Source organism: Lontra canadensis, unplaced genomic scaffold (genome assembly GCF_010015895.1).
Source record: "Lontra canadensis isolate GAN:19392208 unplaced genomic scaffold, GSC_riverotter_1.0 scaffold59, whole genome shotgun sequence".
Taxonomy (NCBI): domain Eukaryota; kingdom Metazoa; phylum Chordata; class Mammalia; order Carnivora; family Mustelidae; genus Lontra; species Lontra canadensis.
Genome location: NW_022631053.1, coordinates 1,381,397 through 1,445,991, shown reverse-complemented (window position 1 = coordinate 1,445,991; position 64,595 = coordinate 1,381,397). Strand labels below are relative to the sequence as shown.

Here is a 64,595-nt window from a genome sequence, read left to right as displayed (position 1 = left end):
TGTGTTTGTGGCCGGGGCCTCGGAGGGCCTCTTACCAATCTCCCTCTGCAGCCTCAATTTCTGTCGCGGTCAGCCTGCCAGGGAAGCTTCTGCTTCAACCCTTCTGCTTGAAATGGAGCTCTTCACTTCAAAAACAGTTTGCCCCATCACTGGCCTGCTGGAGGGATTAAAAGATCCTTTCGTGGAACTGAAATCCATCTTCTTTTTAATTTCAGAATATACCATTTCTAACTACCTGTCATATCTCCTTGAGTTATTCTAATGTTTTAAGACCAGTTCAATCAAAGCATTAATCGGCCCCCACAACAGCAATAACAATTAGATACCCATTGGAAAATCAGGAGATTTTGATCTCCACAGATGACTGTCATGTACTTATCTTAAGCCCTTGTTCTAATGGGCAATTCCTGATTAACCTGAGTAATGAAAATGTATCACAATAAAGAAAGATTTGTCATGCCTTGTTATCACTTCATAAGGCCATCCTTCTAGATACCTGCCATAACACCAGGATATTTCTGTCCCAATAAAACATGATCATGATGTGCTTGGCTAATAAAAAGGAAAAAAGCCATGTATTAAAAATATGTTTAAAATGATTTGCATGAGTGATGTAAATATAAACCACCACCATCATCATTGTCAACATCATCCTCTTGTTTATTTGCCTTTTGAAATCCCTGCTGGACCTTGGGGGTGGGAGTAAATAAAGGAAGAGGGAGGCAGGAAATTAGCACCTATTAAATGCCAGGCACTGGGCTAAACACTCACAGTAGTACTGTGAGAGAGGTATTATTATGCCCTTGTAGGTGAGGAAATTGGGCTTAAAGAATTTAAGTCACTTGCCTGAAGTCATCCAGGGAGTAACCAAGTCATCAGGATTTTAACCCAGAGAAGATGGATTCCAGAGCCCCCACTTTTCCCCCTAACTCCAGAGTAATTATTTTTGCTTTGATGCCAGCGGTACCCTGCCGACTGGATCTAGACTATTCTTGTGGCACTAGTGAGGGTGTATGCTGGGCTCAAAGACCTCACCCTTCCTTCCCAGACACCCAGATGCACCACAGGGGAGCCAGGAGTTCAGAGCCTGAATGTTGTGGCTTTTGTGCTGGTCACTTTTCTACTTTCTGTGCAGGGGTGCCCACGCGTAATCATGGGTAGCACTAACACGCCCCGTCACTATTGTACAGTGAGACACTTACATACACAGTGTCACACTCTACCCGCACCGGGACTCACACAGGCTGGCTTTACCTTCTCTTCTCCCAGGTGGTGGCGCGTGTAGCCAGCAGGGGTCGCCGGCACACCAGGAATTACTGCTTTCTGGGACCGTCTCCTTCTGCCCTACAGGATGGAAATGTTCCTCCTCCTCCACTCTTCTCCTAAAATCTCTGGCTAATCCCTCCCCTTCCTTTCTTTTCCTTCCTAGGCAGTCCCCTAACCCCCGCCCCTCACCCTGACCCTGTAGGTCTCTAATGATGAGCTAAGTAGTTGCTCACTAGGCAGGACCCTGATCTGCTCAATCCCAATCTGGACCAGGGTCCAGGGATTCTGGCTGGCGATGGCACTTTAGGAATGGCCAAGGAGTTGGTAAGAAGACTGGAGTGCCCGACTTTCTGGTTCACCCTTGCCTTACTAGGACTGTCCCTCCTCTTGGGCCTCCCCAATAGCCATTCTCAGCATCCTTCACTCTGCCCTGTCTTGACCATTCATTATTGTCCCAGTGTTCATGTAAGCATTTGTTCCAGACATCCTCAGACCTCCAGGGTCCTTTAGCTCCCTTATGTTGGGAAGGCCTAAGAATGAAGGAGGAGGCAAATCTCTCGTGGGGTGATCTGTGGCCAGTGGTTTGGGATGAGAAATCATGGTTTGGGGAGGATATGGGAGGGACCCAGGTATCCTGTCTTATAACTGAAGAGGGCCAGGTGTCTACTCCCTGCAGGAAAGGGGTCCAGAAACAGGCTGTGGAGGCAGCTGTGGCCGCCTTCTGGGAGTGGCATCTCTCTGCTCTTTTCTGCCTTTCCCCTCCCCTTCTGTAGCAACAGTGCCCCAGCTTTCCCGGGCCACCACCTACTGGCAGCCCCCTCCCCCAACTCCTGGAGCCTAGTGATTGGCGGCTGCCTGCTGCAGGGCCGGCTGGCTTTATAGCTTTGCGGCAGCTGGGGAGAAAGCAAGGCCAGAGACAGAAAAATGGAAACCGACCAAGCAATGGAGAATGAAAGAGTCAAAGGGAAGAAGATAGAAATAGGGGCAGAGAGACCTCAAGAATAACAAGCACTCCAATTCTAAATGATTGGAGGGACAGACTGAAGCAGGGATGGACACAAAATTATAGAGATGCTGATGAAAGATGAAGAATATGTGATAAGGATGGGAAAAAGGGGGCTCCCTGGTGGGTTAGTCATTGGGCGGCTGCCTTCAGCTCAGATCATGATCCAGGGGTCTTGGGATGGAGCCCCGTATTGGGCTCCCTGCTCGACTGGAAGCCCTTTCCCATTCTCCTTGCTTGTGTTCCCTCTCTCCCTGTGTCTCTCTCTGTCAAATAAATAAAATCTTTTTGAAAATGGGGAAAAAGGGAAAGAAAAAGCAGACAGAAAACGTTTGGATAAGTCCTGAGAGTAGGGAAGTGCTGGGTTTTCCAGTGGGCAGGAATTTCTTGGTAGTCCTTAGAGGGTAGGATGGGGATCTAGGGACTTTCAGAAATTCTATGATACTGAAGAGGTTCTAAAGCTTGTAGCTAATCCAGTTCTCCCCACACTTATGTTCCCATTCCTCCATTCTAGACTTTTCCATGGCCACACCCTCCTAGAATTTTTTAAAAAATATTTTATTTATTTTCAAGAGAGGAAGAAAGAACAGAGGGAGAGTGAGTGAGAGAAGCAGACTCCCCACTGAACAGAGACAACCCCCCCCCCCCGCCCAGGGGTGAGGCGGGACTCAATCCCAGGACCTGAGATCATGACCTGAGCCCAAGGCAGCTGTTTAACCAACTGAGCCACCCAGTCCACCCTAGTGTTTTGAGGTTATTACAGAAATGTCCTCCTTAAGGATGACCCGTGACCTAGTGTGGAAGAATCTTGTACAATTTCCCATGAAATAAATGGGCTCTGACACTTGGGAGGGAGGGGTTTTAATATTAGAGCTGTCCTTTAGTTGTCCACAAATTAACTTGTAAGGTTGTTGACCTTCTCATGGCACCTCAGTTGGCACATACCACATTTACCTTATATTACAGTTATTCCTCTATATATCTTTTTTGCTAATATATACGCTCCTTAACAGCAAGATCTGTGTCTGCCCTTCTTTGTGGCTCCCACAGTGCCTTGTTCTTATTTATTGAGTGAACCGATGAATGGCCCCTAGAGATGTGTAAGCAGAGGTTGGATGAGTACCAATGAGGGATGTAGTCCAGGGAATTTCTGTACCCAGTGAGCAGCTGGAAATATATCTCTAAGTGCCTTTTGGTTTTGAGGTCCTATCAGTCCCCACGTGCGAATCTGAGTTTGCTCTGTTTCTCCAAACATGCAGGGGTAAGACAAAAAACAGAAATCCCCAAATTATAAAGTACCTACCATGTGCCTGGCTCTGTACAAGGCATTTTACACATTGATCTCATATCATCATCCCAATAACCTTTCAGGAGAGAGTTAACCACACTTTGCAAATAAGGGCTCACAGAGATGGAGCGTTTTGCTCCCGGTCACATGGTTAGGAAGTATGACAAATTAAATCTGGAGACCTCTAACACCTATTTGATTGCCACAACACCATGATTTTACCAATCTGGGAGATTTCCAGTTTTAGAAAAGCATGGGAGTTGAGAAATAGGGGAGACAGAGGAGGGAAGATATAGCTTCTAAATTTAGGGTTGAGAGATTGTGGATTCTAAGCCTGGAAAAAAAAAATTCACTTTCGTGAGTTAGAATAGGACCTTTCTACTCTCACCTGATTATTAATAGATCTGGGGAAGGAAAAAAATATGAGGGACCAGGACCGGCAACCTAGACATGGGGTACTAAGCATTGGGATCTCTTGCCCTGGGTTATGGTCTCGGTAGCATGGGGCAGAGAGGTGCGTCTAGAATGCAGTCTTGGAAATTTCAGGCATGTATCTTCCTACTAGGAGGAATCCTGGGAGTCTAGAGATGTCCAGGTTGTGGGGGTCCCATTCTGGGGTAGGGCTTCGGTTAGCACTGTGAAGTAGAAATGTAATACATGATTTTAAATTTGTGACTTTAAGTTTTCCAGTAGCTACATTAAACAAAGTAAAAAGAACCAGGGTCACCCGGCTGGCTCAGTTGGGAGATCATGCAACTTTTTATATTGGGGTTGTATGTTTTGCCCTACGTTGGGTGCAGAGATTTTTTTTTTTAAGATTTTATTTATTTATTTGACAGAGATCACAAGTAGGCAGAGGCAGACAGACAGAGAGGGGGAAACAGGCTCCCTGCTGAGCAGAAAGCCCTATGACGCGGGGGCGGGGCTTGATCCCGGGATGCTGGGATCATGACCTGAGCCGAAGGCAGAGGCCCTAACCCACTGAGCCACAGGCACCCCAAGGTGTAGAAATTTTTTAAAAATAAAATCTTAAAAAAAAAAAAAACAGGTAAAACTAACATTAACATATTTTATTTAACCCAAGATACCCAATTATCATTTAAATAAGCCTAATCAATATAAATTTCTTTTAAATTCTTTTTTTTTCTTTTGTATTAAGTCTTGAAATCTGTTATGCAATTTATACTTCCAACATTTCAATTTGGATTAGCCACAGTTCAAGTGTTCAGTAGTCACAGGGGCTGGTGGCTAGCAGAGTGGACAATGCCGGCTTAGAGCGTGCCTCATGCCTGGCTAGTCAGAAGCAGTAGGAATTCTTTGATGTTGGATCCAGACACCTTGGTTCCCGCCCTTGATTTTTCTGACACCTTGACTCAGGAATCCTGTTTTTATGTGAGTTTGGAGATATATTCCCAATTCCTGTGGGTCAGAATTGTGTATCTATTGTAGGTTCTGTGCTGTCTAGCAGCACGTTAAGTTCTAGCCCCAACACTTTCCCCAAGCTCCTCTTGCCAAGGCAGTGGTTTCCAGGAGTCGTTCCCTTGACCTCTCTGCAGCACCTGGCACACCTACCTCTGACTGATCCTTCCCAGTCTTCTCCAAGACTTCGAGTTCTCCAAACTTCCCTTTCATGTGGATAGTAATGTGGGTTCTGCCCTTGGCCCCCTTACCCTCCCACTCTACATGCAGGGACACCTGGGTGATCTTTCTCCACCCTCATCACTTTTACTTTCAAAGATCTTAAGTCTCTGTTCTCAGTTCCAAACTCTCTTGAGCTCCAGACTTATATCTATCTATCCAACTGCCTGTTGGATCTCTCTTTTGGAAGATTCCAAACACATTGGAAATTCAACAAGTCAAAATTGCACCAGTCATATTTTCCCTCCATGTATTTCTCCATTTATACAATTTATTTGGTGAATGACCTTGTTGGTTATCTGGTCATTGAAATGAGAAACTCGGGATCAACCTGACTCCTGTTCACTTGCCATATCTAATTATCATCAAGTCCCATTAATTCTGCATCTTCAAGAATTCTGCCTCTTTTCATCTTGACACTGCTTTGGTTCGGTGCTCACTATTTTTGCCTGAGATACTACAAGGGGTTCCTAACTGGTTTCTCTGGACTTCCATGATCTGGCAACAGAGTGTAAGCTTCGTAAGGGCGGGCATTCTTGTGTTTTGTTTGTGCTGTTTCCCAGTGCCTAGAACAGTGCCTGCCACACAGCAGGCACTCGATGAATATTAGTTGAGTGAACGTTGAGTGAACGTTTGAGATCTCCCAGTCCATCTTCCCAGGCTCATTTCACAGTGTACAACCTTCACTCAGCAGCCCTACCTGAGTGTTCAGGCTTCTGAGTCAGTTAGGTCTTTGCATATTCTGTTCCTTCTGTCTCTTTAACACTGAGCTTCTACACTGTCATCCATGGTAAGTTTTGTCTCCCCAAGTTTTGGTTAATTATCCTTCCTCTGTGGGCCCAGAGCCTATCATGCCTGTCTCTACAGGAGTGCTTATCTTGCTTTCCTGTTTTTGTTGCTTTATGTTGGCTAGAAGCCGTTTTTTGACTGTTTTTGACTGTTCTTCTCTACTCCCAGCACCTGACCCGTGAAGAGCACTCCATAAAGTTCTCTGAGCACAAACATGCATGACATGTCTCAATCCCAAATGACATCACATTTTACTCTTTCAGGCTACACAGGGCACTTCAACAGTATTGCTAATGTTTTTCTTTCCCTTTTTTTTTTTTTTTAAAGATTTATTTATTTATTTATTTATTTGATAGAGAGAGAGAGAGAGAGAGAGAGCAAGCAAGAGAGAGAACACAAGCAGGGGGAGGGGGAGATGGAGAAGCAGGTTTCCTGCTGAGCAGGGAGCCCCATGTGGGATTCGATCCCAGGACTCTGGGATCATGACCTGAGCCAAAGACAGACGCTTAATGACTGAGCCACCCAGGTGCCCCTGTTAATGTTTTTTAAAGCTGTTTAGTGAGTCCAGTGATGCTCCCTGTGTTATTCCTCATTCCTTTTATGTGGACATATATATATACTTCTGTATGTATGAAATATTTTAGTAAAATAATTACAAAATTTATTTTTGGAAGGACTGGCTCTTATGTGCCAATCTCTGGACTGGACTTCAGGAACCTGAGACATAAGAGTCGAGAGAGGAGAAAGACTTGTAAGCCTGCTGTGGTGTGTTTTTACAAAAAGGGTTATATGTGGCACCTCAGGGAGGGACTGAGAGAAGTCAAGTAGGGATTCATGGAGGAGGCATCCTTGGAGGAGCTGTGGGGAAAGCATGTGCTCAGAGGCCTGCAAAAAATGGTGGTGTGGTTCTGTGACACTGGAGTCCAGGGCTCCTTAGGGTAGGATGGGAATGGAAAGGCAGGTTGGAGTCGGAGGGTGGAGACCCTGACTGACAGATCACTAAGGGACCTGCACTTCAGTCGGGCGGCCACTGAGGTTCTACAAGCGGGGAGTGACCGTTCTCTCCCACTGTTCTCTCCCACCGAGGGACACCCCGGTTCCTATCTGCTACTTGGTCTGCTTTTCCTTTCACACTAGGGCCTGGAGCCCATTCAGATCCAACAGTTTCCTCATGGATGCTGGGAGGCGGGGCAGAAGAGACCATCCATTCCAGAAGGGAAACAAGTAGAAAGGCCAAGCTGCCAACCACCACAGAGAGAGTAGGAGAAAGAGCTGGAATTGGAACCCGGGTGTCTTGCTACCCACCCCGCCCCTGCCCCTGGCGCAGGCAGTCAGTTATCCTCCCTGAGCTCCCTGTGTCAGGGGCTATGTGCTAGATCCTGGGGTAGGCAGATCATGAGCGAGGATGAGAAATGCTCTAAACTTCCCAGCCTGAAGGTGTAGAGAGCACACAGGAAGACACACAAAGGACAGAAAAAGGAGCAGCTGGGGACTCTAGATATCCAGGTGAAGGGGTCTGATGAGGACCTGGGGGACTTCGCGGAGGAGCAGCCCGTACACTGGGTTGGGGAAGGTGAGGCAGAACTGGGTTGGGGAGAATGGTGAGAATGACCCCTTTGACGTTCTGCAGGTGGGAAAGAATACCTATGCTGCATCTCATGTAAGCACTATGAGCCAGGCAGCCTGTGTCGATGGCGTAGTGTGGCTATCCATGTGGCTCCAGGGCGGGGGAGCAGTCTAAGTGGCATGGCAGGGGCTCTGGGTCCCTGTTTCTGTCTCCCTTCCCCCCTTTTGCACTAGGTGGAGCACCCTTCTGGAAGCCAGGATGTCTGGGTTCCAGATTCTTCTCTCCCCAGCCATCCCCAGACATAAATCACAAGTGATTTCATTAAATGCACCTCCTGCTGGGGATGTTGGCTCATAATTCCTCTCTGATTAACCCCCACTACCCCGGCAAGTTTATAGGCCAAGCGAGGGAGGGGTAAGGGGGAGGGAAAAAGGAGAGATGGGGGGAATCCCAGGCGGGTGATGGATGCCTCTGTCAGCCCAGCTCGTATTTATTAATAGTCTTAATACGGGAAGCAATAAAGGAAGAGAGGGATTCTATTAATTAAATCATTGTTATAATTAACTTTCATTAAAGGAGGATCAATAAAGAGGAGTTGAGATGGAGAGAGGAGAGATCCATTATCTCTAATTTCCTTGGAAGGGATTCAGGGAATGAGATGGGGTTGCTAGGAGACAGCAACGGGAGGGAAGAAGGAAGGATGGAAGATGTCATCCAGGTGGGGCTGGGAGGAGGGTGGATTGGGGGTATTTCAGGTGGGTGGAGAGAGAGAGATCAGTGCAGGTTGCCAGCTCAGAGGCCCAAAGAAAAAGGAGGGTGGCTCCTAAGGGAGCTTCTGGATGGGGAACAAGGGGGCTGTAGGCAGGGCCGGTGCTGGGTGTTGCTGAGAGTCTCGGTGAGCGCACAGGTCTTTAATAAATGCTTTATGATGCTGTATGTATGTCTAGCCTGTGAAGCTGGTTAGAGTGGATGGGTATGTTTTTGCGACTGTGGAGTCAGAGTGTGCATACGTGCACGTGAGGACGACAGCAGAGGGAGAAAAGGCAGGGATGGAAGGAATATCAAATAGGCTGTAGAAGTATGCAGTTTAGGGTATTTTTTACTAAGTGGTTCCTCAAGGAGGGGTGAACTCCTGATGGGAGTAATGCCGGTCTCTGGCCCATGGTACAGGGACGGCTGCTATGGAGGGTGAAGGTCTGAGCAGGGGAAACTTCTGCCTTCTGAGACATGCACCTGGGCCTACAACTCTGGGTCCCACCCCGCCCCACTCCATGACCGAAATCCTGAGCAGGGCCCATGTCAACCCATCAGTTTGCTCCCGATGCCCTCCGGCCACTGCAGTCTTCTCCAAGCCAGACCCCAGCCCCCCAACCTGAGACAAAAACCCCTCTCCTCCTCCTCGGCCTATCAGGAGGCACAATGTGGAAATGCTGCCAGGCACTTTCTCCCATAAGGCAGCAGGGAGTGCCCTCCCTCCCTTCCCCTTCCCCCTCAGTATGGTCCAGGAGCCAGGTATCTGGGCCTTCATTGCTCTAGTCACACCTCATGATAAGAACACATTTTATTAGAATCGTTATACATATCATATAAATATATTTGTCCAAACTACAGATCGAGGGAGGGATAATGAGGGAAAGCTCTTATTGCTGTGGGGGAACCTGGAGAGGGAGGAAGGGGTGAGAAATGGGGACACCTGGGACCCTTTGTTCCCCCCATCCCTCACAGAAGGCACAAATGCATTATTTCTTTCCATGTGAGGACACTGGGGGAGGGATGGCAGAGAGGGGCAGGAACTGGAGTACAGAAAACCTCAAAAATACAAAAGAAACCTCCAAACTTCATACCTAATGGTGTGGGAAAGGCTGGGGTGGGGTGCAGGCCATGGGGATGGGATGGGGGGTACAGAAAGAACCACTGAAACTCAGAACTGAGAGAGACCCAAAGAGGCCATGATGCCCATGCTGCCACTGCCTCCATGCAGGACCCTGAGAAAACTCAGGTAAACCGGCACAGACCCCGACTAAAAGTGGGTAGGGTGCCCCAGGAATTGGCTTTGGGGCAGCAGTGTGTGTGTGTGTGTGTGTGTGTGTGTGTGAGATGGGGTGGTGGCAGTGGGGTGGTGGCTCGTGTCAGTGACAGAGCAACCAGGGCTAGGAGGGGGTGATTCTAGTCCCCCTGGGGATGCTCTCCTCCATCCTGGTTCCTCCCAAACTGCTTTCAGGGGGTGAAGTCAGTCACCGCTTCCAAGGAGGGCCCCTGCCTGGACAGAAGAGCCCCAGGCAGGACAGGATGAAGGCAAGAGGTTAGGATGAACACGGTTCAGAAAGCGGTTCTTGGGGTACAGAGTATCATGGAGCCCTGCATATCAGGAAAGATATGAGACCTAAGTGTATGTCTGTACGTGAGTGTTGTCTGTGTGTAAGTGTATCTGGGCGTAAGTGTATCTGGGCATGTCCTGGGGTGGGGGGTGAGCTCACTCAAAGGTAAAGGGGTCCTGGGTGCTGAAAAAGAAGTGTCCATCCATGTGGTCCTCCAGCGCATCCTTATCGTTCTCAGCCGGGAACCGCTCCTTACAAATGGGGCACTCCTTCCACGGCGGCGGGGTGGCAGGGCCCCCAGTGCTGGCCTCTGACAAGGGACCCACTGCAAAGCCACTGCAGGAGACAGAGGGAAAGGAGAGGGTCAGTGCGCTCCAATGTCCTTCTGCCTTGTGGACCTCGGGGAGAGGGACCCATGCCCCTTGGCTCCCAGGTCTCCTGGTTCCTCAGGCAGCTCCCTGGGGGCTCTCTCTCCCCCGCTCACCCACAGCATCTTTCTCGCCACACTCCTGGAGCTTGGTTTCCTGGCTCTCCATGTCCTCTCTTCTTTAGGCCCTTCCAGTCGCTGTGTAGTGTGCGGCCCATCCCCCAACCCCCTGCTCTCCTCCCTCCATCTCCGTCTGCTGCCTAATGAGGCTGAAAATGAGTCTGACATTGTCCTTCATCTTCCTGCTCCAGCTGAGAAGGATGACAGCATCACCTCCTCCCTGCCCTGAGCCCATCTCGCCTCAAGGCAAAGCTGGGGGCTAGATGATAAAATCTCTTCCCCCCTGCCTTCCCCTCTTGACCTGCGAAAGGAAAGGGAAGACCCATGGGGCAATCTGATATCTGAACCCCCGCCCCAGCAGCTGCATCACCCAGAGGGCTTCCCCGGTGAGTCAGGGAAGAGGGACATCTCAGAGCTGGCCAGATGGGTTCGTCTTCTCTCTCACCCCATCCCTGGGGGCATCGGCCACCTCCCTTCCGCCCCAGACATAGCCTAGGTACCTACCTGGTGGCTGGGGAGGGGGAAGGGGCAGGAGAGAGGGGATGCAGGGCAATTTGGGCTCCACGGAAGACGGTGCTAGAATAACACAGAAGCCAGTTAAAGGCAGGGCCCGAGTGCACATGTGCATTGGTAAGATGGGGGCAGGAATGGCCTGAAGGCACCTGGGATTTGGAGTGGCAGTGACTTTGTGTCAACCATACCTTTTCCTGGCTGGGGCCAAGAAGAGGGAGCTTGGGTGAAGGGCCTGGGGACTATTCACCTGGATGCCCTTTCCACTGGCATCCTCCCACATCCCTCCTGGTCTCCCCATCTTGCACTCACCTGGCCATGTCATAGAAGGCATTGCCCAGCTCAGGAAGCAGCAGATTGGCCTCCTCACCCCCACTCTGAACAGCTGCCATGAGGACTGACTTCTCATCTTCGGCCTCCTGGGCACGAAAGAGATAGGATTGGGTTTTGGGGGCAGTGAGGGTCCCAAGACAGGGGAGCAGCCCATTGGAGCAGGTGAGAGAAGAGCAGTCTAGGCCCAGACAAGTGGACAGTGGGATGCAGTAGGAGTGAGGCAGGACAGGAATTCTGATGGGGGCCGGCGGGTAAGAAGTAAAGTGGGGAGCAGGGGCGGGCAGCAGTAAGGCTATTGGGTTGGAATGGGTTTTGGGGTGTTGTTCATTGGATGGCCTTGAAGAGAGCCTGGGCCTGCCTCCTCTCTCTCAGGGTAAAAAGAGAGCCCTGTGAAGCTAAGACTTCCTGCTCCAGAGGCTAGGCCACTTGGGTATGACCCTCCCTCCCTCCCCCCCACCCCCCGTGCCCTTGGCTCTGTTTCCCCTGCACTGCTCACTGAGTCAGAGCTGCTGTCCTCAGCTGGCCCTGAGAGGTGGGGGGCAATGGGAGCCGGCTGGCTGATGACAACCAGGGGAGAAGCCTCCTGTGGCCCAGCAGGAGAGGAGCCCGAGTCTCCGCGCTCACACAGGCCATAGGGAGGGAGCCTCATGTCTTCCGGGGACTCATCCTCTGAGTCTGTCAGAGCCGCTGGGCAGCCTGTCGGTGAGGAGAGGGCACAGAAGGATGTGCTGTTAGAGGCTGGCTGGGCTGTCTCCTCTGGACGAGGGATAAGGTTAAACTAGACAGGGGCCAGTGTCTGGGAAGGAAAAGGGTAAGACACAGAAGGTGGAGGCAGCTCCCAGAGGGGCCACACGCAGCTCTCCCCAGCAGGGAAATGGGGTGAGGGGAAGTGGTGTCACAAGACTGGGGGTGTACAGACTCAGCGCTGCGGCCGCCTCCTCATCCTCTGTGGCAGCGCCCTCACTCCACTTCTCGTCTGCCACCTTCTCCAGGCGGGCCTCCAGCTTTCTCATGTACTCCAGCAGCTCCTGGCGTTGGGGGTGGAGAGGTGGGAGAGGCTGGGAGGGTGCCCACCCTGCTGCCCTGAGGAACCCACCTCTCTGGGCACCCAAGAGGAACTCTGAGCTCCTCAGGATGAGATGCTTTCCCTACAGTGGGGGGCACCTCAAAGTAGAGCCTCACTCCCCCCCCTCCCAGGAGCCCTTCTTTACCCCCTGCATCTCTCCCTCCCCGTTGGCAGTCCTCTCCTATCCTGTCAAATCGGCCAATGAGAGGAGGCATGGTCCCATTTTTCACATCTGGGCTCTCTCAGAGATAACAATTTCTAAGCCAAGAGATGGCAGGAAGATAGGAAGTTCCCAGCCCTCAAGTCCTCAATTCTGGCATCCAGGGAGCTTGAGTCATGGGTTTGCACCTGCTTCTCCTCCTGCAACTGTTCCTTTTCCTTCTGGAGCACACGCAGGGCTGACCGCAGCTCTGTCAGTTCCCGCTTGCTCTCTGACAGCTGCACCTGAGGGAGTGGGGAGCCTAGAATGTGCCTCCAGGAAGCCAGGCTCTGCGACCTGGACCCACCAACCTAGAACCATGTCTCTCTGTGCCTCTGTCCTTCTCTTGCCCCAACTCACACAGGGGAAGTCCCGACACCTTCTTCCATGACTCCTGTCTTGATCACAGGAGGCAATCGCCTGAGTCCCAGACTCTGCCTCTGGAGTGTGGGCCTGGGTGAGCACCTCGGGGTTGGGGTGCAGAGGCCCTGGTCATGGCAGGACACTCTATAATTCTCCTAAGTCACCCCTGAGAGGCTCAGGATATGTGTCTTGAGAACAGAAGGGGACATTGTACCTTCAAACCAACAAGCCATGGGACAAGTGCAAGGAAGAGGCCACTCAACATGGAAGTGAGCAGCCAGGACTTCTGAGCCCACATCCAAGACAGCAAGAAGGGGCACCACGGCCTCAAGAGGCCACAGGACTGGACTCATGGGTGGCTGCACGCCTCACCAGGCTAGAATCCTTTTCCCGGGCCAGTTCAGTCTTGAACACTTGGTTCTGGGTCTTCTCCTCCTGAACCGCCTTTTCCAGTCGCAGTATCTCTGCACTCAGCTTCAGGATCTTGTCTTTCTCTGCCTGTGACGTGGCCGAAAAGGAACATGGGAGGGGAAAGGTGAAGGAAAACAGACACCACTGGCAACAGCTCCATCCCTATGTCCCTTCTTTTATTTAAATGAGTATTTTGGGAGCAATTTCTCCCCTTCTTGGCTTTCCCATTCCCTATACTTCTCAGTGAAGGAAGGGACATGCCAGAAGGTGCCTTGCTAATCAGGAATGGGCATTACTGACGGGGCCCGGTTCCTGGGGCAGTAAATGTTTCTGAATTAAGATGGTAACCAAGGAAGGTTCTACAAGGTACGGGGGGCACCCTGCTTAGGGATGGGTCGTCCCTGGACAGTGAACTAACTGTACCTCCTTTGGAGCCCCTCCCCATCCCTGAGTTCTTTAAGATCCTCATCCCTCTGTCCTCTGAGGGGCTCTGGCCCCATGGAGGTGGGGGCAGTGGCTGTGAGCTTGCCGGGTCCCCCCATCCCTCTACCTCTACACTCTGCAGCAGCCCTGCCCGCTCCTTGCTCCACTGGCTTTTTTCCTCCTTCAGGTGCAGGCTGAGCTCAGCCAGCCTGCCGTTGACTCCGGCCACTTCCAGGCGACTGCGGTGGAGCTCGGCCATTGTGCGGTCCCTGGCTCCCGCTGCGCTGGCCAGCTCCTCCCCGAGAAGGGCAGCTTTCTGCTGGCTTGAGGCTGCGAGCTCCTGGGCTCCTCGAAGCTGCTCCCTCAGGGGCTCCAGCTCGGCCTCAGCAGATAAGAGAACATGGAGTTAGGGTTCCCAATAAGTCCCTCATGAACCACAGAGGTAACCAGGCTCCCTGCTACCCACCACTGCCTCTGGGCTCAAGATTTGCACTGCTCCATCTCCAGTCTTGTCTTTTCCCCAGACTTTTCTATAGTGAGCCCTTGGAACTTTCTCTACTTCCTGTTGCCTGAGGGCTTCACTCACCACACGCTGCTGGGCCTGGCCTAGGGTATCCTTCATTTGGGCCACCTTATCCTTCAGTCGCTGGGCCTGAGCACCCTGTTCCTCCTGCCGGCCCTTTGCTTCCTGTAGCTCCAAATTTAAGCGATGGTTTTCTTCTTGTGCCATTTGGAGCTCAGCCTGATGGAGGTGGTGAATAGGTAAGGAAAGGGGTGTTATGTATTTGGGGTGGCTGGGGGGGTGAACCACTGCGATGAGAGAGGTCAAGGTTCTGCTCTCCAGGTTTAAAACAAACCCAAGTATTCAGCTCTTGTCAGCCCTTCCCAGCCCTTCTCAGCCGGCTGAGGGTCTCAGCTCAAAGCCACTCAGTCCTGAACATCCAGTCTCCAGCTCCCAACATGAGGTACCAGTATACCAGCCTGGGCAGGGTCTTACATGCATCTAGGTATCCCATGCAGCATTTCTGCTTCTCTGATCTTCCTTTTAGTTATTTATTTTTAAAAGATTTTTATTTATTTATTTCAGAGAAAGAAAGCAGGGAGAGGGAGAAGCAGACTCCCTACTGTGCAGGGAGCCCAATGTGGGACTCTATCCCAAGACCCTGGGACTACAACCTGAGCCGAAGGCAGACTCTCACCTGACTGAGCCACCCGGGCGCCCATCTGCTCTTCCTTTTAGATCAAAACTCAGTCTGGATGTACCATAAGACCCTCAAACTCAGCACATTCTACCTCCCACTCTACTCCTTTCCGCTCTTAGTTCCACCCATGGTACTATTTCTCAGGTCACTCAGGCTGGATCTGTCGGTGCTATGCCTGCTTGGCTCTGTTCTTTCCTTAGCGACCCACGGAAAAGCCTTCGGAGTCTCCATGCTCCATCTTGTTCACAGCCATTTTCTCTTTTCTGCTATCGCTGCAACCATGTCAGCTCAGTCCCTGGCCATTTCCTACTTGGATTATTGAATAATCCCGTAAGTAGTTCATCTCCTATAAGGAAATCACATGAATCTTCTTTAAAGTACTGTTTTTTAAGTATGTGTCACCCCCCCGCCCCGAAAATCACTGATGCCACTCACTGCTTACAGAATAAAGACTTAAACTCAAAGTCCTCTCCAATCTGACCTAGGCTTTACCTCAAACTCTTCACCCACACATTCAATTGCCTGAGTGTTCCGGGCGCTCAGCCTTTGTTCGCATATTTCTCTGTTTCCAAAATGGCCTCCCTCTCATCTCCGTCTACTCAAATTCTCCCTACTCCTTACTGCTGAGCAAATGGTTTTCACATATCCTTCCACAGAAGCCTAAGGCTTGGAGGAAGCCATTTAGAGGTTCTGCAAATATGTGATCCGAGCTTCTTCTAAATTATTAAAAAAAACCAAACCCAAAAAACCCAACACACAGACTCACAAGTTAATACAACAGTCTCAGTCCACTGCCATATGCTTCTAGGTTGATTAATTTTTGTGCAAACCTCAGAATGAAGTTTCTGTTGAACTGAAAAGCACACTGAGATGGCTAGGTGGACAGTCAAACAATGGCTGTCCCTGGCACCTCCTTGTGTGTGAGACTCAAAGTGTCCTCTGTGAGACTCAAAGGGTCCTCAGTACTGCACAACCCAAACACAATACAGAAATATACTGGCTGCTGAGGCTGACAGAGCGGTTACCTATAACCTCTGATTTCAAGGTCTGGCATCTATCAGAATTACCTTATTGCTTTGTTACCTTCTAAGTCAACATTGTACATATGAATTTATAAAAATAAATTTATAGTAATAAAATACTGGTTTTATCTATTTAGTGAGGTTCCACATAAGACATAAAACTTTACTGGGGAGGTGGGGCAGAAAGCCAAAAAGTCTGGAAAATACTAGGCCAGTTTATTCCCCGCTTTTGCCTTTTTTTTTTTTTTTTTTAAAGTAAGCTCTATGCTCAGAGTGGGGCTTGGACTCAGGACCCTGAGATCAAGAGTCATATGTTCTGCTGACTGAGCCAGCCAAGAACCCCTATGCCCCCCTTTTCAGGTTTTTTTTTTTAAGGATTTTATTTATTTATTTGAGAGAAAGAGAGTGAGGGAGAGAGAACATCAGCAGAGTGAGGGGCAGACTCCCCACTCACCAGGGAGCCTGACATGGGGCCACCCAGGGCCACCCCGCCACAACACTTTATCATTCTTCCCTGGTGATGCTTAACATATCTCACTTTGACTAAACTTATTTGGGTGTACATTTTATGCTTCCTAGGAGAACGCATACAATGTTCTCTTAACATTTTTATCCGCTCTGGTGCTTAGCACTCAGACAGGACTTAATTAGTAAACACTGCAGGGACACTTCAGAAGGTGAACCGACTCTGAGCCCTTACCTCGCTTTGCTCCTTGTCTGCCTGCGCTTCTTTCAGTTGCCCGAGGAGCTTCTCTTGTTCCCGAGTCAGGACTTTCACTGTGTCCCTCACCCTGTGTGTGTGGGGAGATGGAACATCAGATGACCGACTGGTCACCAGAGAAGCAATGAGGGGCTCAGACTTCTATCTTGAGCTCTTCTACTGGTGCTCCTCTAGGCTCAGACCTCCACTTGTCTTTAGGATGTTCAAATCCCCAGACCAAGGTGATCATGTTGTAAGCCCCGAGTATCCAAGATTCCTGGTTCTAGCGCATAATCTAGAAAAAAGTTTTTCTTTTCTCTTTATGTATCACTTTAAGGAATGTTCTGTGGATGGCTTCCTAGTTGTTTTCGTTCCATCAAGAGACCAGAACCCAGTCTTTTTTTAGGCAAGGAACAGCTGTGATTGATTATAAACTTTGGACCTAGATCAGAAGTTGGCAGACTTTTCTGTAAAGGGCCTGACAGTAAATAATTCAGGCTCTGCAGGCCGGGAGGATTCTGTGGCAACTACTCAACTGTGCCACTGTAGTGTAAAAGCAGCACCAGACCACATGTATGTGAATGGCATGGCTGTCCCAATAAAACTTTATTTATGAAAACTGAAATCTGAATTTCCTATCTTCCTTTTCATATCTTTTTTTTTTTTTAACCATTAATCAATTGTCAAAACCATTCTTACCTCACGGGTTGTACAAAAACAGGTGGCAAGTCCACATTTGGCACATGGGCCATTGGTGACTGACCCCTGGTCTAGACAGTCCCTAATCGCTTCCAGGTGCTCAGTCTGATCCCTGCTTTTCTAGTCCATGATTTAGAACCTAGACATTAAGTAGCTCCCTAGGGCAAGACTAACATACTCTGCACTGGAGAAGCCTCAGGGAGTAACTCACGTTTTACTCTGGGCCTTGGATAATGTGCTTCTTTCCTTTAAGGAGTTTAAAAAATAGATATAAGATGTACCAGTTCTGAATGAAAGAGGCTTAATTGTGTGATTTGATGAAAGAAAGAACTAGTGTGTTTCTCCTGGTGAAAATCTGAAGCACAGGCATGGCAAGTGTTCAATATTTGTGCTATCCAGTGGAAATAACAGCTGTCTGGTAGAAGAAGGAAATTCATTCTGTGCGGCTCCAGAGGTCTAAACCAGGACCAAGGGAGGAAAGTAAGAGGAAGGAGTTATAGAAGGGAAAGTGTGGTTCAATCCAAGAGATAAAAAATTGACAGTTGTCCGATATTGAAAGAGGCTGCCTTTTGAAGTAGCCACCCTCTTAAATACCCTATATTCCTCCCAGTGCTAACATTCTATGACTCATGCCTTTTTTCAGGATATTCTGTAATGTCCCCGGATCATCAGTTTGAACATTTCCTAACAGTGAGAACGAAATCTAGTCTTTTTCTTTTTTTGAATTTATTTTCATTTTCTATTATTTTTTAAATAATAGTTTTTTTCTTTATTTTTTAAAAAAGATATTTATTTATTTACTGAGAGAAACAGTGCTTTCGTGTGTGCACACTCACTGGAGCAGGGGCAGAGGGGAAGGGGGGAGGGGCAGAGGGAGAATCTCAAGTAGACTCTGGGCTCAGCGTGGAGCCTGATACCGGCTTTGATCTCACAACTCTGAGATCATGACCTGAGCCGAAACCGAAGAGCTGGATGCTTAAGCAACGGAGACACCCAGGCGCTCCCTCTTCTTTTTTAAAAAAGATTTTTAAGTAATCTCTATGCCCAACGAGGGGCTCAAACTCACAACCCTCAGATCAACAGTCACCCACTCCACTGACTGAGCCAGCCAAGCACCCCTCTAATCTTTGCCGTGGTAAAATCTGACATCCATCCTCTCTTATCTCGTGTTGACTGTTCTATCCATTCTCTTTTTCCAAGTCCTCCGCTCCTCGCTCCTGCTTAGCCTTTGCTGTACCATAAATAATATCTACGATGACTTCTGAAGGTGAGGAATACAGAATAGGATCAGGAAAGACGGAAGAGAGCTCGGCAGGAAAAGATTTCCCCTGTAAGTGGGATAACCACATGGCACAGCAGGTTCGCCTGCTGCCTGAAATGAGAGGCTGGAGTTTGGGGGTGACCGGAAATGAAAGGAAGTAACGGGGGCAGAGGAGGTCCTCTCACCTGTCCAGCTCCACCTCCTTTGTCAGCACTTTCTCACTGATGGCCTGGATGTCATCTTCCAGCTCCAGGATGCGCGCCACATGGTCTCCCTGTTGCCGACTCAGGATATCCCTCTCTTCTACGAGCTCCCCGTGGGACCGGGAAAGCCCCTGGAATTAAGGTTACCTCAGAAAGATGAAGTTGAGACTCACCTCTCAAAGAACAGAACAAGGCCTTAGGAGGAGCATACCAGAATTTGACTGTTCTCACCCCTCTACCCTGTCACCTTCCTTGAGAAAGAAACTGCAAGGGAACATTCCCTTGCTGGTGAACATGGCCACCTCCACCCTCCCTCACTACTACCGTGAGCAAAGAATCTTATTACATTATGTTTGCGATGTGTCTCCTGTCACCTCAAGCTTAATCCCACTTGTTATTCCCTAAAGCTAATTTTTGATGCCAGAACCATCTTAAAAGTCCACTAGTATCTCTCCTTTTCCACCTTCACTGGGTTAGGCCCCGCCCTCACCTGGCCCAACTCCCACCTTGTACTGCTCCATCAGCTCAGCGTGCTCCTGCCTGGCGGTTGCCAGAGCAGTCTCGAGATCCTGGACTTGATTCCTCAGCTCTGTCACCTGTCCCTCCAGCTGCAGCTTCAGCTGCATCAGGTCATTCCTCTCTTGCTGGCTCTCGTCCAACTGGTTCTACAGGGGGTAGGATGAAGAGGGGGGCTGTGCTTGTGATGCTCCCATCCCTGTCACTCTGCAGATGCATTCGGGGCTGGGAAATTATATCAGTACAGCTATAAAGAGGTGAGTAAGGGGAGCCTTGGGGTGTTACTGAAGCCTGCGCACCACCAGACACACCAGCTCCCGACACCTTGGAAGAAGTCTCTCTTAATCCATGCAGACAAAAGGGATGGCTCCCTGAATTTTACCTTATCTATTCTGGAACCTGACAGATAAAGGTTTACGATTTCTACTAGCTATGTCACTTTGAATGGGTTACTTACCTTCTCTGTGTCTTTGTCCTCATTTGTAAAGTGATCTCTTAGTATATATTGTTGAAAAGTAATTGTAATGAGAATAACAAATGTAATAACAGAACATGGAAGACATCCAGATGGCCAAAAGACACACGCTCAACATCACTCAACATCAGGGAAATGCAAATCAAAACCATAATGAGATAGCACCTCACACCTGTCAGAATGGCTAAAATAAAAAACACAAGAAACAAGAAGTGTTGGCGAAGAATGTGGACAAAAAGGAACTCTCTTCACTGTTGGTGGGAGTGCAGGCTGACGCAGCCACTGTGGAAAATGGTATGGAGGTTCCTCAAGAAGTTAAAAATAGAACTACTCTATGATGTAGTAATCGCACTCCTAAGTATTTACCCAAAAAGTATGAAAACACTAATTCAAAGGGAAATGTGCACCCCTAAGTTTATAGCAGCATTATTTACAAGAGCCAAACTATGGAAGCAGCCCAAGAGTCCACTGAATACTGAATGGATAAAGAAAACGTGGTGTACACACACACACACACACTACTTTTACTTGGCGATAAGAAAGACTGAGGTCTTGCCATCTGCAATGACATGGATGGAGTTACAGAGTATTAAGCCAAAAGAAATAAGTCAGTCAGAGAAAGACAAATACCGTATGATTTCACTCATATGTGGAATTTATGAAACAAAACAAATGAGCATGGGGGAAAAGAGAGAGAGAGAGAGAGAGAAACCAAGAAAGAGACTCTTAAACACAGAGAACAAATTGCTGGTTATGAGAGGGAAGGTGGGTGGGGGTGGGTGAAACAGGTGATGGGGACTATCATCATTATCATGACGAGCACTGAGTAATGGAAGGAACTGCTGAATCACTGTATTGTACAACTGAAACTAACATAACACTGTATGGTAACTACGCTGGAATTAGAATAAAAAAACAACAAAACAGATTATGGGGTAGGAGCACACACATGTCTGACTTATGTAAGATACAAACATCTTCTTCCTATTCTTGTGTTGATTCTGTGTGTTTAGAGGGTTCTAGAAGGCAAGAATTTACTTCCATCACAGACAAATTACTCATTCTCACCTCCTGAGCCTTCTCAAATCTGTCCTCTTGTCTGGGGAGTGTATGTATTTCCTCCCCAACTGTCCCTGTCCCTTCTCTGCCTTTAGGAAGTCCTTGCCAACATTTGCCCTCACTCTCTAATTCTTCTCTGTTTGGTCTATTTGGTCCAATGGGAAAAGAATACAAGCCACACAAATGGTTTTTAAATTTTCTGGTAGATACTTCAAAAAAGTAACAAGAAACAGGTGAAATTCACCTTAATAATATTTTGTCTAACTCAGCCTACCCAAAATATCATTTCAACATGTAATCAATATAAAAAATTATTGAGATCTTTTACTTTTTAAAATACAATGTCTCCAAAATCCTTTGTGTATTTTACCCACATAGTATATCTCAATTTGGACCCGTCACATTTCAAGTGCTCAAGAGCCTCCAATATTATCTTGGACCATCCTATCTGCTCTCATTCCTCACCTGTCCTGGACATAGGTCTCATCCTCCCCTTCCTCCGAACATTCCTTCCCTGGAGTGGCCTCCCTACACGCTTTATATCATCCCCTAGGGCCTAGAATAGGATGTGGTACTTGGGAGGAATGTTCGAAAAGTACTTATGAAATCTTGAGTGACAGTGGCCTGGGGCGGGCTTGCTTTCCTGCCCTACATGCTTGTGTCTATGTTAGACCGAGACTTTCTTAATGGCAAGATTGTGTAACTCCCAGCAAGGTCTTTGGTTGAGGCCAGAGCCTAGGGGAGGGTTAGGCGAGAAGGGGTCCCTTGCCCTGCTGCCCATCCATTCCCCAGCCTAGGAGCAGCTCTGCTGCGCTGTTCTCACCTGCAGCACGGTGGCCTTGGGGACAACCAGTAGGATGTCAGAGCCACCATCGGTCTCCTCCAGGGTCACCAGCTCATCCATGGGCCTTGGCTCTCGGAACTGGAAAGGGGGGCTCTGCCCACACACCCGGCCCTGGCGGTTCACGTATCGGAACTGGTAGAGCTGGGCTCCAGGTTTGGGCAGGTAGCTGGCTGTGGGAAGAGGAATGGACCCAGGACCCGATATGATCCCAGGCCCTCAAGTGTTTGACCCGTCCCCCTTACCCTTGATGTGACTTATCACCCACTGCCCTTGGCTCTAGCCTCTTGTTCCCTGTTCCATATACTGTTCTCTCTCCACCTCCCACAGGGTATTTCCATATCTTGGGATACTCCTGTCCCTCCCTTCTGCCTAGTCCTGTCCTTCCTCTCTTTCCCAAACCTACCTTCCATCACCATCATCATCATGATGCTAGCTACCATTTACTGAGTGCCCACGCTGCTGTACCAGGCACTACGCTAACCCTTTACCTGTATCACTTTAAACCTTCATATTGTACCTATTAAGCCAGGAACCCCCTTTTATTGTTAAGACAGTAGACAGAGAAATTAAGTAATTTGTCCAGGGCCAAAAAGCTCGTAAGTATTAGAGTTGAGATACAAAACCAGGTCTTTTGGAATCTAACACCACCTTCTTAATCTTTGATCCCACCTTTCCTTCCCTCTTCCCTACCCCTAGTTCCCTAAGAGGACTTCCTCTTTTTTTTCATAGGAGGCAGGATTAGTGGCCCTCTATAGTTCCTTCCATCTCTAAGTCCCTGATTCTATAATAATCCCACAATTCTATGTCTGCTGAGCCCTGCTGGATATAGTTCTTACTTTTTTTTATTTGCACTTATTTTTCTTTGTTGTCTGTGCCTAACTTTTGTTTCTGAGCCCACTGTCCTCTACACCTCTATCCCCCTGGCTCCTCCATCCTGGACCTTCCATCTTCCCTCGTACCTTGGAACTGGACACTGGCGTGGATAGGGGAGCCATCAGCCGCACTCTCGGGCACCGAAGACCACACAAATGTGTGGTAATCCCGAACACAGGCAGCCTCCACCTGTGAAGAACCATGGTGGGAGAGGGGTAAAGTGATGGAACTATAAGCTATGGATGGCAGAAAGGGCTGAGGGATTGACCAGGGACAGGATGCTGTTATAGGGACAGGGACGATGAGAGACAGCCAAAGTGGAGGGACATTTTGTGGCAGAAGAGAGGAAGGCTAAGGGGCGCCTGGGTGGTTCAGTCATTAAGTGTCTGCCTTTGGTTCAGGTCATGATCCCGGGGTCCTGGGATCGAGCCCCACATTGGGCTCCCTATTCTGCAGGAAGCCTGCTTCTCCCTCTCCCACTCCCTCTGCTTGTGTTCCCTCTCTTGCTCGCTCTCTCTGTCAAATAAATAAAATCTTAAAAAAAGAGAAAGAGAGCAGGGGTAAGATGGGGTGAAGATGAGCTCTGCTTACATAGAAGCCCTCAGTTACCTGTGACATCTTTTCCCTTCTTTTCTACCAGCATGAGGTTGAGAATCTAAGGATTAAGTCACTCCCCTTATTCCAACCAACCCGTGGCCCATAAATATGAGCCAAAAGAAGGTTCAGAGATACCTTGAAGATGCCAATCCAGTCGCTGGCACTGGGCACGGTGCCTGGGGGAAGGGTATAGTGACATTCCACCTTGGTGTTGGGGATGTAGGTCCGGGCTACATTCAGAAAGTTGACTCCACCACGGGAAGGTGCCCGGCTTAGTGATGATTCTTCCATCCTGCCCTGAAGATATCTGCCCTCCTCTGAAATAAAGGGTTAATATCCTACAATCTCTCCAATCCAACTCTTCTTCCCCCCAACTCCATTCCCACCCACTCACAGCTCCTGTCACTACACCTGGAGATGAAGGCATATCTCATTTCCAGCCCCTGAGGGTTAGACAACCCTTTGGAGGTATCATTTTGGTTTCCAGAACATAGGTCTGGCCCTCTGAGTCAGTCCCTATCCTGTCTCACATTGTTCCCTTCCTGAGTCATAGATTCTTCCTAGAGTTAAGATCTCTCTCATTTCTGTTCCCTTTTCACAGCCTCATTGACCAAGTCTCAGTATCCAGGGCTCTGCCTTCTGAGTCCCTCCTTTTCTACCTCTTAACATCCTGAGCATTCCAAATCCTTCAACCTCCACCTCCCCATCCCATCCCCCATATCTTTCAGCTCTTGGATTCAAAATCCAACTGAGGTGTGGGGTCCCTCATTCTGAGTGGGTCTCCTTGCACACTCCAGCTGTACCCAGGACAACTCACGACATCTGAAAACAACAACTAATCTCTGAGAAAGTAAAGACTAAGTCTTCAGAGCTGGAAAGTGGCTGGGGGGGGGATCAACAGCCCAATCCTCAGGCCCCTGAGGTCCCAGTTCTCTCCCCTCTCAGAGTTGTCCACCTTCATGAATTTAAAAAAAAAAAAAAAAAAAAAAAAAGCTTCTGCTCTCATTCAAGAGACAAAGTGAAAGGTAGGATATAGGGAAAGACAGGTTTTTTCTCTCCACTTCATTACTCCAGGAAGTCAAGAATTCTGGAGGCGGCTGCTTCAAGGGTGGAGTGAAACACTCGGCAGGAACGTGGTGGTGTGGGGAGATGGAATGTGGGAGCCTGGAGCCAGGAAAGCCCCACCCCTGGTGGGGGATAGCCTGGAAGGTGGGAAGTAAGGGGCCCTGAGAAGGGGAAATAGATATGTGATGCTGAGAGAAGGGAGAGATAATTCAAACAGAACCTAACATTCTTTTCTTCAGCTCTTGCTGGGAGCAGAACTAGAAACCTACTGGTTTGACTATGTTAACCCAGCTGCAGTATTTTCCTATTTTCTTTCTGCCCCCTTTGGCCTAGATTCTAAGTGCCTGGATGGGGAACTAGAAGCATGCTGTAAGATGGGACTGAGAAGAAGAGGTGTTCCAAGTTGGGTGGAACTATGCGTATGGGGTGAGGAACAACAATAATCAACAGAACTCCTCAGCCTAAGGCTGTGAGATGGCCCTCGCCATCGCTGCTCTCCAGCCCAATCATCTTCATTCTATGTCAGCTGCAGAAGATGACATCCAATCAGCCATGGGTACTCATGTGGCCACCCCTAAACATCACAACCCCATGTCACGCTGAAGTTGGGCCCAGGACTTTAAAAAACAACAGAAATTCAGTAGAGAAGAAAGGTGAGCCAGTTCTCCAAAACCAAGCAACTTCTCCCACCGAAATAAGGACTGGATTCAGGACAAGAAGTATCTTTGGGGTTTGATCTCTGAAAAGCCCCCAGTCAAAATTAGCCTGTTTTCTCCAAATACAGTTCTTCTGATGTTCTAAGTAGGGATGAGTTGTCTGCAAAGATCTAAGCCTGGGGAACACCAAATATGCCCCACAAAGAAAATCCATAACAGCTGGAAACATTCACCAGACCCGAAACAAAGCTCTGGGCACTTAAAGTGTATGAGTGTAGCTAGATTCAAGTGTTCGAGAGGGAGGCGACAGTCTCTCCCCCCAACTTTGTAGGGCTCTAGAGTTCCTTAACATTCTACCACTTGGGAGGTTTTTTTTTTTTTTCCCCCAGCGATTCAGCGTAGTAAATGCCTTCGGATTGGGGCGGGAGGGTAAGGAGAAAGGGAAGGTTTGCGAGGGTCAAGTCTTGCCTGGGAGAGAATGAGTAAATATTTCAGCTTCTCTCAACTACCTGAAACGTAACAAGCTTTATAGAGAAGGACCGAGGAGAAGGTGAAAACAGTTAGGGGGCACCCTCCTGATCGGGGCCCCCCTGAGACCCAGAACTCTTAAAACAGTAGGGGTGGCTTCTCCACTACGGAAAGTATTAAAACCCCAAGCTTCCGGCATCTCCCTTCTACAGTTCCCTTAGGTTATCCTTCCACAGACTGGAAAGTGGGATGACCCTCCCGCATCAGATCGCCCCCAAATTAGGCCAAGTTTCTTACCCCACTCTCGGATCAGCTGTTCCCTCACCTTCCACCAACAACAAAAACAGCAGTCCGACTCCTGGAGGGGAGGGAGAAGAAGGGACGCGAGGCCTTCTGGGGTTTGTGGTTTCTCCGCCCTCTTCTGTCGGAGAGCTGGCTTGGATCTGGGACCACATATCCCAGGAAGCCATGCGTGAGGAGGGCGGAGCAGAGGGTGGCCGTGGCGACTACCTCACCGCTGCAACTTGGGAGGCGTAGTTCTCACGTCCATGACTGTAAACGAGGGTGTGTTCACCAAAGGACTTCACGGCCCATGATTCCTCAAAAGGGGGCCGGCTGTATTAGTGGCGACTGCTGGTTTGTAACGTGCGTGGTGGGTGGGATGGTGGGGAGGAGTTAGGGCCCTAACGCCTCCTACGTAAAGCCTTATGGGGGTGCTGAGAGCGTTACGTTACGTCCTCCGGTTTGCTTTCACAACTAGGTTGGGGTAGATAATGTTGTTATGCGCACTTTGCAGATGAAGACATTAAAGCCCAGAATGCTTTAAGGAACCGGTCTAAAAGTATCAAATCTATGCAATGGTAGATCTCCAGTGCTGCACGATCCCCCAGCTACCTACTATTTAGGGACGGGGAACTACTGATTGTGGTAGCAGTTTCTTCTTTGCTTCGACCTCAGGGACGGCCCCTGTAAAAATTGTGGTGTGCACCACTATGTGTGTGCGTATATATAAATTCTCCCCACCCCTCGAAGGTTTCAGTGCCAGGGGCCTGCCAATACACACCAGGACTGGGCTCTCCTAGAGTGGCCTCTAGGTCTAGGAAGGGGACCATTGCCTGAGGTGGTGGTGGTGATGGGGAGGGGAAGAAAGAATGAGGTTGAAAGGGGAGACTGACATAATTCAATTATGTGAGTTCATAATTCAGGACTCACAAACAAGCCACTTAGACAGGCTGGTTTGCCCAAGCCTTTTAATTGGCTTAAATGAATTAGGATGACAATACATGTTACTACTCTTGTTTTTATTTAGGAGAGGTGAAAGATTCACACGCCTCCCACAACCTAAGTCAAGTTAAAGACTTGGGCATCCTCCTGCCTACCCCTTCTTGGACCCTCCAGGAATCTCCAGGGAGTCCGAGGCATTCAAAATGATCTCTCTCCCCATCTCTGTATTAAGGGATTACAGTCTAAGGATTGACTTGCTCTTCCTGGGTGCTTGCTTTAATTCTCTGCTCACTAAGTTAAGGAACCTCTGCTTTTTCCAAGTTTTTTGGTAGTATTTTGCTTTTACTACTGGATAGGGTGTCTGGTGCCTGCCCTTGGGTGCCTTTCATCTGAAGATCTCCAAACACTTAACAATAAGTCACTGGGCTTCACAAACATTAAGGGGACATGTCTGTGTCATTAGTCAGGATTTATGAGTTGGGGAATAAGCTGTTGGATGAGGAGCTGGCTCAAGGTCCTGGGGTGGGTTAAGAGTGGGGCCTGTTCAGGGACCCATGTCCCATGTATTCTTGGTTTTTGTCTTCCACCCAGAAAAAAAGGCTTGGAAGAAAATTCAGTCTCGGCTGGAGCTAAAAACAAAACAAAACAAAACAAAACACGAAAACATTTTCCATTTTTTGGACGCTTACAATGTGTTTATGCTAAGAATTTTTCCATTTGATATGACAGGTTTATATAGTAGGTCCTATTATTATCCCCATTTTACATATAAGGATTGAGGCACAATTAAAGTGACTTACCTGGCATCATTTAACTAGTAAATGGTAGAATCAGGATTCAAGCACAAACAGTCAGTATACCGAGCTTCTACCACGGAAACTGCTGGTATGTGATACCAACTCCCATTGTTCTAAGAAACAGTGCTATTAATTAGTTAAGGGACAAATGTTCACTGGGTTTTATGCACAAGGCACAGGTGATGTGAAACAGATTTATTCAACAAATATATGTGTGAGGTACTATGCTAGGTATTCAATAAATTTTGCTGAAAGAATGAATATAAAGGGGCACCTGGGTGGTCTAGTTGGTTAAGCATGGGACTCTTGGTTTCCGCTCAGGTCAAGATCTCAGGATCCTAAGATTGAGCCCCACGTTGGACTCCCCGCTCAGCACCGAGTCTGTTTGAGATTCTCTCCTTCTCCTTCCCCTCTGTCCCTCCCCCTGTGTGCTCTCTCTCTCTCTCTCAAATAAGTAAATAAAATCTTTAATTTTTTTTTAAAAAGAAAGAATGAATATAACATATAGATATTTGAAGGATGGATTGGATTTGGATAGTTTGGCAGGACAAGGTCTAGGAAGGCAAAGCTTATTCTAGCCTGAAGCAAAGATTCAGAAGTGGGAATTTATAATGTTTACCGGAGCCTAGGAGATCATATAAGAACAGCATATAAAGTTCAGCTTTTTTTAAAAAATATTTTATTTATTTATTTGACAGAGATCACAAGTAGGCAGAGAGGCAGGCAAAGAGAGGGGGAAGCAGGCTCCATGCCTAGCAGAGAACCCGACGCGAGCCTCGATCCCAGGACCCTGGGACCGTGACCTGAGCTGAAGGCAGAGGTTTAACCCCCTGAGCCACCCAGGCGCCCCTAGTTCAGCTTTTTTTAAAGAAAAACTCAGATTATTGGTAATGACTGCCTGAAATGTGTTGAGAAGGATTCTGAGGAAAGAGTGCTGGGATTAATTAGTAATATCTATCATGTATCCTAGAAGGAAGATGGCAGTTGTAATAGACTGACTTGTTGTTTGATATTATTTACTTTCTCCTTCCCTGCCCATTGCTATGTGACTTGAAGTATTTTCTGCAGATGAAGTATATATGTCTCATTTCATTGACTTTGACCTTGATCATGTTTCATATTTTGGCTGATGGGGTGTGAACAGATGCCATGTTTGCACATGTGAGTTTCCACTTTCTTATTCTTCTCGGCCACTAGAATGGATGTATTCCACGAGAGAAATGCTCCTGCCTAGGTCCTGAAATGAGAAGACCCATGGAGCAGAGCTGTAGCCTGCCCACAGCATGCATATACATAAGTCAGAAATAAATCTTTAGTGCTGTAAGCCCCTGAGATTTTGGGATTGGTTGCTACAGCAACAAAGCTGACCCATAGTCATACCTGTGTAATGGTATCAAGTTTGAAAGATCAAGTTTGAAAGGTAAGTTGAAGCCAGACTGTGGAGAAACTTGAATGCCAGGGGAGGCAGAGACTACTATGTATTTATCAGAATCTCTTTCTTTTTCTTGGACACATAGCTGGACCACATTTTTCAGTTTCCTTTTAAGTAGTATGTTTCATTTCCAGGCTTGACCTCTGAAGCCTCCCAAGGCAGATCCTTCATTTTGTTTCCTTTGTGGTTTGATGAAAATGACCTTAAGCACAGTGACCCTGAAGGCCAAATGTTAAAGATGGTAGGGCCACAGGTTGGAAGGAACCTAGTTCCCTGAATCACCACGTGGGAGAAAACTGCCTGCTATAATCAGTAGCATGCATTTTGGACTTCACTTGACCAATAAATCAATTTCTATTCATTACAGCACTAAAATTTTGGGCTTTATGTTTTATAGTTATATAAAACACTATGAAATAGGAGCGCCTGGGTGGCTCAGTGGGTTAAGCCTCTGCCTTCTGCTCAGGTCATGATCTCAGGGTCCTGGGATTGAGCCCCGCATTGGGCTCTCTGCTCAGTGGGGTGCCTGCTTCCCCCCCACCCGCCTGCCTCTCTGCCTACTTGTGATCCCTCTCTCTGTGTCAAGTAAATAAATAAAATTTTAAAACCCTATAAAATAATATATAACTTAAATAATATTTAACTATGTAGTTGCAGTTTATGTTTTCCCAAGCAATACATCAGGTTAAAAAGTTTGGATTTGATTCATATTAGGAATAGGAAGTTAGTCGCTGATGATTTTTTAAAAAGATTTTATTTATTCATTTATCTGAGGGGTGTACAGAAGGAGAGCAACAAGCAGACTCCATACTGAATGCAGAGCCTGACGAGGGGCTCGATCCTACCACCCTGAGATCATGACCCAAGCTGAAACCAAGAGTCTAATGCCCAACACTCAGGTGCCCCAGATTTTTTTTAAAGATTTTATTTATTTTTAAAAAGATTTTATTTATTTGAGAGAGAAAAAGATTGTGAGAATGAGTGGGAAGAGGGGCAGAGGGAGAAGCCCCTGCAGAGCAGGGAGCCTGACATGGGACTTGATCCCGGGACCCTGGGATCATGACCTGAGCTGAAGGCAGATGTTTAACCAACTGAGCCACCCAGGTGCCCTAAAATATTTTAAGCAATTAATTTATTTGAGAGAGAGAGAGACAGAGCATGCGCACGAGCAAGGGGCGTGGCAGAAAGAGAGACAGAATCTCAAACACGCTCTGCACTGAGAGACCAGCTGGACACGGGGTGATCTCACAACTCTGAGATCATGAACTGAGCTGAAACCAAGAGTCCCAACACTTAACCCACCGAGCCACCCGGGCGCCCCCGATGAATTTTTAAGAAGGGAAATAATACTGTGAAGACCAGTGGAAGTGACAGTTAAAGGATTGAAGAATGCTTCCTGAGTGAGATTGTGGGATCTTGGGACTGTTGGTATTGTCAGAACACAGGGAAACTCCTGACTGGGGCTGGGGTTAGACTGACATGACTTTGAAAGTCTCTCTAGGAGCTGCTGCAAGATAAATCAGAACACAGGGAAACTCCTGACTGGGGCTGGGGTTAGATTGACATGACTTTGAAAGTCTCTCTAGGAGCTGCTGCAAGATGAATCCAATCTTCCTGAAGATTAAGGTCTCTTTTCTCTTTTGGTAAAAGTCCCGTCTCTCCAGTATTGTTCCATGTAGCCCAGTGCCTGATACATAATAAATGTTGATTTGAAGCCTGTCCCGGGCTCTTGGAAGGCTTTGAGGAGTTACCTCTAGCTGAGTGCCAGGAGTACAGAGAGGGCTCGTTCTTGCACAGAATCATCACAACAACCATGCAAGTTGGTAGCAAATTTTACAGATGAAGAAACTGAAATTCTGAGAGTAACTTGCTCAAGGTCTCTTGGAACAATCTTATTCTGAACTCCATACCTTTTCCAATATAACAGGCTGCTTTCTCAGAAAATCATAATGGCTAGTATTTACCAGGTGCCTGCCATGTGCCAGGTGCTCTGCTGGGTGCTTTACAAACATACAGAAGCAGCTGGTGTATCAGATATTGTAGGCTGTTACTAGTGTTTCCAAACTGTGGACTCTGTGGGAAGTAGGTGTCAGAGTCAGAGTCGCTCAGAGTCAGAGTCGGCTCAGCTGCCTTAACAAAATATCAGAAGCTCAGTGGTGCAAACAGCAGGAATTTATTTCTCTGATTTCTAGATGTTGGGAGGGAAGTCCAAGATCGAGGTGCTGGCTGACTTGGTTCCTGATGAAAACTCTCTTCCTGGCCTGTGGACAGCTGATTTCTCATGGTGTCCTCTCAAGGAGGACGGTGAGAGAAAGCAGTGTCTTTGGTCTCTACTTGGAAGGGCACCAACTCCATCATGAGGGCCTCAGGCCCAGACCTCATCTAACCTGAATTACCTCCCAGAAGCCCATCTCCAAATCCCATCACATTGTGCTTTAAGGCTTCAACACATGAATTTTGGGGGGACACGAACATTTAGTCCATAGCAGTAGGGAAATCATTAACATAATTTTGGGGGCAAAGTCTGATTCTCTTGGACTTTTCTTTAGGGCCCCTGTCCCATTTTCTTTTGTCTCCTTAGTTCTTTGGCTCCATTTTTCTTAGAATGGGTAGAAGGGTGCTTTAGGGTTCTCACTAAGACTCAGGTCCTGCAGCTCCTGCTTTATCCCACGGACCTACAGATGTACTCGAATCTCATAGTGTTCAGATTGCCTTCGTCTTTCCTCTATTAGTAGGGAGCAAGATATGGCTCTGAGTACTCATCCATCTATTTATTCAACAGATTTTTAAAAAATTTTATCTGAGAGAGAGAGAGAGAGAGAGAACGAGCCCGGGGGGGGGGGCAGACAGAGGAAGAAATAGACTCTCCACTGTGTAGGCAGCCTGATGCGGGACTCGATTCCAGAACCCTGAGATCATGACCTGAGCCAAAAGCAGAGGCTTAACCAACTGAGCCACCAGGTGCCCCTTATTCAACAGATTAAAAAAAATCTGTTTCTATTTTTTAGTTTTTATTTATTATTTATTTATTTTTTAAAAAGTCTCCACACCCAGATGTGGGGCTTGAACTCATGACCCTGGAATCAATCAGGAGTCATATGCTCTACTGACCAAGCCAGTCAGACACCCGTATTCAACAGATTTTTTTTACTAAGCATTATGTGTCACCTGTTGCAATATTAGCCAACATTTGTAGCCCTCTGGTGTCAAAAGCCTTTTACATTCTTGGATTCCCCTGATCCTCACAACAAATACCAGGAACCAGGTCGTGTTATTATTATGCTATTTTTATCACGGAAGAAACAAAATTTCAGAAATATTAAATATTTCCTAAAGTCACACAGCCAGGATGAGAGTCAAATCAAGAATTTCTGACTTCCAAGTGATCTCCTCTTGCCCTTCACGGCCACCACAGTCCAAATTCTACAGTGCCCTTGGCCTTGCTGCTTGCAATGATGATCTTACTTTGCTTTGTGTATTAGTTAGGGTGTATGTAACAGGTGCAAAGGACAACCGTCAGATATCAGTGGCTTAACATGATAAAGATTTATGTATCGTACAGTCCAAAGTAGATATTTGTAATCAGGTAACTCAAGAATCCAGACCTGTTCAAGCTGTGGATCTGCCATTTTCAATAAGTGGCCTCAGGTAGCCCAGGTGACACCCAGCCAGCAGGTGGGGGAGACCTCACCACTCTCCACTTCCTCAGCCTGGACATTTATATTCCCTTTCTGATAACCAGTTATATGGCCTCACTGCACTGCAAAGGGGCTGGAGATCAAATTTAACCACTTTCTATCAACACTGGGTTGAGTTAAAGTTCTAGAGTTGATATAGTTGTCCTGCCTCTGGAGAGAATGATTCTAATCTGCCCCCGTGTTCACACCCCTTTTTGGGTCTCATTCATTCCACCGGAACTCACGGGGTACGAACTTTGTGAGCCACTCATAGTCAAAGAACTCCTGGCTGAAGGACAGACTGGAGTCCAGTCAGTCAAAACGATGGAAGGGTATCAGGCCACAGACTGATTGGTGATGGAAGTGGTCTTTTCCCTTCAAGAGGCTGTTTGCAGGGGGGCACCTGGGTGGCTCAGTCGCTTTAGTGTCTGTCTTCAGCTCAGGGTCCTGGGAGCAAGTCCCTTGTCTGTCTCCCTGCTCAGTGGGGGAACCTGTTTCTCCCTCTCCCTCTGCTCCTCCCCCCTGCTTGTGTTCTTTTCTCTCTAAACAAACAAACAAACAAACAAAATCTTTTAAAAAAAGAGGTCATTTGTCCTTCCTATCGGTTTTTCTTTATCTTTATGTTAAACTGGGAAGTTTGAAAATGTTTACCCTTCACCAAATAAACAGAGCTTTGTTGTGGGCTCAATTGAAGTAGTTGATTTCTTGTACTTAACAGTTCTATTACCTTTCTAACATTTTCACAGTACTTCTCTCTGAGAAACTGTGGATGGGCATATCCCATTTGCTTCTTGGGCCTCCCTAGTACAGTGGGAAGGAAGAAGGTTGACTTTGGAGCCTGGGAAAACAGGAAGGAGGTAGCTCAGTTATCTTGCTGAGAACTCACTCTCATCAGCTAGAGAATGGAGCAAAGTGGATAGAGTTATTGAGTCAAGAGTTATTGAGGAGGTAGCATGGGTGGGGAGTGGGGGGCAGTGAGGGAGAGGGGGGCAGGACACTTTGATTTGTGAAGTCATTTTGATGCCTGTGGATGTGTGAACCTAAAAAAGTCCAACTTCTAGCTTTTCAAAAAAAAAAATTGTCAATTAAGTCACTTAATGTGTGCAACAGAGGACCTTGATCCATCTCCAACCCAAGGAGAAGGAAGAGTCAATCATGGCTGATCACAGGTTCCTGGTTGGAGCTACGTGGATGGTACTCCCTCCTTGATTTGGGGAACTTGGTGGGAGGAGCAGGTTTTGGGATAGGTCTGGGTGGGATTGGGATGGGGGAAGTTGTTCCTCTACTTCTGGATATAGAAGTTTTGAAATACTCCCTGGTGTTCAGAAAGCCATTTCTTGTACTGTAGAGCTCAGCCTTCCCAGGCATCTTTCTTTATATTTAAAAAAAATTTGGGGGGCGCCTGGGTGGCTCAGTGGGTTGAGCCTCTGCCTTCGGCTCGGGTCATGATCCCAGGGTCCTAGGATCGAGCCCCTCATTGGGCTCTCTGCTCAGCAGGGAGCCTGCTTCCTCCCTCTCTCTCTGCCTACTTGTGATTTCTGTCAAATAAATAAATAAAATCTTAAAAAAATTTAATTTAAATTTTTATTTTATTTTAAGTAGTCTCCACACCCAACGTGGGGCCTGAACTCATGGCCCAAGATTAAGAGTCACATGCTTTACTGACTGAGCCATTCAGGCACCCTTCTGCCCCATCTTTTTGCAGCTCCACACTTGCTCTTAAAAAAGATGAAGGGTGGTTCAGAAATTTAGGTTCTGGGAAAAGCAGAGGAGCCAAACATAGGTAAAATAGGTAAATGTGTGTGTGTGTGTGTGTGTACCATTAGGAGCAGGTTGGGATCACAAAAACAATAGATGTTCATCTACATTGTGCATAACATTTGCACGCTAATTAGCACACATAAGGATGCCTGGGTGGCCCAGTCCATTAAGCTAAGTGTCTGTCTTTGGCTCAGGTCATGATCCCAGGGTCCTAGGATCGAGTCCCTCATCAGGCTTCTTGCTCAGCAGGGAGCCCGCTTCTCCTGCCTGCCACTCCCCCTGCTTGTGCTCTCTCTTTTGTGCTCTCTAAAATCTTAAAAAAACAAAAACAAAAACAAAAAAAAACCCAAAACACCCACGAAGAACCACCAGACTGGTGGTTCCTCTCAAAATAATTAGCACACATAAAAATGCATGGACATCCCTCCAAGTCTCAGTCCCTCTCCTAACTGTAGAATCATCCTTCTCCTCTATTCTAGTCATACCCCAAAGCCCCTAGTTCTTGCTGTTTAAAGTAGGGCCGGTGATACTTGAAAAGAAACAATGGTTGGGATCCCTCCTGTCCGTATAGGGTGACTTCCCTTTGTGCCTGGATCAGAATTGTGGGGGAGGAAGTGGCTGTTAAGGGGCAGGATAGGGACAGAGACTAGCTTAGTCTGGTCTCAGGGGCTGTCGTTGTCTCTACCTATCTGGGTCCCTCTTTTTGTCTCTTTCCACTCACAGATTGTGTGGCATTTTGGAGGGTGGAGTGCCTGGGCACCTAGCCCACTACTTCCCGCCCCAATCTGGCCCTGGGCACAAGCCACATGGTGCTGTCCATCAGCCTGGCCTCTTGCCCATCCATTATAGCCTCAGCTGCCAGGCTGGCACAGGTATTAAAAGGAACTTAGACTAGGTTCTGCCCTCCCCCCAGTTCTGTTCCCGAGGCCAAAGTGGTGGAGAGTCACAAGAAGAGAGTACATGCCGGGGTCAGAAACCGATGTCGACACCAACCCCTGGATGCTGGAAAGGGGTGTCTGTGCCTGGGGGAGGACTGCAGAGGCAGGAGGCTGTAGCCCATAGAGGAGGAGCACCTTCCCGAGCGCTTGGGCTTGGGCAATGTGGCAGGAGACAGCAGTGGTTGCTATTGTGTAAAGGAAGACTCCCTACTAGATCCTGGGGGAGGTTTCTTCCTCTCCCTCCGTGTCTGTGCACAGTGCGTGGACTTGGGCATGTATCCCTAGGTGGGACTGTGGGCAGGGCTCTGATCCCGGAGGGAGGGGTCGTTAGTTGTGCCCAGGCAGTGCCTGGGTGACCCTGGAGTGAATCCTGCAGGTCCGGACATCTGAATCTGTCCGATGTGGGAGTGGCAGCTGTGAGATTGCTGTTAGGGCACCAGAGAAGCATGCCTGAGGCAGGGACCTTTCTGTCCCATGGTAGGGACCCACTGTATCTGCTCTATGGTGCATAGGAGTATGGCATCCGTGGACTCTCACTGTGGAAGCCGATGGCAGCGGCCTGGCCCAGGTCTAGCCTGCATCTACGCATGCGCCGAGAGGGGTGGTCTTGGCGAGTAGGATTATCGGTGGGAGAGCTGGTCATGCCTCCCCTTTACATGGCCATGGTATGTTCACATACGTGAATCCTCCGAAGAAATGTTGGGTGGCGAGGGGGCGGGAAGTCTGAAAAAGATGGAGAATTTATGAGCTGCTTTTGTCGGGAGACAGTCGTAATGAAGAAAATTCAATTTTCTGCAACTCGGAGAGTCAATATGCTAAATCTCGGAGAAGCTGTGGAGTGACAGCGGAATGGCAAAGTCAATGGGACGTGTGTGGGGGGAAGCTGTCTATCTGTGTCTGCAGTGAAGCTGCCTCCCTCTCTACCCTTGAACTGTACCGGGAGACTGGATGCAACTAGATACTGGTGTTCCTGGGACTGCCCCTTTCTCTCTTCCTCTTCCATTTCAGCGGCCATCTTCTCTTGCATCCTGCTTATAGGGAGAAAGGCTGCTCTTTCCCAGCCCGATCCAACACTAGCAACTCCTTGGGAAGACCTTCTCATAGTCTAACCAGGACTCACTCTTGCTGAAGTTACTGTGTGTGTGTGTGTTTTTTTTTTTTTTGTGGGGGGGCTGTTTCTAGCCCAAAGTGTTGGGTAGGAAAATTCTCTTTTCTTTCTAACTTCATTCCCAGTCTCCCTTTAGCTGCTCTAGGGCTGGCCTCCTGTTCTCCAGCAAGTTCCAACTTTTCCCCAGTCAGTTTTCACTTCCTCCCTTTCAGCATCCCGTTCTGGGAGGCAGGAGGGGTAGGGTGGGGGGGATGGGGCGAGGGAAGCTGGGGATTCCTCTGTGAGCCACAGTGTCACCAGGAGCAGTGATTAGCCAAGCTGCTGGCTGTGTAATTGGTGTGTGCCCGCGTCCCGGGGGTCTGGTGTGTTAACAGCGGGTCCCTGTGGTGAATAACGAGATCGTGCCTATGGCTGGTTGCACACGCTAATTAATTAGTGCTCCTCTTGTGTCGAGGAATGAGGAGGATCTGGGGGAGGTGGTGGTGGTGGGGCTCAAAGCCCCAGAGCCCAGCTCTTCAGAGGCCAGAGGTCACCTAAGATTCTGCCAGAACCCTGGGGTGTTTAGGTTGGTGTGTAAGGTTAGCGGTCAGAGCTCTGGCAGCTGTGCCTGAAAAGAGGGTATATATGTGTGGCTGGGTATAGTGTGGTCTGGGCTGTTGGTGTCCTGAGCTGGGCTGGGTGGAGGTGGATGGAGGGGGGAGGACACCCTCCCTCAGCTTAGGGAGGACTCCGTCTCAGGGCCTGTGTTAGAGCACATTCTCTCCAGGTGGCCCAGAGAGGATGGGCAGAAAATGGGGAGGAGACGTTTCAGACTCATTCGTGTGCTCCCTACCTTCCCTTCCCTCGATAAACCCAGCTTCTCAACAGGCCATTTCACTCTCACTGGGTACACAGAGCTCCAAAGTGCTCTTTGGCCATTGTCCCCGAAATAACCACTGCCTTCCCCTTACTGCCCACGCAGATACCCAGACTTCTCAACCCCTGGCTGATCGATCTCTGAGCCCAGAAGCCTCCTCTGAAGCCTGGGATTTGGAACCTAGATTTTCGGGACATACCGGAGGACACGAAGAAGTGGGAGGAAGGGGAGGGTTGGAACAGACCTCCCCCCCCCCCCAGTTTCTCCGGACGGTATGATTACTTATAACAGCAAGAAAAATTAAAGCGAGAGCAGAGGAAGAACTTCCAGGGATCCGACCACACTACTTGTTTTCTGAAGCAGAAATCATCCGCCTCACACAGGGAGGGATCGGGCTGCAAGGGGATCCATAGAGGGAGATCCTCTCCCCTAGAGTGTTGGGATTCAGCAAGGTGTGGCGGGCAGGGGATAGAGGAGGCAAAATAGAGCAAGCAGGCAGAGGGGAAGAGGAGACTGCGGCGGGGAATCTTTGGCTTCCATGTGGAGGCGCGAGTCCCGTTCCTGCACACGGTAATTGCTAAATTACCCGCCATCTGCTCGGCTCTCAGACATAAATTATCTGCGAGGAGAAAAGACGCAGAGGCTGCGCACTTTCCTTTCTCTCCTCCAAACCCGCGCTGGGAGCTGGGGGTGGGTTTCGGGAGGGGGAGCCTTCCCTCCAGTCGGGGTGGAAGCGGAGGTGTGGAACGCCCTGATGGGGAACATTCACTATTTGCCTCCTGAGAGGGAGTGGCTTTGGAGTGACCAAGTAACTAGGCCCACCACCCAGGGTCCCAGGGCTGCCAAGGGTCCCTATGGACCCCGGGCAGGGCGGAGCCAAGAGCTGGCGGGTCCCGGCCTCCCGAGGCTACTCAGGAGGGGGCGGGGCTCGCCGTGGTGGGCGGGGCTTCCCCAGGTGTGACTGAATTGCCTCGCAGGTTTTCCCCTGGTCACCCTGTTCCTCTGAGCACCCCGCCCATCACTTTGCTGAGGAGAGATCTCTTCAGCTCTCGTTAACACCCGTCCGGGTCTCTCAGAAGGAAGACAGCAGGGAGGATAAGCAGAGGGCGTGAGGAGAGAGAAGGGGACAAACTCCTTTCATTCGGCTCTGAGCCCTGTTCTTCCTCCGCATAGACTCTGAAGGGTGGTGGCGGGGAGAGGTGTGAAAGCTGATGTAGAAATTACTTGAAATGGGGCAAAGTGGTAGGATGCAGCAGGTTGGAGAGATGGAGGTAATGGGAAGGTGGAGCCCGCTGGGAGATGGGGTTGTTTGGGGAGGTGAGCCAGGAGGGGACAGAGGCAGGCTAGGGAAAGATGGTAGGTTGTCAAGGTGGAAGGGACAGCGTGGTTGGTGGGCGGGGGGGGGGGGGGGGGGGAGGGAGAGGGGGGGGGGGGGGGGGGAGGTGGAGGAACCAGGACAGGGCAATGCCAGATGGGAACTCCGAGATGGTAGGGTAGTGAGTTGTCTTGGAAGGAGGGCTGGAGGAGGATCAGAGTGTGAGAAGGGGAAGGCAGGCAGCAGTTCCGAGGCAGGTCAGAGCCTGGGAGGAATCTAGTAGGGAGTAAGGACTGTGGCAGGGACAGTAAGGGGGTTTGTGGGTCCTGGGAGGGTCCCAGGAAGGTGAGGGTAAGACCTCCAGAGCCACTTCCCACTCAGGTTGAGGCCTGACTCTGGAGGGGAGCTGCGGAGGCCACCTGAGAGGCAGGGGTAGGGGTGCGGTCCCGTCTGCCCCTGGCCCAAGGCACCTGCCGGGCGTGCCCAACAGGGTGGGGGCGGGCTGGGCCGCTTCCCAGCTCCGAGCGCAGAAGCGAGTGGGGTTTCTTCCGAGCGATTGTTTAGTATTCATGGGGCGACGCAATCTCTCCCACATCTGCTTAGCACAGCAAGTCCTGTCATATAACTGTCTCCCGCACTGTCTGTCCATAAAGAATGTCTCGGAATTGGTGTAATTCAGAGAAATTAATGACGACTTTCCGCGGGACGGCTCCCTGGGGGATGATTAACACTTCATCGTCCATCTGATGCGCGGGGCCCAGCGCTCCATCGCGAACATTTGGGCCGTGGCCAGCCGCATTAAAGGTTATTACGGAAAACGCGACCTGCAAACGGGCGAGAGGCATGATGGACCAGGAGGGGTGGGGGCTGGGGTGGGGGCAGGGGAGTCGGATGGAGCCGGCCAAGTCGGAGATCAAGTTTCCCGAGGTGTGCGCACCTGGGGCTCTGAGGCTGAAGGAGACTGGGTTTCTGTTTCAGCGACAGTAGGATTGGAAAGGTGTTGGGGAGAAGCTCACCGCAGGGGGTAGGGAAGGGAATGCGGTGGCTTTCTATGGGCGGACACATTGCTGGACACATTGCTGATGGAAGATTTCCCTGTCTTTCAATCCTCACAGAATGCTTGGGTAAATTTAATGAACCCCACCTTACAAGTGATAAAACTGAGGTTCAGAGAGGTTGCATAAAGTGCCCGAGGTAACACAGCTTATTAAAACGGGCAGAGGCAGGATTTGAACTCAGGTCCTTGACTCCTTAGTTCTTGCTCTTTCCCCCCACACCACTGGGCAGAAGGTCTCACTCTCTTTTGTGTCTGCCTCACCTTCAGGCCTGGGAATGGGGGGTGAGGTGGGTTGGGGGGAGGTGCTCAAAAATGCTCAGGAATGAATGAATTCTCTTTGCAGGTTTCACTTCCATGGTGTGGCTCATGGTCTTAGCAACTCTGGTGGCAGGAAGAGGAATATAGCAAAAGAGTTCCACTGTGGGGTCAGGAAGCTAGAAATAGGTTTCCCGTGGGGTTCCCTGCTTTCTCCTGGATTCTAGACCTCTAGAATCTAGAGGACGGGGCTCTGGATCCTTAGAATCAAGGAGTAGGGGTTTGAGTGTGTGTGAGTGTGTGTAAGTGTGAGTGTGCATGCCTATCTATAAATGTGTTTGTGAGTGTGTGTTGCATGCATGTGAGAATGCTCATGATCCCTGGGTGTGTGTATATGTGTGTATTTTGAGAGTAAGCATCTGTGTATACGTTTTGAGTGTGAGCATCTGTGTGTGTGTCTGCATGTGTGCAGGTAGATGTGGACGTGTGCATGTGTGTGATGTCCCAGGGGAGCCTGAAGACTCCTCGCTGAAGATGTTTTTTATTTGAATTGTCCGAATTTCTAGCAGGTTGGAGGCTGTGGCATGTGGTCAGGGGAGGTGGGAGGCCAAAAGAGGAAGGCTGTTAGTGCTGGGGTGTGGAGGCTAGGCCAGCCTGAGCAGTGGGTGACTCTGTCCTGCCAGGCACAGGAGGGAGGGTGTCAGGGTCCTGGGTATGAGGCTGAGGGGATATCGGGTCCTGAGACCTGCACTCAGGGCTTGCATTTGAAGTGCTCGGAGGTCCTGCTCTGACCAGGGAGGGCCATAAAGAGGTGTAGTCAGGATAGGAGAGTGGCTAGACAATGGAGGGTTCAGGCCAACTCTCTCCCCCCCACCAGATTTTGGGAATGATCTACAGAGGCTGCAATTCCTAACTGAAGGCTCCACTCCTTCTGCCTTAGGGCAGTAGAGTCCCCAGAAGTCCTTGTGTGCAACCTCTGACACTGGGAGGGCTATAATCACAGGGAAAGTTCTCTCTCTAGTCAGTACAACCCAGACAGTTCCAAAACAAGTCCTTGTCTTTTGGGGGGCTCTAGTAAGGCCAGGTAAGCATTGTTACTGAGTTTCACAAAAGCTTTCAGACCCCTTGTGCTGGGAAGTTCTTATTGAGTCTAACCTGAAATCCTCTTGCTGCATTTTGTGCCAAATAAGTCCAGGCTGAGTCTGGGAAGTTGGAACCCAGCACCAAGATTGGATATAGTTTCTTCTGGGTAGGAAAGGGAGTCTGGAGTACAGGGACACTGAGAGGATGTGGGCTAAAGCCTGGTGGCTCACAGATGGGTCAGACCCATCTGTGGCAGGGGGGCCATGATCATCAGGGCAGATTCGGAGAAGAGAGTTCAGTGACCATCAGTTACAACATTCTTTACACACAGGAGCCAGAGGCCCTCCAGGTGGGAACACTCAATGTCTCCTGCCCGTGATGGCTCCCTCTGGGAAATCCAGGCCCCTGACACCCAGTCTCAGAGTCCTTCTTGTGCCCCATTTGGAGGACCCTAGAGTCTGTTCCTTTTTTCTTGGTTTTATGCAATGGGGAGAAAGAGAATACTTTAGCTAGACAGGGGTGCTGTTCCCCTTCCTCTTGCTTAAAATTATAGTGACTCCTTTCCAGCCTTCCCAGCTGGGCTTAAAGGCTGACCTTCTTCTTCCTGCTCTCCTTCCACAGGTTTTCTGGATCTGGTCTCTTAGCTCTACCTGGGCAGCCAGCCCAGTATTCAGCCCTCCTTACCTTGATCCTGACCTCACAGTCTATCCCCAGTCTGAACCCATCTTCTCTCTTCCTCTTCCTGCAGACCAACCTCTTAGCCCTTTGCAGTATAGCCCCATATTCTCCTCTTCTGGGAAGTCTTCCTTGATTATTTCTCCTGTTTCTGGATCCCAAATATTTTTCTAGACCACTGCCAAGTTACCTGCAGGCCTTTCCTTGTTCTTCTCTCTTCTCTTTCCTGGCTGTGTTCCTTGTCCCTGCTCCTTCTCTGACCTCCCTGCCCCTGCCCTCAACCTGTGCCTCCCAGTGGGCAGGGCTGGGTTTTCTCCTCCCTCTCAGGAGCCCTCTCCCTTCACTGGGAGTGTTAGGACTTCTGAGGGGACTTGACTGAATCCTTCCTTATTTGTAGTGTTCTGGGAATAGCAGAGATAATGGTGTCCAACTGGGTCTCAGCCTGAGGAGGGAGGGGGCAGAGCAGATCCTCCCCTGTCTGTATCCTAGACTTTAATTCTGGTTCAGGCTTCATCTCCAGCTCCTCCTCCTCCTCCCCTTCCTGGGTGTCTCTGACCCGACGGCCCTGAGATGCTGGGTCTGGCGTGGGGTGTGACAGGCAATCTCACTGTGATTTCTCACCTTGGGCTTCACACTGCCCCTGGGTACCTGTTTCCCCGTTGGGTCTCTGTACCCCTGTTTTCTTGGTCTTCTCTTCCACACTCTCTTTCCCTTTTTCACTCCATCCTCACCCAGCCCACCTATCCTCAAAGCCTGAGTTCTTGCAGTAAGCTCTTCCTTTCCTGAGACTCTTGGGATTGGCCTTCTGCCTGGGAAGGAGGATGGGTGGAGGTCCTGGCGGGAGGAGAGGGTCCTGGCTCTGGAGAGGCTCCAGGCCTAGCTCGGGACCAAGCGGTGCATTGGCCGCCACCTTGTGGCCATATTGAGAACTGCAGGGTGGGGGCCGTGCTGAGAGGGGAAGGGGAGAGGGGGATGAGGGCAGGGGTTTATATTACAGGGTAGTGGGCTCCAGAATTTCTTATTGACATTGCCGGTTTCCTCAGGGAGCCTTTGAATTTTTAATTGGCAGGGGAGTAGAAACCTGGGAGGAAAGCCAAGGAGCAAGGACATGTCTAGATGGAGAGAGATAATTGAAACCCTGTCCTCAAGTCTCAAACCTCCTATTCAAATTATCCCTCCCCAAAAGAACCCTAAAAGGGAAACAGTCTGAAACTAAAGCAGGACTTGAAATCTGACCTGTAGAAGAACTTCCCAACAAATCCCAAATTGTATTTGGATGCCACTGCTTCTGACAGGTGCTCAGCTTTTTCAAAGGACCCCCCGCCCCCACAACAATCCTAGTGAGTTGTCCCGTCTTCCCCAGATGCCCTGATCTCACCACGCTCAGCTCATTGGACCTATTCAGAAAAGTTCAGGTTCCTCAGCCTTCCCTGCTCCAGTCCGTGTGTGCTTATGGCCAAGATGTTAATCTGGGAAGTCCCTTCTCCGGTCTAACTGCAGTCCTTCCTGTAGCCCTGGAAACAGAAAGATCCCCCATGTAGCTAGAAGAACTACAGATGGGAAGGTGGCCAGAGAAAGGAACCTGTGAGGAAGGTTCTGAGGGAGGACAGTTCTGCCTCAGTTTCTCCTACACCCTCCTTTCCCCTGCCCCATGGGATCCTTGGAGATGAAGGAGATGGGACAGAGTGGTTACCTTCACTGGAGAACTCTCTCTGCTTGGGCTTCACGATTCACAGCTGCTGGGGAAAGGGTGAAGCTCTGAGTTCCAATCATGATCCTCGTTATACAGGGGGTATCTTGGGAAGGGAAGGTTGGGGGGTAAGTTTTGTCTCCATCAGCCTGAGTCCTTTCTGGTCTCACCTAGGGTCCTTTTGAAGTCTTTTTTTGTCCCTGGCACCCACATCCTAGTTCCTCAGAAGCCCTCACAAAGATACCTCCTCCTTCACCCCTCCCCTCACTCCAGCATCGCCTTTTGGTGCGCTGAGAGTCCCTGAATCCTCCCTGCCATTCTCCTCTGTTTCCCCCTCACTGCTTGGAGATCCTGGCCAGGAGCCCTGGCTCTGAGGGCTCAGGGTGGGGGCTGGGCCCTGACGCCCTCCCTCTGAGGTGCCATTCCTCCCCGGCCTCATTTGCTGCTGCTGACCTTACTGAGTTAAATTAAAAAGCAATGTTCTGTGTGCGGCTCCAGCCCCTTGGAGCTTGACTCTGGGAAGACGGAGACAATTACCGGCCCCTCCATCTCCCTCTCGTCTGGCTGCCTTATAATTTTTTCCCCTGCTGCCTGGTATGCAACATTTATGTTTTTAATAACATCAGAATGGTTTTGACCTTGGGAATTCATAGCAGAATGGGCATCATGAGAGGCCCCAGTGTGATTGGCGTTTGTCTCAGTCCTTTAACAGGGAGGAAGCTCCGTCTGGTGCCTCTTCCATTCTGGGGAAGGCGCATGGGGGCTGCACCCAGTGGGTCTAAGGGGAAATTGCAAAAGCCAGAGGGGGCAAGAGGGCACATGGTGAGAGGGAAAGAAAAGGGGAGGGTTGTGTCTTTTCTGGTTTTGCCTACGGGATGAAAGTTGCAATGAGGTATTTGGGAAGTTGGCATGGTTTTTTTTTCATCTTGTTTTATAAGGAAGGAGTCCTGGATTGGGGAATGGGGTGGAGTTCAGGCGTGGGGGAGTCTATGCAGGAAGAGTGGGGTGTGGCACACCTGTATGCCCACACGCAGCCTGTCAGTGCACAAGTTTGCGCATGGGCACGCCCCTCTCCCTCCACCTGCTCCATTCCACTGGACCCATGCCTTCAAGCCAGTTACCATCACCTTTGCCAGGTCTTCAAGCTCTGAGGAGAGGGGAAGAAGTAAGGGCGAACCAGAAGACTGGAGCCATACTTTTTTTTTTTTTTTAAGATTTTATTTATTTATTTGACACACACAGAGAGAAATCACAAGTAGGCAGAAAGGCAGACAGAGAGAGAGGGGAAAGCCAGCTCTCTGCTAAGCAGAGAGCCTGATGCGGGACTCGATCCCAGGACCCTGAGATCATGATCTGAGCCAAAGGCAGAGCCTTAACCTACTGAGCCACCCAGGCGCCCTGGAGTCATACTTAAAACAGAACTTCCCAGCTGAGGAGAAAGAGAACAAGACAGAGCCCTCTCCTGGTTTGCGGTTAGGTTTTCTTCCCGGTCCCTCCCATCTTTCCTTTTCTCTCTTTTCTGTGCTCAGCTCCCTAGATGACCCAGCTTCTGAGGTTAAAGGAGAGCCAGTGGCAGCAAGAAGGGTCTGGAGGAGGAGTAGGCAGGTAGCAGAGGGCTGGGAGAGGCAAGGAGCAATGAAGGACAAGAGAGAGGACCCTTGAAAAGAGAGAGTGGGGGATCCTGGGTGGCCCCTTGCCTCCCCTTGTACAGAGCTGCGGGAGGAGGGAGCAAGATTAGAACTGGGAGGAGACTTCCCTGTCTGCAGCTTTGAGGAGCCTCTGGGGAGGGAAAAGAGCAAATGATAAATGAAGAGACATTCCTCTAGCCAGTCAGGAAGTAGAAGGAGAGGGGCAGGGGCTGTGGGACTCTGAGGACCTGAGGGGAGTGTGTGCTAAGGATGAGGGGTTCACAATAGGTATTTGTGGCATACACGGTGCTCTGTGGTGAGCAGTCCTTTGTGCAACAGTTCTGTAGGTAGAAACTTATACCATGGGGAAGGGGTGTAGGTTGGACATCAGTGTTTTTTTTTGTTTTTGTTTTTCTTTTAAAGATTTATTTATTTATTTATTTGACAGAGAGATCACAAGTAGACAGAGAGAGACAGGGAAACAGGCTCCCTGCTAAGCAGAAAGCCGTATCTGGGACTCGATCCCAGGACCCGGAGATCATGACCTGAGCCAAAGGCAGAGGCTTAACCCACTGAGCCACCCAGGCGCCCTGGACATCAGTGTTTTAAACCCAGGGTGGTGAGTGGCTTCCTATTGGGGCCTACGAAGTATGTTTTTCTTTTAGGAGCCACAGTCAGCACCAATAGGAAGACCCCTGTACTGGGAACCAAGAAAAGCTGGGCTTCAGTTCTGGCTCTAGTTATCAGCTGGGACCCTGTGAAGCATCACTCTCTTGGAGCTGGGTGTCATCTCTTGTACAATCGTGGAAGGAAAAGCCATGTGACCCTTCTGTGCCAGAAGCCCCAGACCTGGGGACCAGAAAAAAGGCATAATGGGTTGGAGCAGGTGATGGTATTTCAGGGGCCAAAAGGAACAAGAGATGCCAGTGGGAAGGGCTGCCAACGGGGTTTCCCGAATCGAATCAGAAAATCATGGATTCTTGGTGGAGCCAAAGACTCTGCCAGCCTCCACCGCCCAGCTCTATTTCAGCACCAGGGCCCCAGGCAGTCTCTGCAGGGAGAGCCGTTCTCTGCCGCCCTCTTGTGGTCACCGAGCCCCTTGCAGGTCGCTGCTGAGAAAGGTCCTCTCCAATCCACAGGACTGCGTCCCTCGCCCCCTGGTGGATATCTCATATATTACAAGAAGCGATCTTTGGTCGTCCAACCGCATCTCCCCAATCCCTCCTCGTCCAACCCCCCCAATCTCCCCTAGTTTCTGGAGGCCCTCACGACCTCCTTAAGGCTGGAAAAGCCTTCCTGAGATTTAACCCTCTTTGTCATTGCTTGAAGTTTTAAGTTCTGCTTTTGGGGGTGCGCTGTGGAGACAAGGGGCTGAGATCAAGTAACTGAGCAGAGAGAGCAATTTCTCTTCCTCCTTGGGTTCCATTTACAACCCCAGCTTCCCAGGGTCGCCGGGAATTTTCAACGAAAGATGGCTGGGGCTGGTGACATTCCCAGAGAAAATGGGTCTGGAGCAGACCAGGCATTATGAGTCTATGCTTCTGTGAATTTGCACCTGAGCTCAGTCCGTCAGCGTCAGCAGGGAGATGGATTGGCAGGATCCAGGAGGCAAGACACAAGGATGATGGAGGGAGATGGTATATTTGACAGATGCTGACAGGACTGGTTATTTGCTAGCTTTGGAATCCCCTCCCACCCACCATGCTGCCCTTGGCCCTCCCCTTCTAGTACTCAGTGCTCATTAGTGACTGCCTGTCTTTGGGGAGAAACCCAGTCGGCCAAGTTGCACTGGGCAAAGGTGGGGGGGGGGCAAAAGGGGGAGCGAAGGTCGGGGAGGGACACCAGGTAAATGATGGAGGAGGAGTGGTTGGAATGACTGGGATTTGAGCTGGGGTCGAATGATCACTGGGGTGCTCGGAAGGCTTGTCAGGGGAAACTGTCCTGGGGGCAGACAGTGAGATGCGAGGGTGAGTGAATGGGGGCAGGGGTGGGAAGGGATATTTAAAGGAACTGAGTTCCACTGCTTTAGGCACTCATTTTGGGAGCGCTGATGAAATAGGAGCCAAGGATTGTTTTGAGAGCCTCTTCTGTACAGGGAAGGGTTATAAGTGCTATGAGGGGATTAAAAGAGGGGCATGCATGTTTCCTGTTCTCCTTCCTGTATTTGAAGACCTGCCCTATGTCCTCCCTGGACTTGTTGCTCCACGCGTGTTTGTCTGATGGGTGCAAAGAGCTGCTCGGCATTTCTCGACCCGGGATGCGGAGGCAAAGCTTCCAGGCTCATTTCTGTTCTGCACACCCCCGCCCCCTCCGGCAAAGCACCTCCAGTGGGCCTCCTGCCTCTTCGTACTCCCCTTCTCTCTGAAGGCTCAACACGCAGAGATACCTGGGGGGCGGGGGCGGGGGGGCCTTGGGTGCCCTCCCCGAATTTCCAATGGGTTCCAGTGGAACGAACTGGGTGGAGGGAGGGGTAAGGCTCACGACCCGAGCGGCCGGCGTAGCAGGCAGGGAGGGGATCAGTATTTGGAGTGGTGGAGGATATTCGGCGAGGAGAAGAATGCTGCAGTCGGAGCCCGCGCTGCATCCTAATCAGCGCTGCGGAGGTTGCGCGGCGAGCCGTCAATCTTCCACACAAAGGGCCGCCCGCCGCGTCCTCTACCCGCCTTCGGCGCCGGCCCACCCCTGTCACTGCCCCGCAGTGCCGGCTCCGGGGAAGGGGGAGACGAACACACAGACAGGGGCCCAAAGGCCCAGGAAATTCAAGCCCAGACCCCTAGAGTGGGAACCAAGAAGGCAGAGCCGGTCAGAGCGCCCTGGAGAGTCAAAGAGACGGAGACCATGTCGAGAGACAGTCTCAGAGGGGAACGGAGAGACAGGAGAGACAAGAGAGGAGCTTGGGCGGGAGGTGGGGCGGGGGCGCGGGGGGTAGAATGGAAGACAGACACAAAGAGACACCCAGAGGATAGTAGGGGCAGACACAGACTCAGGGACATGAGTGGGACCAGACTCAGGGGGTACAAGAGCCCCGAACCCAGAGCCAAATACGATTTGATGGACGTGGGGCCAGGGCTGAGAAGATGCCCGGAGAACTGCACACAGAGAGGGAGGGAGAGGGAGACAGAGAAGGGAAAGGAGGAGGTGGGGGCCAGAGGCCCAGGCAGTGAGTAGGGGCAGGTAGGGGTGGCAGAGGGTGGGGTGCAGGGTCTGTGTCAAGGGCTCTGCTGGCCTTTCAGGACCTGGGACTCTGGGAGGAGAGGCTCATAAGTGTGTGTGTGTGTGTGCGTGTGTGCATGTGGAACACAGCAATTCAGAGCTCTATTAAAAATACCAGAGTCATCTGGTGCTGAAAGAGACCCTCACAGCCTTCCTCTGCCACAACTGCTTCGAGCAGAAGAGGTAGAGGGTGGGGGAGAGAACAGCAAAACGATGGAAGTTAGAGGAAGACTGAGATGGAAAAAGAAATGGCAGAGCCGTGACAGAGATCAGAGGGAGAGAAACTGATAATGAAAGAGGGAGGAGAGACAGGGAGAGGGAGGGTGCCACTCCCTGCAGGAGGGAGAGAGGGGCAGGAGCAGGGGGAGAGCCATGGTTGAGTGGGCATGGTTGAGAAGGCAGAGTGGGGGGGGGGGAGCAAACAGGACATCTGTCTCTCCAAAGAGGTTGTGGGCTGGGTTGAAACAACCCTATGGTGAGGTAGGGAGGTGGTCAAAGAGTGCTTCTTAGGATGACCTTGTCCCTCTCTCTTTTCTAAATACAATGAACCTATTCCAAGGCATGCCATTCTCCTCAAAGTAGCGCTTGTAACTGCTGCTGAAGGTGCCTGGGTCACTCCTGGCGTTCCTCCTTGGGGATCGCTTTTACAGCCTGCAGTACAACTCTGAGCATGCTCACCAGAGGCCAATTTTTATCCTTTAGGAGGGATCTAATTTTTGAAAATTGCCAAGTTTTCTCTGAGGCTGGAGAATAAGGTGAGGACCCAGCGGGGAAGCAGTTTTTCCAGTTAAAAACAAAGTGAATGTGGGAAGACACAGTGGAGGATACACCCTCCTCCATGGCTCTGCAAGGTCATTGTCAAGGAGAAGCTTGCAGGATGTGACAGAAGGAGACATTCCTGGTGGCTGCTGGAGCCCCGGTTTGATTTTTCTGCCTGTTCAAACCAGGCAGTCATGCTCCCAGGAGCACTGGAAGCCTGTACTAGAGGACAGAGGCCTGGCATTTGCCAGAAATACTGGGTCAAATGGTCCTGCCCTTGGGGAGCTTACAGGCCCCCTTCCCACCGCCTAATATGCCAAGTAACCTGGTGACACTCCCCCAGCATAGATCAACAAGTGCAAAGGACTAGGGCAAATTCAGTATCAGAGGCAGTAAGTTCAGGGAAGGCTGTCTGGAGGAGGGGAGTTATGATTGGAGCGTAGAAGGAGAAACCCAACAGGGTATGAATTGTAAGAGGAAATGAACAAGAGAACCTCTCTGTCTGTTACTTCCGGAGCAGGATGAGCAAACCATAAACCAGGCAGGAGACATAAACCTGGAATAAAGAGCTGGACTGGGGAACCAGCATGAAGGGGAATGGAGAGGGGCAGGCTGGTTGATCTGAATTTGCCAGGAGAGGGTGCCCAATGGAGGGTGCCCTGACATGTGTTAGGCAGTGATGTGTGTGCACACAATTTCTGGAGAAGCGTGTATTCAAGTCTGCACGTCTTCTGTGTGTGTATGTGTGTGGGTGGGTGTTCATCCAGGTGGCTTTGTGCCAAGTGGTTTTGTGCTGCGGGCTCTTGTCTTTCCATCTCTGTGTGTGATTGGTATGTTGCTATGTCTGAGTGCGTTTGTTCATTTGTGTGTTTCCATGTGGTCATGTGTGAATGGTATCTCGGTTGCTTTTTGCGTATTTTATTTTATTTATATGTGAACGGTGTCACCGTTGCTTTTACGTTGCATGTGGTGGAGTGCGGCGTGTGTGCTCTGTGTGTGTGTGTGTGTGTTTGTGTGTGTGTGTCCCTGCCCGTGTCTGCAGGAGGAGTGGGGCCGGCGGGGAGGTCTGGCTGCCCACGCATCACCGTCTGTCTCTCTCCCTCCACTGGCTCCATCTGCCCTCGCTGAGGTCGTGACAAGGAGGCAAACAGCAAACGGCAAACTGCTACGCCCAGAGAGATATGAAACATTGTAAACCATGCGCAGACTCTGGCGGGGGAGAAACCCGCACAGAGCCAGAGGGCCGACCAACAGACAGAGCCCTGCGATCACAAGCTGCTCCTCTGAGCAGGTGCACCCACAGGCCCACTACGCACAGCAGGCCACACACGCTGGCTTTAGACATCCCTCTCCCTACCCCTCCTCTGAGCTCTGTGTCCCTGCCTTCCCTCACCTCCAAACGGCTGCGAGGGTTTGGGGCGATGGGGCTGAGGGGGGGCGCACACTCCTCGGAGCCAGTCCGCGGATGTCTAATCGCTCCTTTGGCCGTGGAAGTGTGTGTGGGCGCCTATATGCGTGTGTGCCCCCTCCTTCACTCCTTCCCCGGTCCCGCCACCTCCACCCCCCCTTCCGGCCCGCGGCAGTTTCCGAAATCGCCCGGCGGCCGAGAATTCATTAGCGGGGGGCGGATGTAAACGCAGCGCGGTGGAACGTTTTAATTAGGCCTGAACAATAAACAAGCTAAACGAGGCGCGCAGGACTCCCTGGCGGGCCCTCAGCCTCCTCCGCGCGGCGCGGACTCATTACGGCTGCAGCCAATTTCATGCCGCCGCCGAGCGCCCGCCGGGGGCGGGGGCGCGATCGGGGTCCGCGGGGCGCCGAGCCGGGGCGTCGGGGGCCGGGGCAGGCCAACCGGGGGCGGCACGGCTGGGCCGCTGCCCGCCCCGCAGGGTCCGCCGCTCCCCCACTTCTCCACCATCCATCTGCCTTTCTCAGTGTCCTTGAGCTGAAGGTCCCTGCCCATGCCAGCCGGCCGGGCGAGCTTCTGCCTTTCTTTTTCGGGCCTATCTCGTTCTCCTCCCCGGCCCCCTTTGCGGCGGACTCTGGCTCCCCTTCTCCGCGCGCCGCCTCCGCCTCTAACTCTCGGTTCCTCTTTTTGCCGCAGTCTCCGTATCTCTTCCACAGGGTCTCTCCCTCCCTCCCGCTCTCAGACTTTCGGTCCCACTTTATCTTTCCTCCCCAGGCTGCCGCTACCGTTCCCGCTTCGGCGGCGTGGTAGACCCCTTGGCCCAGTTCCTCCGCGTTGTTGCCCTGGGGCTCCGTCTACACCTGCCTGGGCCTCCCCCTCCACGTTCTCCCTGTGCCTCCAGCGTTCTGTCGGCTCCTAGTCTCCCGCCCAGCCTTCTGTCTGTTTGGTCTGTTTCTCCCCGGCTCTTTCTCGGACCGGCCCTTCTCAGCCTGGGTTTCAGGTGTGGTCCCTGGCTTTGCCCTCCCCCCTCAACCCCACCATGGGGGCTCTTCGGGTCGAGCCAGAGGTCCTGTTTGGCCTGTTTCCTCCTCTCCCTTCCTTCCAACCAGCCGTTGGTTGCTGGTTTCTAGTCTCTGTCAGGACTTCTCTGTTTGTGGGTGGCAGTGGCCTTGGGCTTGGGTTGAACCCTGGCCCTGCTCCTCACCGTGTAGCCTTTTAACCTGGACTTACTCACCTGTAAAATGGGAGAAAGGATTTTAGGGGCTTCATGGGATTATAGTGGGAATTAGCACCACGGTAAGGAATGTCCAACTACACACAAAGTAGGCACTCACTACTACTAGTTCTTATTATTTGCCCTTCCTCAATCTTCTTTCCTCTCTCCCTAGCCTGGAGTTAAAAAAAAAAAAATGTTACCAAAGTAATAGGCTGTATAAGTCAAAGTCGCTTGAATATCATAGGGTTCAGCCTAGCGAATGTTCTAAGCGCTGAACACAGGGAATGCCTGTGAGTGTAGATGAGAAGGAAGGACGGGGACTGGACTGAACTATAGAACACAGGAAACCATGTGCATTGGTGCCCAGGATGGAGCAAACTCAAACCCAGGGAGGATGGAGGCATTTCCAAAGAGCCAGCCAGCACTTGTCCTGTGGTGGCAGCGCCGGGCACCCTCTGTCCATGCTGTCATGGGCCTGTGTCTGGTGGGGGGCTGCAGTGGGCCTGGGAGGCCAGCTCCCCCAAAACTCTCACCTCCAGACAGGACCTGGACTCCTAGAACCTCAGACCTCCATCCTCCTGTCCCTTCCATGCATGGGACACGCATACACACACACACACATGCACAGGTGCCCTGGGATTTCTAAAGGGAAGTGCTGCCCCACTAGACGTGGAGTTCTTCCAGCTGCCATTTCCCTGACATAACGTCACAGGGCAGTGGAGGCTCAGAAGGCTGTCCCTGCTTGGGTTTCTCAGTTTCCTTCTCTCTCCTAGGGAGCAGAATCAATGAGTCGCACACACTTTACCTTCTCTATGTGCCCGGAGCACCGAGGGGGAGATCCAGAGGGAGGAGCAGGGGCCCTGTGTGCAGAAGGTCCCAGTCAGCTGGGGAGATGAGGCTGACAGCTGGGACAGAGAAGCACAGCGCTCTGGGCACTCTTTCAGCAAATATTCATGAGTTGAGTAGGTCAAGGGCAACTGGGCCAGACCCCATGGCTCCGATGATGGAAGATGGGCAATGACCACAGGAGGGAAGACACAGGAAGACACAGGGGTCTCAAAGGTTTGCTAGGAGACAAGGAGAATGATACTCAGTTAGCAAGGAGCAGGAAAATGGAGAGGAGAGGATCACATAAGTCAGAGCTCTGAGGAAGTGCATTATCTTGGGGTAAGGAATATGAACCTCGGAGACAGGAGGAAATGTGTAGGTGTGCATGTATGTTAGGGAGGCAGAGGGATGGAGGGGACAGTGTCTGCTGGAGAGGGGATGAGAGGGCTTGAGCGGAGATGACCTAGAGGACCTCCCCTCCCCACCCTGCCACAAGGGGGGATGTGATGGGGTGGCAGTGGTGGTGGGGATTGGGAGGCAGCAATGTAGAACGTGCCAGGGTCTAGCTCCGGGGTGACGCGGGGCTGGGCGGGCAGGACGTTGGAAAGCAAGGCTGACTTCCCTGGCCTTGATGTGTCCTCATAGGCTGTGAGGATGAATGAGCCTGGATTTCCTAGGCTAGTGAGCCATGGCTGGGTGGAGACAGCTGCTCAGGCCATGAAATGTGGGGAAGAGGCCTCTGGGGGTCAGTAGACAGAAAGAGGGAGAGAGAGACAGGGATGGGGATGGGGAGGGGTCATGGGAAGACTGAAGGCTTTGAGACTTTTATCCTGGCTCTCTCCTTTCCCTAGCCCTTCCATGGACTGAATTGTGTGTTTTAAATCCAAAAAAATCTTCAGTAAATGATCTGGCTTAGCCTTTCATCTTCAGAGGGTAAACTATTACATCCCCACTTGGCAGATGAGGCCTAAACTTGGCAAAGCACTCCTGGGCAGAATATGTTGGAAGGGGTACCAGGAGGCATGTCTTTGCCCTCTGGGGAGTGATTTCTCCCTTATACAAATAGGCCCCAGGCCTGACTGCTGCCCAGGGCAGAACCTGCAGGAGGGGGCACCAGAATGTAGTCGTTTGATTCTTTGCTCTGCCCTTTACTGGCTCTGTGACTTGAGGCAAGTTACTAAACATCTCTGCGCCTCAGTCTCTTTACTTGTAAAATAGCGGTACTAACACCTGCTTCTGTAGTTTGTTATTGAGGATAAAATGAGATTTATGTGAAGGTTTGTAAATCCAGTTATACTAGGCCTTTTAAACCATCCTCATCCCCATTTTTGTTATCTCCTCAGCTTCTTCTCTCCAGATCTGCTGAGCACATCAGCCTCCCAACTCCCGAGCTCTTTGTAACCCTGCCCCCCCATCTTCTGAATCTGGCATTTCCTTCCCTCTGATCTTGTTTCATATTCTCAATCTCTGTGTCCATAAGTCCCGCAGCCCTTGAAGGATCTGGCTATACTTTATTAATTTATATGCATTTTTTTTTCTCCGCCAGGGTTTCTTGTCTCTTGTGTCTCTCTTCTCACATCCCGGAGAACAGGGCCCTGTCTTCTCCTTCTTTGGGATGCCTTCCTTCCCCCTAGGGCTGGATCACAGGGTGAATCCAAAGAATGGACCACGAGAGGTTCAAACACAAGATGGAGGCCTTGGGGGACAGGACCGCAAACTAGACAGCAAAGTGTCTGCTTGTGGGGCTCTTTCCCTCCAGGCTGTGTCAACCCTTCTTCAGAATGTTTGCCTTGACTGGGGGAAGGAAACAGTCATCTCCTTCCTGGAGCTAAGAGTTAGAAGGGAATTATTTTCCTAATGTTTAGAGAGACTATATTTTGTTCCCTGATGTGGGGCATGTCATCTGGAGGTCCATCCCACATGAAAAGAAAGGGCAGTCAAGAGAGGGCTTTCCTTTTCCTGTTTAGGGTGTGTGTGTGTGTGTGTGTGTGTATGTTTCTCCTGTCCTAGCATTTATCAACCCTAGCTCTAAAGAAATCCTTTCCAAAGTGTATTCTAAATTTCTTTTGCTGAAATTAAGCCCATGTCTTTAGTGGAGACAGTTTCTAAAGTCCAGTATCTGGTTCAATGTCTTTCAGAAAAGATATGTGTCCATGGGGGAGGAGGTTAGTAAAGGGTAGAACTTGGAGAAGAAATGTAATTACCCAGCTCCTGGCTTTAATTACATGTAAGCCCTGGATATTCTGAACTTTATTAAACTTCTAAGTGTCCATGGGGGTGGGATGGATCTGGTGAGTTTTGCTCCCTGATCTTCTCTGCAGGACCTCTGGAAGGTTCTCTTTCTAGCCTCTCTCCCCATCCCAGCCTTTGGCTACACACCTTTCACCCTGCTACAGGTGGCACCCTGATCAGCTCTTCCCTAAAGGAGGCGATCACCTGACCAGGCCAGGTGTCTCACTGACTCTCTTTATTTTTCTCAAGATCCTCTGATTCCAGGGGCGCCTGGGTGGCTCAGTGGGTTAAGCCGCTGCCTTCGGCTCAGGTCATGATCTCGGGGTCCTGGGATTGAGTCCCGCATAGGGCCCTCTGCTCAGCGGGGAGCCTGCTTCCCTCTCTCTCTCTCTGCCTGCTTCTCTGCCTACTTGTGATCTCTCTCTGTCAAATAAATAAATAAAATCTTAAAAAAAAATCCTCTGATTCCTTCTCCCCAAACCCAAATACTCTCCCCCAACACCATGTTTTTGATAACCCACTTGGCTGTTCTGGAGGGAGGGGCTCTTTCTGTAGGGAGCCTTGTCTCCTTCTAAGCTGCTTACTAATTACAAACAGAAAGTCTGGTCTGTGAGGTTAGTCCCTCCCAAGCTCCCCGGCTTGATGGAGGGAGCCAGGAGCTGGGGGATTTAAAGTGCAATTTCCTGTACCTTTTTCATTTCCTGCTGGGGGTTGTGGAGAGCAATAAGCAAGGTGGGTGGGCAGACCGAATGACTGGGCAGCTGGGGGATGGGCTGGGCAAAGCATCCCTCCATCACTCTTCTGCCATCTGCTCTTTCCAGGTCTCAAGGTGAGTTCCTTAGGGATGAGACACTTGATAAATCAGTACCTGGCACTCCTTCCCTATCTTCCTCTTCCCTCCCTGAGGTAAAGAAACTGAGTAGAGAGGCCTGGGAGATGATCCAGATCCCATGATTGGAATAATAGATGAGAGGACAGGAAGGAATCATAGCTATGAGTTGGGTCTTCTCAGGTAACAGATGGGGAAACTGAGGCCTTGGAGCGGGCAGGTAGCCTACCCCAAAGTCACATTTCTAATGGTGGGCTTGTGTGACAGGGATTTGCCTGACTTCCATGACTCTCAGTTCAGTGCTCTTTTACTCAGTCTGGGTGGGCTGTGGGTTGCTTGTATGTCTATGTGTGCGTGTGCACATGGGTGGGGATGAAATAGTAGAAGGAGTAGGGAGGTGTGGGGAGGTATCTAGACAACTAGGGCTCCAGGTTCTAAAATAGTCACTCTTTGGTAGGTCTTGTCGAAGAGCACAGGGAAGTCCCACCTTGTGGAAGGCTTTTTGAGTTCATCCAGAAAACAGAGAGGTGGATAAGAAGGAGAGAGGGAGGGCGTGTGGCCCTTGGAAACGATTAGGCCCACATCTCATCTTACCCTCTCCACAGTCAGAGGTGGATGGGGTGGGGGAGGGGGCACGGCAGAGGACAAAGGAGCCAATTATTGAGTGAGTGAATTAATTGATTAATTGTCCAGAAGCTTCCAATGCTCCCCCAACAATGACATCCCCTCCCCCCGACCCCAGTCAGGCGTGGCCTCGGTTGGCCCGGATTATTAATTAGGGCTTGGAGTCATTTAACGATGATTTCATTATCGACGTGCTGTCTGTCTCGGGCTCAGCCCGGTTGCCAGGGCGACTCTGATCGATTGCCTTCTTACAAGTCAGCCGGCTCCTGCCTCTCCGGAGCCCGACTGTAGGCGAGCACTCCCTAGCGTTCCCCTCTGGTACTGCAGAGCTTCCTAGTTGCCGGCTTTATGGGACCCAGCCAAGAAATAGTTATTGAACTGCCTTGGGTGTTTGGGGGATGGGGGGTGTCGTTCAGCTGGCCTGTAGCCTGGGCTGCCCAACTTTTGGTCCTTATTCTAGATATATTGACCTACCTAGCTGTTGTCAGGGACTCTGGGGATCGGGTCCTCCTTTTCCCTGGTTTGTGGAGTCCTTCTGACCCTGTTCCCTGGTGGCCATCTACACATACCCATTTGGAATGGGTGTAGGAAGAGATAGGCGACCTCAGTTCTTTCCTGCAACCTCTGAACTTACCTCGGGGAGGCCCAAACCATCTGTGATAAGGTTCTCCCCCCACCCCCTTTTTAAAAGATTTTATTTATTTGAGGGGGAGAGAGAGAGAGAGAGAGAGAGAGGTGGAACAGAAGGAGAGAGAGACAAGCAGACTCTGAGCTGAGGGCAGAGACTGATCCGGGTCTCGATTCCAGGAACCTGAGATCATGACTCAAGCTGAAATCAAGAGCAGGTCACTTAACTGACTGAGCCACCCAGCTGCCCCATTGAGCTTCTTCCTGCTGCTTCTTCCTGCTGCTAAAGAGACTCCTTGGGCTCTGGTTATAACCAGACATCTGGCCTCTGGGACCTTAATATGGGGCTGGCAGGGAAGGGGGTGGGTAGAACATTTCCCCTTTAGATTGCTTGAGTTAATGTTCTTAGAGTCTCCTCTGGTCCTGAGAGGAGCTAGGGTAGCTAGTCTTTGCAGAACCCCAAGAAAGCTTGGGGAAAAAGGCAGGGGCCAGCTTGCCATGCTAAATCTCAGGTCTTCAGAAACTTGGCTGGTTGCTTCATCACTGGTCCCTTAAAACCAGATTCACACATGTACACTGGCCTCAAGGTCTCTATTCTGTCTCACTTTCTCCTTTTGTGGGTTTCATATGTATATCTGTGGGGGCCTTTAGTGGAGCGTTGTTTGAAGGCATCGATCGTGACTGCTCGGAAGGTGTCTTTATTGTTGATTTCAAATTAATGGACAGTCCCTAGTATCTTATTTTGCTTATGCTTTGCACAGTTCTTATTCAGCTCTCAATGCAGATATGGTCCCAGTTCTTCACATCTCCTCACTCTTTTCCATTCTGTCCCCAACAGTTTTTCCAGCGCTTGCGTGCCTCTCTTGTCTGCTTTCTCTTTCTCCTCAGCCCCCGCGCCCCCGTGCTCTGGGTCTGCCAGGCTGCATTAACTCTGAAAAATTTAGGGCTGAGCTTCAGGCCTCTTTTGATTGCAGCATTTTGGGGGCGAGGGCAAGGGAGGCCATTTTTCTATCCATGCAGGGGTCCCTGAGATCCCCAGGTTGGCATTGGGAGAGAGCCTGAGGGCAGCCAATGCAGCAGCTTCCCCCCCATCAGCTTTCTGGGCACATCCACCACCCAGCAGCACCTGAGAGGGGAACAGGCTCAGCAGCGAGCCGAGTGAGATTGAAGAGGATCATAAAGAAAATATATATCCCCCTCCCCGGCCTCGCTCCCTCCTCCTGCTCCACACTTGCCTCCTTCTCTCTCTTTGTCTTGCTCCCTCCCCCTCCTCACCGCATCCCTGTTTTCTTTGTTCCTACTTTGCCTCCTTCACCTTCATCTCTGTCAGGCAGATCTGTCTGTCTGTCGGTCTGTCTGTCTCTCTGACTCCAGATATATTTTGGTCTGAGTTTTTCCAGGGCTGTGTCTGCCATCATCTTCTCCCTTCTCCCTCCCTGCTTCCCTCCCTCAGTCTCTGAGGGGCTCTGTTCCCATCACATCTTTATGAGGTTCACCTTTTGTGCCTTTTAGTTTCTCCATCCACATCTCCTCTGCTCTCTCTCCTTTTGCTGCCTCCCCCATCCTTGTTCCCTCTCTTGCCACTCACCCCCCTTCCATCTCTCTCCCTTGCTTCTGTTACTTCTGTCTTTGAGCTCTTCCCCTGTCTCTGGCTCATACCCCTGCCTCCTCTCCACCTCTCTCCTCCTACCCCTCAAGGTTCAGATACTTCGTATGAAATCACCTGGATGGGCTCCAACTACCAGGTCCCCCCATTCTGTACCCCTCCTCCAGGAGAGATTTATGGCCCCAAATCTGCGTCCTCTGCATTCCCCCCAGCCCTGGGCCAGTTCTTTTCATTACCTCGTGATTATCTGGGGGCCCTGGCATTTCCCCCAGCCTCCCACCCTCTACCCAGCAGGCAGTGAATAGTACAGGGAGAAAGGGGAAGGGGTAGCTCTTGGGACCAGATGCAAGGACATGCATGGAGACCCTCCCCCAGCACCCGCCCTTCTTTCCCTGAAGCAGATGCACATCTGGGAAAATCCCAGCTTGAGGCAGGGGAAGACAGCCTAGGACTGTTGGAACAGACATAAATCAAACACCCAGATGCCCCTCCCCTACAGGGCTGTCATTACAGCCATCCTTCCAATTCCTGCCTGTCTCCTTTGCCTCTAGGAATTTTGGCTCTATAGTCTTGGCTGGGCCACTCATCCACTGCCCAGAATAGGGCCTGGAACAAAGGAGGTGCTCCTTTAATGCCTTTGGTCCATGCCTCACGGAGATGTGTGAGAGCAGGGTCAATGTCATTTTCATGTTTTCCTCAGTTAGAGGTTCTTTCTGAGATCTGAAGCAATCCTTTCTGCTCCAATTTCAATGTTCTGTCTTAGTATAGCTTCTGTCCCCTTGTGGTCCCTTCTCTCCCCTCCCTACACCCTAATTTAGGGTTTAGAGGAATCTTAGTGCTATCAAGTAAAGGCAGTGTTGCCCCTTTTCCCTGAGACCCATGGCTTTTTGGGCCAATTACATGTGTATTCAGCCCTTGGGCTCTAAGTAGGCCCCACCTTCTCCTTTTCTGAGAGTTCTTGCCTCTGTTTGAAGAAGGATCACTGGGAAGTAGAAGACACTTTCCTTTGGTCACTGTTTCAGGGTCTTGGAAACCCTACTTTTTTTTTTTTTAAGATTTATTTATTTTAGAGGGAAGTTGAGGGGGAGCAGAGGGAGAGGGACAAGCACACTCTGTGCTCAGCGGAGAGCCTGACATGGGGCCTGATCCCGCAACCCTGAGAGCATGGCCTGAGGGGAAATCGAGTCTGATACCTAACTGGCTGAGCCACCCAGGTGCTTTGGAAACCTTACGTTTTGAGTGTCTGGGGCAGGAAGTTCTCTAGGTAGGGACTGTATCTTTTTCTTTATTTCCTCCAGTACAATGCTCAATGCATATCTGGTTAGAATATACTATGACCATTGAATGACTATCTCAGGAAATCCCTCCTGGTGAACTTATACCAGTTCCCTTTTAGTTTTATTTCTGGAGGGATATGGAACGTGGGTGAAGGGGCAGGGATTGATGGTGGTGGTAGGATCTAGCAGGATATTCTATAGCCTAGGAGGATATTCTGGGTGAGGTTGTTGGAGGGTGCTTCTATCCTTGCTTAAAGGACTCATGAGTGGGTTCTTTAGCTGGATCTGGGAATGGCCCCCAAATCACCATAAGCTGGGCTCCATCTGGCTCCCCACACTCTCCTGCCAACTGGGACCTCCTCCATGCATAGGATTCCCATATTGCTACCCAGTCTCAAACTCTGTCCCATTTAAGTCCCCAAAGCTCTGCCTCCTCACCCAGACAGGAACCCACTAATCTTCCTTTGCCCACCTCCAGCTTTCCTCTTGGAATGGGGCTAAGCCACTTCCTTCCCACTTTTCTATCCTTCCCAAAGCCTCCCCAACCCTCCTCTCTGAGGGCCCGCCTCCAGGAGGGTCCAGCCTCCCACATGGGCTCTGCCTCCCCGAGGGCCATGCCTGCCTGAGGGCCAAAGGCTAGGCTCTGCTCCTTATCTTGATAGTTCTTGGTCAAGCTCCTTAGCTCTCCTTGGGTTTAGCTTGCACTTTCTTCGCAGGTCTTTCCCCTCTGAGGTAGAAAAAGCCCACGGGTAAGTGATTTTTTTGTGTTAATAGAGTTGGCAAGAAAACTGAGACAGGGCCAGAGAGAAAGTAGGCGGGGCTTGGACTGCCCCGGGGTGCGGGTGTCAAAGCTGTGTGGTGTTGGAGCAGAGGGTATTTCATGGCACCAGAGCTAGACTTTGCATGGGGGTTAGGGGGTGCTGACCAGAGGCCTTGCGAGTTTGGGAAGGATAGGTAGGTTTGTGGTGGTTGGAGAGATATGGAGGCCTACACTCTATTCTCCTCCAGACCACAAAGCGTCTCAGCTTTGCTGAGGAAGATATGAGTTCAGGGAGGTTGTTCTTGGCACTTCTCCTCTAGTGTCCTTCCCACCTCTTTGCCATGCTCCCCTTCCTGGCCTTTCCTTTCTGGCCTAGTGCGGAGCTTGCTTTCTTCCTCTTTGTCTTTCCCACAGGGCCTAGCACATAGGATGCTTAGACCCGTTCCTCGAATGAATGAAGAATCTTCCACCTGACTCTGCTGCCCCCTCCATGTTACGCCTCCTTTCTCACTGGAGATTCTGAAAGTCTCTGTATCCGGCCTTTTTAGGGAGGGCATCGGTGCGGACTTGGAAGAAGAGCCGGTCCAGTTTGATAAAGTGGTCTGCCGTAGGAGAGAAGACTTGTGGGTCTCCTTCCTACGGTCTGAAGGAGCTAGGTATCTATTTTCACAGCTGCTGAGGGTATCTCCTCGCTTTTCTTATCTAATTTAAAAAAGCTGGGGTGGGGATTGAGTATCGGCCAGGTCAGCCTGGAGGAGGAAAGATTGCCAAGTTCCTCTGTGGTGTGGCTGCCTAGTATTCTTTAAAACACTGTATGGAGGCTTATCTGAGGTCCCAAATATATTGTAAACAGGCCAGTGCTAAATAAACATTGAAACCTGATGGCTCTGTCCTCTCTCTCTTGGAATCTATCAATTTTATGTACATAATAGGCATATTTATTGATTGATAAAGGCTTGGGGGAGAAGTCTGAAATAGGACTGGCTTTCTGGGTCTCCAAGAAGCATTTTGCTGTTATCACAAAACATATTTGTTATCTTTAATTTCTAAGGCCCTTGGAGTCTTAAATTGTTCTCAGGCCAGCCCCCGCCCCGTCATGTACCCTGTAGGCAGTACCTCGACACCAGAAGCCCAGACAACACTTATCCATGCGTGACACCAGTTGTATTGATTATATGTGGCAAATGTTGATTTCTAAGTTGTTTTTCTCTTGCCCTCTAGCAGTTCTTGGGCAACTTCTCTCATTACCAATTGATATGGGTTATGTGCCTCCAGAAAGCAGGCTCATTTTGATCTTAGTTTAAGCAAAATCATGTGAAAGGACAAATTTCTTTTACGAAGTATATTCCAAAGTGATAAAAAAATGATTTTTGGATTATGTTCTTTTGGTTTACCCTCATCTCATTTTTCTTTTATTATTGCAGAAATCACAAAGCAGACTGGGGATTAGAAAGAGCAAGGGAGGGGCACCTGGGTGGCTCAGTGGGTTAAAGCCTCTGCCTTCAGCTCAGGTCATGATCTCATGGTCCTGGGATCAAGCCCCGCATCCTCCTCTCTCTCTGCCTGCCTCTCTGCCTACTTGTGGTCTCTATCTGTCAAATAAATAAGTAAAATCTTAAAAAAAAAGAAAGAACAAGGGAATAAGGATAAAGTGTCTCCCTTAAAAAAGGGGTGGTGGAGGCTCTTTGTTGTACATCGTGATACATGAGCTGGGAGTGGCAAATGGGTCTTTTAAAAATATTTATTTATTTTTTTTTTAGAGAAGGGGAGAGGGGGTGTAGGGGCAGAGGCAGAGGAAGAGAATCTTAAGCAGGCACACCCAGCGCAGTCTGACACAAGGCTCATCTCACAACCCTGAGATCATGACCTGAGCTGAAATCAAGAGTTGGATGGTTAATCAACTGAGCCACCAAGCACCCCTGTTTTTTTTTTAACATTTTAAATTATTTTTACAAAGTTCTTAAGTAATCTCTAAGCTCATTGTGGAGCTCCAACTCATGACTCAGATCAAGAGTCTCATGCTGTACCAGCTGAGCCAGCCAGATGCCCCCAGATGGGTCTTGATGGAGAAGTCACACTGATCTGTATTTGGATAAGAACTCAGGACTTTGAGGCATGATACAACTTTCCTGTGGTTCAGAGAATCTGGTGTCTTTCCTACAGCAAAACAAAAAACAAATTAACTTTCCAAAGGAGCAGGTGGCAGTGTGGAGCAGTTAACTAGGGCTATGGGAGCAGCCAAGCAAATTGTGGTGAGAGAGGACAGGCGGAAGACAACAGCCAAGTATTTACATGGGAAGACAAAAGGACACATTTAAAGATGTGTGGAAGGATAACCAGAGAGATAGTTGGCCTTTCCTAAGCCACCTTGTGTGCGTTGTATTACTACTGAGGGTGTATACTGGGAGGAGGTACATGGAAGAAGGATCCGTGGACTCTGACCACACACAACCTCTAGTCTAAATGTAGAGACAGGGTATAGTGATAGATGGGACCACTGAAAGGATTTCCGGAATCTATGCTTGGAAGGAAAGGAAGGATTTTGGGGGAAAAATGAATGTGGATCAGTGCTCATTGTAGACAAAGGCCATCCTACCTTGCAGTGGTAGTTTGGAAAATAAGTGGGCAGGCAGATGGATTTCTTTCTATTGTTTTCTCCTGAGGACTTTTATTAGGTGTTTTGGGCTGACAGGATTCGGGATTGAGAAAAGGGGAGTTAGAGAATCATATGGGGAGAAGAGAAGAAATTGATTTTCACTGTTGACATCAACGTATCACATCACTTTTTTAAAAAGATTTTATTTATATATTTGACAGAGAGAGAGAGAGAGAGATCACCAGTAGGCAGAGAGGCAGACAGAGAGAGGGGGAAGCAGGCTCACCACCGAGCAGAGAGCCCGATGCAGGGCTCGATCCCAGGACCCCGAGATCACGACCCGAGCCGAAGGCAGAGGCCCAACCCACTGAGCCACCCACGCGCCCCATCACATCACTTTCTAATCCCTTAATTTCACACCTTTCTTGGCTTTACCCAACTCTCTTTCTTCTTCCTTTTTTTTTTTTTAAGATTTTTATTTATTTATTTGTCAGACAAAGATCACAAGTAGGCAGAGAGGCAGGTGGAGAGAGAGGAGGAAGCAGGCTCCCCACTGAGGGATCTGGGATCTGGGATCACGATCATGAAGGCAGAGGCTTTAACCCACTGAGCCACCCAGGCGCCCCTTTCTTCTTCCTTTTTTTTTTTTTTTTTAAGATTTTATTTATTTATTTGAGAGAGAGACAGTGAGAGAGAGCATGAGCGAGGAGAAAGTCAGAGGGAGAAGCAGACTCCCCATGGAGCTGGGAGCCCGATGTGGGACTCGATCCCGGGACTCCGGGATCATGACCTGAGCCGAAGGCAGTCGTCCAACCAACTGAGCCACCCAGGCGTCCCTCTTCTTCCTTTTTAAAGATTGATTGATTGATTGATTTAGAGAGCATATGAGTGTGGGGAGGGGCAGACAGAGAAGGAGAGAGGGAATCAAATAACTCCCTGTTGAGAGTGGAGAAGTGGGGCTTGATTTCACAACTCCGAGATCATGACCCGAGTGGAAACCAAGAATCAGATGCTCAACTGACTGAGCCAGTCAGGCACCCCTCCCCACCCCTGGCTATTTGATTGTTTATACAAATAATGGTGCAATGAAACTAGTGTGTCTGCACATAGCAGGGACTCCATAGATATTGAAGGAAGGAAGCACAAATGTTTTGGTCTATATCTACATAGATTTTGGTCTATGTTTGGGGGGGATGGACTTGGTTTATATACAGTTGGTCTGATGTGTGTTAGTCTTCATCAGGATGGGTTTTCACTGACTTGGGATTCAGCCTCTGCCAGACTGGGAAGGGATTTGTGAGGTGTAGTGCTGGGGGTAGTAGGGTAGGTAGGTGAGTTGGAGGAGTGGCTGTGTTTCCTCTTGGTCTAATGAGCAGACAGTCTGGGGGCTGCCATACCTTCAAGCTCAGGTCTAGGTTGCCCCTAGTAATATTTACTTGTAGAATTATGGTTTCTCACCTCATTGATAGAACATGAATCATGTTCTACCCTAAGGAGTTTCTATTTATTTAATTTTAATTTTTTAAAAGACTTTATTTATTTGACAGAGAAAGAAAGAGAGTGAGAGAGCACAAGCAGGGGGAGCAGCAGAGGGAGAGGGAGAAGCAGGCTCTCCCCCTGAGCAGGGAGCCCGACTTGGGACTTGATCCCAGGACCTCAGGATCACAACCCGAGTTGAAGGCAGACACCCAACTGACTGAGCCACCCAGGTGCCCCTATTACTTTTTTTTAACCCACTGAGCCACCCAAGCGCTCCTCCTATTACTTTTTTTTTAAAAAGACTTTATTTATCCATTTGAGAGAGAGAGAAAGAGAATGATAGA

The 64,595-nt window shown here is 50.0% G+C and overlaps 1 protein-coding gene across 3 annotated transcripts; it reads right to left on the bottom strand.

Annotated features, from left to right (window-relative positions):
- Positions 1-9,094: 9,094 nt before the first annotated feature.
- CALCOCO1 (calcium binding and coiled-coil domain 1) lies at positions 9,095-25,730 on the bottom strand. 3 transcript variants are annotated; one of them, XR_004384892.1, is made up of 17 exons: positions 25,599-25,705; positions 23,248-23,429; positions 22,602-22,704; positions 21,622-21,812; positions 19,255-19,413; positions 18,731-18,879; positions 16,586-16,676; positions 14,248-14,403; positions 13,789-14,043; positions 13,200-13,325; positions 12,614-12,709; positions 12,119-12,227; positions 11,696-11,895; positions 11,179-11,285; positions 10,861-10,932; positions 10,354-10,657; positions 10,094-10,205 (listed from the first exon to the last, which is right to left on the bottom strand). XR_004384892.1 is itself a non-coding variant. In XM_032876606.1 (16 exons), the coding sequence occupies exons 2-16, from the start codon at positions 23,401-23,403 to the stop codon at positions 10,025-10,027; spliced, it is 2,151 nt and encodes a 716-aa protein (XP_032732497.1). In that variant the 5' UTR covers positions 23,404-23,429; positions 25,599-25,730; the 3' UTR covers positions 9,095-10,024. The 3 variants fall into 3 exon arrangements, 2 of the variants coding, with proteins under 2 accessions (XP_032732497.1, XP_032732496.1); XM_032876606.1 differs by lacking the exon at positions 10,354-10,657 and having other exon boundaries at positions 9,095-10,205; positions 25,599-25,730; XM_032876605.1 differs by lacking the exons at positions 10,354-10,657; positions 10,861-10,932 and having other exon boundaries at positions 9,095-10,205.
- Positions 25,731-64,595: the final 38,865 nt, after the last annotated feature.

Coding starts and splice junctions, on each gene's coding strand:
- CALCOCO1 (XM_032876606.1), bottom strand. CDS start 23,403: ATGGAAGAATCATCACTAAGCCGGGCACCTTCCCGTGGTGGAGTCAAC. Junction 21,813..22,601: donor CGCCAGTGTCCAGTTCCAAG/GTACGAGGGAAG, acceptor CTCTTCCCACAG/CCAGCTACCTGCCCAAACCT. Junction 11,896..12,118: donor GGAGGCGGCCGCAGCGCTGA/GTCTGTACACCC, acceptor CCTCACCGACAG/GCTGCCCAGCGGCTCTGACA.